A 60,948-nucleotide genomic window follows, 5' to 3' on the forward strand; every position below is an offset into this window, starting at 1 on the left:
TGTCATTATTATGGAACTGAATCTTTGGCCGTCTTCAACGAATCGTTTTCATTGTTGTTTTACATTTAAAATTTTCATGTTTCAAGTAATCCTCCTTGAAATGATGGATCACAATAAAACAAAATTATTGAGACAAATGTCTTGATTAAAAACGCACAAACAGCAGGTAATTTATGGCACATATGGTACAAAAATGTGTGTGGCTGCAGTTTTCTAATCGCTGTTGTCGGGTGTTTGTCCACGTCCTGTTTTCATGTCTCATTGCAAGTTCATAACAGATTGTTGTTATTTATAAACGGTTTAGTGATTTTTTTTTTTGGTCATTCTCAAAACTTCTTTTTACATTAGTTTGCTTGTCAGCCAGTTCAGAGCACTTGGGTTTTTTGCAAATTGTTGCAAAAAAGTATGAATGTAACATCTTTATAGGTGATAGTGATGGGGGCGGCACAGTGCAGGACATGGATGAGGACATGAATATGGACATGGGTATTTACTGTCACAAAACCTGACCACTGGCTCACACTGCGCTCCCTTTTTGTCTCAGTGAAATTCTTCTTCCGTTCACAAAGAAGAGCTGCAATGTGATCCGTGTGGAACAAAAGTGCAGCTCAAACCCGAGGAAACAAGAGCCTCAGACTCGGTACTCAGAGTTCTTATTCTGCTCATGAAGTAGCTGCTACAACTTTTTCAAACATCATGTATGAGAGGTAGGAAAGTTATGTATTTTCTAACTCAGCTACACTATTTATTGAGTGATATTTTGTTTTTGATTGATTGTGCTGGCTTTTTTTTTTTTTTTTTAAAACATTAGTTTAGCTCCTAGTATTTCCCGTGTTGAGCCCAGACATCAGCTGGGAGATACAACCCAAAAAGCACTGAAGAGGCTTCCCGAAAGCAGCAATAGCTTCCTCAAAATGTCCCTGAGTGTAACACGTTATTTTTATTATTATTGATTTACTGATTTTTGATTATTATTGATTTTTAAATTACTTTGGATGCTGTATATATGCAGCAATTTGAGTAATGAAATGTGTGTAAAAATAATTTTACATAATGACACTTTTGACATGAGTGACACGAGGTCATTAAGTATATTTGTGGACGGATTCTGTAGCGTCACACTGCTGGAGGTCTTGAGGGAGTCTCACTGTGTCTGCAGAGTGGGCCGTGCTGTAAATGTCCGCCCGTGTCTTTGCTCGTCCCGTGAGGAGCAATTGCTCATCTTGTTGAGGGTCACGCTGGTCTGGAGCCGATGCTGGGAAGCACAGGGCACGATGTCGTGCGCTCGCACTCGAAACTTCCCTTCCCAGCTGTCCCAAATTGGAGGTAAAATGCCCAGTGTACCATGTTCCTGACTCCATTTCTCTGTACGCTCTTGCGTCACGTTGGACGTGTGTGACTTTTGTCATCGTGGCGCACATACTTCAGATATGGCCAAGAATGTTGCACGAGAACAGCTTATTGTGCGCAGAACCTCCTAGAAATGGGAAGGAGCAGTGGTTGGGAGGCCGGTCCCCTGCGGCCCCACCCCGGCCCACCGCAACACAGTATCGCAGCATAAAGGTAACGGGTTCAGCGGTGCGAATACACGGTAACTGTAAAACAGTCGAGCTCACGTGCTGCTCATAGGAGCACAGTGACTGTCGGTGTGGAGAAAGTGAAGGAGGAGGAGCTGCACGGGAGATGGCGTCACTTGCTCGTTGTTTGTTTCGACTGAACAGTGACGTCCCTCATGTGACACTTATGAAAATGTTCATTTCGTGTTTCTGTTTTGCATGAAAGGGCTGCTTTAATTTAGCTGTTGTAAGTCCTGTTTGCTCGTGCCCTTGCTCACGAAGGGTAGTGTGCGGAAGCCGCTCCACCGACACACTCTCTCTCTCTCTCTCTCTCTCTCTCTCTCTCTGTGCTCATGTGACATTTAAGGGCCACTTCCAGTGTGGCGGCGCCTGCTTCTCGTTGCAAGTTGTCGGCAGCATCTTTCTGATTCTCTTACTGCTACCGATGTCTGTTTAGCCTGGAAAACTGATCACGTTCATCTCTTAGTATTTTTAGACATTTTTGGAAATTCTGTGTCACTTTATGCCTCTTTTTATTTATAGTTTGACATATTTATAGTTTTTTTTTTAAAAGTTAGATACGCATTGGAAGACCACATTTATTTTTCATCCCATATAGTAGAAAGCTTTTTAATGCAATAATCAAACAAACTAATGTTGAACCACTGTGATAAGAGTTGTGTTTCTGTGTCATTCGACAGCAAATTTGCCGAGCTCTTAAAGGCAGTTTAGTAGCTCAGCAGGTTTGTTTTTTCTTTTCTTTTTTTTTTTGTCCATGTTCACTGAAATAATGAATCCCCGATATGATCCAACTGACACTGTATGCCCTGTGGCTTTGGTGTTTGTGCCTGGTGTGAACTGGTCTGAATGCCCTTAATTTCCATATGTACTGTAATTAATTGTGGGAAATGTATACCAAAGACAGATCTCTTCAATCATGTATTTATACCTGTTAAAAAATTCCTTCCTTTCCCCCACTTATTAATTTTGTCGAGTCAGATTGTTTTAAATGTCGTTATTTGAAATCAAGCTCAATGAATAATGTTATCCCTAAAAAGGAGTTTATTTTATTATCCAGGATTTTATGTTTCTCACCACCAGTTCTTACATTTTACTGTAAATTAAAATTCATCAGACAGACTAATCATAATGTCATAATTTTTTTTAATTAAGAATTGACCGATTTTGTTGAGTGCTTGGAATTGACAGCTGTGGGTTTTTAAAATGATTTTTGCTCACATTTATTGAATTAATGTAAAAGAAATAAAAACCTTTTATACAGCAAAGTAATATTAGTATAATTATCTTTTGTGGTACATGGAAATCACAAAAAAAGTGCTTATTTACAGATTTTTAGAGACAATAGAGGTAGGAGAGCACACAACAGCTTCATGAAATGAATAATTTGTACTCATTAATACTTAAAATTGCTGTTGAGAGGATTAGTTTCACTAAGCGGTTGTTTTCCCATCTGTTTTTCTCTATTTGCGATTCCAGCACCAAAAGTGTGTTGTTCATCTTTTGACATGACTTGAAAATTCTCGTGTGTGTGTGACTTTTTTCCTCCCATGTTTAATTTTTTCATCCACTCTCTACTGCAATTTGTTGTCCGTTATCTTCAGAATCTCAAGTAAAAACACAGTAATAGAGATTTAAAAAGAACCACAAGGTTGCCTCTGTTTCTCAAGAGGAAACAAAGTGTGAGGAGAGGAGACTAATAAGGGGAGGTGTGTGTGTGTGTGTGTGTGTGTGTGTGTGTGTGTTTGGGGGGGAGGGGTGAGGGGTTGCAAAGTGATGCATCGGGTGGAGAACCAAAGCAGACGAAGGGCTTGAGAAAACAAGTCGTTGAGCTCCTTTCATGAAACGGCAGGGGTGCGAGTCATGGAATTGGCCAGACGAGGTCATGAATGATGTATTTTTATCTGAGGGGAACGGACGGACGGACGGACAGATATTGAATCCGATTGCCTGTCAAGTTGGGAACCTTTGGTCCCTCAGCGATCCTGGAGTCCCTTGACCCCTTGACCCCAGGGCAGCGGATGCACACGTCACATTGCACGTGCACTTGACTCTTGTTTTTTTCCGCATTCTTTTTTTCTTTTGCTTTTTACACTGACAAATAAAATGCTTAATTCTTGGTAAAATTTTTGCGCTATTCAGCTTTTCTTTCTTGTCTTCGCTACTGTTAAGAGCGAATTAAAATATCACCGCCGCTTCGCGGACTGCAGTGTTGGCCGGGGGGGAAGAAACAATGTATTTCTTCTTCAATAAAGTATTTTTATTTTATTTTTAATTTCAATGAATGAGTTTCTTTTTTTCCTCCTGTGGTCAAGTACTGAAAATTGAAGTTTTGCTTTTAGTCTTTGCCCTTGATGCCTCAGTCCTGGGCAGATTGTCTGGTGTTCGCAGGCATTTGAGGGAGCAGTAGGGAAAGTAAGCGCTTCCTTCTGGGGACAAGGTCACCTGGATCAACGGCGGATGCTTCGCTTCTCGAAAGATTTGCTCATTTTTGCGCTCTGCCATTTTTATTTGCAGAGGGACTTTCAAGGCTGATTTTGAGCACAGGCTCAAGGTGATTTTTGTACGTGCGTGTGTGTGTAAAGAAGCTTTAAATAGATTGCTGACGAGTTGCTCGAGAGAAGTTGAAAAAGCGCGTATTTTTAAACCAAGCCGATGATTTCACGACGTCGACGTTTGGTTTTGCAGGAAGCGAAACGAGCAAGTCTGCTCGCTACAAAGTGCTGATCTGATCGAGGAAAAACTTTCTGGATGCTGCCAATTTCCCAGAAAGAGTTCTGCTCGTGTGTGGAATATATGATAAAGTTGTAAAATCGACTTTTCATACTATAAGCGATACGTAGCATTTTTTATACTCTGTTACAATGTCAAATCCTGACTACGCTTCCTGTCTTGTTGAGCCTGCGGTTTAATTGCAGACCCATGATGTTTTCCTAAATCCATTTAAGTTAATGTTGAATGGCTCCAGCAGCAGAGCGCTCATACTGGGAAATACGTGGTCTAGACCGGTGTATTTTACCCTCAAAAAGCCGAGACACACAAGCGACTTGCAACATTTGCTGTTGAATGTCACCAGATTCTGTGATTTTTTTTTTTTTTTAATTTTTTTTTAATGGCCCAGTACAGTCATGTGCCAAAATGTCACTTAATATGATGCCTTTATGGGCCTCTTACAAAGAAATCTGACTAAAAGAAGAGTTGACAGCAAATGGTTACAGGGTCATTAAAGTGCCAGAAATTACTCACTGTGGATTTGTAGTCTTTCATATATATTTAATAGCAATTTATAGAAAATGATTAACTTTAAAATAAAAAAAAAACATTATTTTGTGATTGTTTTTGGAGCAAGTCATTCTTTTTGCTATTTACAAGCCAATTTACAGAGAAAACAAAATGAAAATAAAATACAATTTTAAAATTCCCCAACATATGCCCAGACATTATGCCTTGCACATTTTGTACCTTTTTGCTTTGCCTTATATTGTTTACTAATAGGTTATTGTCAGTAAACTTAGCGATGTCTTTATCTAAGGAAACTTATGTTTGATAAGCAACTTTTTACATTCATTCATTTATTTATTTAGCTGATACTTTCCTCCAAAGCGGCTTACAACGTTAAGATACTTAGTTATTTACCCCTTTATACAGCTGGGTATTCTTTTTTTACTGGAGCAATTTAGGGTAAGTACCTTGCTCAGGGGTTCGGAAGATGACCAAGGACACTTTGATTACAAGGAGATCGCTGTTGGGTTGCTTGCTGCACCCAAATGTGTCTGTGAAATAATTTCCATAAAAAGCTTCTGTATTCGAGCCAAACGCGCTCAGTTCCTGGGAAGCTCCGTACCGCGAGAATCACGGCACTGCGGCCTTTGTGCTCACGCTCGTTGAGGTGCGTCATTCACGGCTTCTCCGAGATCGATACGGTGGGAAGCGTTAACGTTAATTGGGATGCTCTTGGCTTTCCCATCACATGGGACACTTGTTTTGGTCTCGCATCGAAAAGGACCGAAAGGGGACTTTCTCTTGTCTTTCACTGAGAAATGCTGTGAAGAGCTCTAAAGAAAGGGAGCCATGGCTCTCAAGTCTCAGACGCTCAGATCTCTCTGCTTCGGGTTCACCTTCATAATCCTTCCGGCAACAATCTTTGATAGTATCCAGGAAAATTGTGCTAGTTACTATCAAGTTTCTGTGTTTTCCGTATCAACGGTTGGAGACTGTTCATAAAGAAAGGAAAATTGGGGAAACATTTAGGAAATTTCGTCGCAAGTTCAGATTTGGACATATTGTTGCTCACGTTGTCAGAAAGTGAAGATCATTCAGTGTCTCTGTGTGGAGGAGCCGTCACTTACATTTGGTTTGTGCTGAAACTCCTTTGATATTTCCAAGACCACATTTCGAGAAGTACACGCAATGCAAGAGGCGCATGAAGACCTTCTCTTCTCGAGCAAAGAGTGAAGTAAAGGCTTTGCGGAGACAGATTGCCTTTTCGCTCAAAGACGCATTGTACTTTGAGGGTATGGATGGGGAGGTTTCCGGAGCACGCCGCCCGCTCCTTTCCTTCGCGTTACTGTGCGCCGCCTTGAGTGATGGGCACCGCCGCCAACCAATCAGCATCCAGCTTTGCAATGCGCCCCTTCCGTTGAGCCTTCAGAACATCAGACCAATGTAGGAACAAAGTTTGAGCAACAGGGCCTCGCAATGACTTCACTTCAGAGGGAGCATCGCTCAAGGATCAAAAGCTTTGTCGCCTTGGAAATGGCACAAGCCTCTAGGGTTACCGCGGTATCGGAAAATGCCGCAGATGGAATCGCTGTCAGAGGAAGGAAACCGGCTTTCGAGGAAATTGGGCTAAGATGCGGCCCTGACTACCAATGCTGGGCATTGCTGGGGTCCTCGTGGTTCGTGGGTCTCGCGCTCCTGCAGTGACGAATGAAGGAGCTATGAAAGCGAAGCTTCCTTTTTACTTTCTAGTTGTCCTTGTCGAGCTCAGGTTTGATGGAGGGCGGCTTCTTGCTGCTTTTCTCCAGCAGGGAAGGACAAGGATGTGGGGAAGGCAAACGATAGAGGAGGACATAAAGAGTGCTGGTACACATTACTTTTTTAATGGATGACATAGTGCACATTTATCGAGCACATACATTTATATTTATATTTACATTTATTAGTTTAGCAGGCGATGATCTCCAGAGACACGTTTGTCTCAGAGAAAAATACAAAGAGTGCTTTACACCAACGTAGGAGATCAGGAGAAAAGTGAGTCCAAAAGAGATATGTTTTAGACCCTTCTTAAAGGCTGACAGGGATTCAGCATCTCTGAGTGACAGAGGGAGATCACTCCAGCACATCGGAGCCAGAAACAAAAACCTTTGTGCTTCTGATTTTGGACGTCTTGTGTGGAACCACGAAGCAGGCAGATATACGTACGTTTCTGAAAATTCTGGGAGCATGGTTTATATGAAGTCCTAGCAGCCATACGATAGAAAAAATAACATGGTTCACATTGTTGTGAAACCAAGTGCAGGATGAGAGGAAGAGGTCAGGGAAGGAAACCCTCTTTACCATAAGCAGAGATAAAGATTCTGCCACGATAACAAGTGGAGCGACTGCTCGTTCTGCAACCTTCCTCTCGCGTACCAGGGGTCATTACTGGGACTCAGGGGCTCTTCGGCGGTGGGTGGGGGGGGGGGGGGGGGGCAGTGCCGTCCTTCAAAAAGGACCAAGGCTGAATGTAACATTTCTGCAGTGAATACTGTAGACAAACGGGGCTGATAGCTGTTCAGATTCCCTATAATTACTGGCTTCTTTCTCCTCCTTTCTGCATTTATTCACATTTAAATCATTACATTTCCTTTAGGGCCCTTATTTTGCATAAAGTCATTAGGCACTTCCTGCGTAGCTTGTTCAAATGGGGCGCTGATGGGGGAACCACAGAAAAGAAAAAGAAAAAAAACAGCTGGGAAAAAAGGAAACCGTCTTCACTGCTGATTTTAAGTGGCTAAGAAAATAAAAGGCATTATTTTATTTGTTCACTTATGAAAAAGCCTAAAAGAAGAAGCAATTAAAAGACATTGTTGTGTTGTTCCAGACCGAACAATCACTTGCACAAAAGCACAATGAAACCGAGCACAGCAGACCTCTTCATCAGCCTCTTACGCTGTGCAACGAGAAATATTAAATTTGCTGCGTCTCAACATTTAAATGTACAGTGTGTGAAGTTTCATTTTCCACTTTTCTTTACAGCGTAAAGGGCAGTTTTGGAATAAGTTAAGCTTTCGGTACATTTGGAATATATGCTGTATACTGCATGTGTGTGTGTTTGTGTGTAAAGGACTGACACACACACACACACACACACACACACACACACACACACACACACACACACACACACACACACACACACACACACAATCGCCCCCTGTTGGCCGCGCGCGTGTCCTGCAGCCCATTGATCCGCTCTGTCTGTGGCACAATCAATCACCTCTTTTTATTTAATGTATTACACTACATTTACCATGGGTACAACACCAGCCTTCTGGCCAGAGATTCCCTGAAGACTGGTGTCTAACGGCTGTATTTACTGAACAAATAGCCTCTGTAAAAATTCTCAAAATGACTGGCGATTAATGGCAATTTGTGTCTTTCCTTCATTATAAATGTCTGAAGTCGTGCATTTCAGTTACGTAATCCAAGTGAAAATGAAATATTTAAATTAATTTAATTTAAACTTAAATTAAAATTCCATTTTAAATAATTTTAATATTTTGTCTATGTTTGTGCATGAATTTAAAGTAATATTTAGGAATAACTATATTTAGATGCATATAATGAAGTATTTCAGTGTTTTGACATGTTATATAATATTTATATAATTAATAATAACCACCATTGATTAAAGTGTTGAATCAATTAAGTTTATTAGAAATATAAATCTATGCTGATGTAAACGTTGTGTTGTTCTCGGAGAAGTAGGCTGTTTTGGAGAAAAGCTTCTCCTAAACGAATAAATGCACGTGAGAGTAAACTGAAAAACACAAAGTAACATTAAAAACAACAGTAAGTGACGCACTATAAGACTGAGGGGTGAAGCTGAGTGTCTTCATAGGGACAGATTTGGCTGAAATAAAAACTTCTGCACATCAAAGCCACTGAAGCAAGTTTTCCAAACAGCATAAAAGTGTCTATAAAGCTATTGATTATGTTCCGCTTTTTTGCTGATAATATTTTTTCCCAATGAGAACCTCTGAACATTGAACTAAACATGTCCCCGTTAGGGCACCAAAGGGGCATCGGGGCTCAAACGCCTCGTCGGTCACTTGCGCAGGAAGGTGAACCTCCTGTCCTCCATCCCCTCATCCATCCCGTCATCCGTCCCCCCATCTGTCCCCCCATCCGTCCCCTCATCCGTCCCCCCATCCATCCCCCCATCCATCCCCCCATCCATCCCCTCATCCATCCCCTCATCCATCCACCCCATCCCTCAAACCCCAGATGAGCAGCTCTACTTCCCAGGATGGGTCTCATACTCATAGTATCGAAAGCACACTTTGAATCTCAGTGCTTCTGAATACCAGACCAGAAAGGCCACATCCGAGTCCGTCCACCATGCCCCCCCCCCGACCCCCCCACAGAAAAAAGTGCAAAATGAGCAAAGACACACCTCTGCACAGTGAAATGACACCAGAGTGTTCTATTTTCTTCTGTCGTTTAAACCAAAACTACATCGTGTTCACGTGGAGAACAAAAGGGACTTCTTTGATCACTGTCAATATTTGGCAATGATAAAAAAATAAGAAATAATAAAAATAATGATGATGATGATGATGATTACATGTCAGTTTCTATCTATCCATTAGACAGAAAAAGAAGGAAAAAGGGAGATTCCTTTTGAAGTGCTCCTTTCTGTCCCGCACCCACCGACTGCGTCTCACCCAACACTATTATTTCTTCAAGGGTAACACTTATCAAGTGTAAAAAGCCCCACGATTCATGTCGAGAAATGCGTGTCTGTAAATTATGACATTATCTTGCAGACCGTGGGAAGGGGAGGGGAGACAAAGGGGATGCGATGCAAGGTGGCGGGGCGGGGGGTGCAAAAAGAAGGGCGCCGCCTTGTCTTGCAGCCTCTCACATTTATTTCTCCGCATGCAGGGGCTAGTAGAATTTCCCCGGGTTCGAGCTCCTCGAGCACCAGGAGGCCGTCTGCGACGAGGGCACAAAAGCACTTCTCCTTGTCTGGGATGCTGGGCATCTGCTGCACCCGTGTCCCCCAGCCCCCAGCCCCCCGCCCCCCGCCCCCCACACCCAGCATTGCACCCAGACTGGATGCCAAAGGCTGTCAGTGAGTTAATTTGTGTCACTGGCAAAAGGGGCCTGAACACAACAAGGAAAGCAAAGCTGTTGCCTTTGGACCCAAAGGTCGCAGGTTCGATTCCCACCTGTAGTACCCCTGAGCAAGGTACTTACCTTAAATTGCTCCCCCAAGATGACTCAGCTGTATAAATGGGTAAATTGCTGTAGGTAAACTAACAATGTAAGTAGCTTTGGAGAAAAGTGTTGGCTAAATGAATAAGTATGAAAGAGTGTAAAATGATGCTGTGTGGATATGTGCCACAACATGTATTTCTATGCCATACACTCATTATGTGGGGCACTTTCAGGTATAAACCTCCATATTTTCACTTGTGTGCACATGATACACATTAAAAAAAACAGGTAATAAACTGTGAAAGAGCCCAGATCTCTTTGTCAGCTCTTGGTCTTTAGGAATCTGTTGCTGCAATATTTCTCAGGGTTGTGTTTCGGCTCAGAGTGAGAAACTATTTCCTTCCGGTCTGAGTAAAACGCTGAAATCGGAGGATGTATAAATATAAATATTGTGTCACATGTGATGCCGAAAATGGCGGGAAAGTTGCACTTGTGTGAGAAGAGGGTAGAAAAACGTTTCTCGTGTGTGTCCTTTGTGTGGCGAACAGGGCCTGCGGAGGAGCGACTGTGTGTGTGTGCGTGCGTGCGTGCGTGCGTGCGTGTGTGTGTGTGTGTGTGTGTGTGTGTGTTGATGCTCCTCTCGCAGCTCCGCTTGTGCCCAAAAATGTGGGTGGGACCCCACACACACACACACACACACACACACACACGCACGCCTCAATCGGATTTGCTTTACATGCTGCAAAGTGTATCCTAGCAACTGCTTAATGGAAACAACGTTGGGCTTTTCACAGGACACGTTTCTTAAAGAGACAACATCCATCGCGCTATATAAAGTAATGTCGTACTTTTAAAAATGCCACTTTTGCTTCAAATGCTGCGTTTTAATTCGCGAAGAGAATCAGGAAAAAAGAAAAACGCACGCAGGGGTGTAAATAACGAGGTACTGTACGCTGGTCGGCTCCAAATACGGTACGTCGCTACGTCGTCCGCGCATTTCCCTCATTAATATTTGCCGCAGTGACCTCTTAGTGACCGAGAGCCTCTCGCCGTTGCTCCGTTCGGAGCCGTAGGCCGCGAAGCCGCCCTGGTCCCGAGGGAAACGCGCGGCTGGAGCTGCAGAGCTCCTTCCCTTCCTCCCCGAGACCCAGACGAGTGCGTCCTTCTTCCCGTCCACGCCCGCACCTCACACAAAGGCCATTTGGACGAATGAAGGAGCGACCGCTTCTCCATCCCTCCTCCATCCCATCGGCGGAGACGTCCGAGCCGGACGCGCAGGCGCTGCAGCGCGGTTCTCGCCCGAGTCGCCGTCCCCGTCATCGACAGACAGCGTCCATTAGGGTGGACGAGACAAGGGCCGCACCGCGGGCCAGGAGGGACCGCGGCGCTTAGAGTCGCCGTCTGCGGCTCCGGGGCTCGCAGCTTCGGCTCTCGGGCAGCCGGAACGGTGGCGGCTACAGCTGCTCTCTTCAAACCCCGAGGTTGCGGGTTTGAATCCCACCTCCAGCTGCTGTGCCCTTGAGTAAGGTACTTACCCTGAATTGCTCCAGTACAGAGGGGTAAATCGCTGGAAGAAGCACCACTTTGGAGAAAAGCGTTAAGAGAAAAGATAAATGTGCTGTGGAATTCGGTTTGAATAGAGACACGGTGTGAAATGTCAAGGCCTGTATTTCCTCAAAGTGTGAGTACAGACAGTGTGCTGGGAGACAACTCTGAAGAGCAGCTCTCCGAACGGTGTGTGTGTGTGTGTGTGTGTGTGTGTGTGAGGATTACTATTGCAGCAACGCATCATGAGTAGGGTAAAACTAACCTGTCTCACGACGGTCTAAACCCGGCTCACGTTCCCTATTAGCGGGTGAACAATCCAACGCTTGGCGAATTCTGCTTCGCAAGGATAGGAAGAGCCGACATCGAAGGATCGAAAAGCGACGTCGCTACGAACGCTTGGCCGCCACAAGCCAGTTATCCCCGTGGTAACTTTTCTGACACCTCCTGCTTGAACGACCCAGGAAACCAGAAGAGCCGCAGCGCGTCGGCGTCCCGGAACAGGCCGAGGGACACTCGGCTCAGAACGCGTGGCTCCTGTGTCCCGGTTTGTGGCTCCAGCTTTACTGTCTCAGCCACAGTTGCTCTACGGTACTCTACTGTACTTTACTGCACTGTACTGTACTGTACAACAGCTCTTCTTTTACCCTGCTTTGCCACGTAAAACATGATGCAAATAGCAGCAGAAATGTAAAACAGCTCTCATTTTAGTCTCTTTATTTTCAGATTTACACCATTAAAGATATTCCTGCATATATAGAGGACGCATGTAGAGTACACGTACTTAAAGAAATATGTTTAGCCTTATAACCGCATCATGCATCTTGCATTGTACAATTTTTATAGTGGGATATGCAGCATTTTTACATTTAAGTAAATACTACGGAACATTTGAAGAGTCTGATATAAATGCTATAAATATATCTTTAGAAATAACTATGTTAAAATAGAGCACAGAGTAACTGCGGCGTTTCAGGGGATGCGACCCGCGCCTCTGCCGCACACTGAAAGAACACGGGTGAGAAACAGAGCCGCTACGCCACGCTCACTTGTGAGAAACAGACTCGCGGCTCCGAATATAAGGGACGAACGTCCGGGCGTTGGCGCCGGACACACCGACGCTCCTCACTTCTGTGCCGCACGCCTCCGCTGCGTGTGTGTGTGCTTGTAGAAGGAGCACGAGAGCGACATCCGTGAAGGCCGCAGCAGGGCTCGGGACGGCGTTCTACCTGCGGACACGGCGCACTTCCATTCAAGGGAGAAATCACAACACGTTGGAGACTTTTATGTAGGAGTAAACAAGTCTTCTGATGCAGTGGGGTTACATTTACATTTATTTATTTATTTATCAGACACTTTTCTCCAAAGCGACTTACAACGTTACGCTACTTCACAGTTATTGACCCAGTTATACGGCTGGGTACTTTTTACTGGAGAGAGTGTTTTTGGGGTTAGTGTCTTCCTCCAGGGTACTGCGGTCGCAGGTGAGATGTGAACCTGCGACTTCTGGGTCCAAACACACAACCAGACTATGGGCTGAGCCCTGCCGTTGTATCAGTCTGGCTGCGTGCGCTTTCACGGGGAGTCCGGAACAGCAGTGGAGACCAAGAAGGGGGTATTTTCGGTAGAATTCTCAGAAAAAGCTCATTTAATCAGAAAACTCATAGCTGAAAAACTCATAGCTGAGGGAAGCTCCCACCTTCCACTAATCCCTCTGGACGCTGCTGTTTATCCCCAAACTACATGGCGCCCGGTACTGTGGCCCAGCAAACAAAACCCTGTGCTCTCCAGCCTTCTTCGGACTTCTGAGAAGCCTGCAGATCCCACCTGGCGGCGAAGTTCATTAGCGCTCCGCTAACTAGCCGGAGCCCCGCGCACCGCTCTTCCAGCCGCAGCCATTAGCATAACAGGCGTGGCGGAGCTGCTGGCTCCACGGCGCTCTCGCCAGGCTCCTGATTAAAGAAGAACCCCCTCCACCAGCATCTCTGGCTGAATATCCAGCTCCTTTCATCATCGGCCTTACGGCACCCTGAGAAGATCCACTACAAAGAGCCTAAACTGTCAAATGTACCTGTTCCTCTGTTTGTCTGTCCCAAGCCGTCCCGCTGGGCTCGAACCGTCACCTGTTTCCAAGGGGCCCTTCGGTGCGCCGAGCCTCCTTTAATCTGTCTGCGTGTGTGTGGAAGCACAAGTCAAGATGCGCCGGCTTTTGTTGTGTAAGGCGGCTCTGGCTGATATTGGAGAAGAAGCCCTTGGCTCTACAAAGACGACCCACAGCGATGAGCTCTATGAATATTCTTTGAACCCGGGCCACAATTGAAACTGTCCCCTCGCAGACGGAGCGTGTCTGTACCCGACTGCAATGGTCCGCCGCTGGTTCGACACCCCCCCTTCCCCGTTCCCCGTCCCCCTTCCCCTCCCCACCTCCAATTTCAAGGCAAAAAATGCCTCATTAGTTCCGCCGAGCGAACGATTCCTGTTCCGCTTCATTTTCAGAAACGCATTCCTTTGCGACCGGGCTCCGAGGAGGCGTCCGGAACGCAGCAGTTACTTGCTACCGCTGGGGCGGGCGGCCCTTCACGATTGTTCGCGTGTTGACGGGAGCCCTTCGAGCAACCGCATATTATGACGAGGCCCGGTGGAAGGAAGGCTCAGCGCGGCGCCGGACGTCACGACGATGCCTTTCACTTGTTTGGATCCCTGACTTAATGGCCAAGCTGCCTTTTTTCTGAAGCTCGATGCAGCCAGCACTTAAATGGACGTACGAGACAAAAGAGCTTCACCGCAGAACCAAAGAATCTCGTCGGAGCCGCCAAACATCGGCCCAGTTGTTTTAGAGGCGCTTAACAGCGTGTTTGTTTCTGCATCCTGATTTGCCCCCAGTTCGTTCGCAAGAAAACCCGAATGTTTAAAATAAAGAAAATCCTGCTTGGCAAATATTTTCGTCGAAGGTCACAAATCCACAAGGTTTTTACACGTGGGGAATATTCACCTACTTACGTCTGTCGTGATGATTGGAATGCTTTTAATTACTGACTAGTTTCTAGAAATTATGACATAATAATATTGTAACAAGCTGAGTTACTGGTGTTTGAGCGGGGAATGCGCTTATTGTAAATAGTTGCATTGTGGGAAAAATGTGACATGTAAGTGTGCAACCACTGGGAGCACTTCTGGCGAAAATGATGGGGTGACCATATTTGCTGGCATGTGAAAGAGAGTCTGGGGGTGCTAAGCAGGCTGGGAAGGCTTGAGATGTACATTCTGGAGGAAATGGGGATCCTTGGACCAAGAGCATTATTTCCCTGTGTTCGAATGAATGCTGTCCATGCGTCCTTCTTTGCCCCATCCAAACCCACGGCACCGCACATCACAATATTACAACTCAAGGAGTTTGTGCAATGCACAGTTCTATACTAGATTTGTCTTCAGAATAAATGAGCAGATAAAGACATCTTTCCTTTGTTAGATGACACTCGAAATACTCGACCAAGCAAAGTGTTTCTATTTACCACGCTGAGAACATGCTCTCAGTGAATGTGCTCAGCTGAAATTTTGATGTACCATCTCTGCTATGCAAGAGGAAGAGGCTGAACTTAAGTCCAAGTACATCAGAGCAACTCTTCACCCATTTCCCATGGAGCAAATGGCTGCTGAGTCACACATCAGCAATCCAGGCCTTCCCTGCTGCCTTCAACCCCCCCCCCCCCCACCACACCATGCTGCTGGGGCAGAAGCTGTTAGTCCAAGGACACTTGAAGGTGATTGGGTAGCAGCTATGCGGAGGTCTTTCACCAGATCTGCAAATTGTCCCAGTGATGTGGAAAACATTCTGCTGGGTTCTGCTTCCCGAGAGAGAAGACCATGAGCTGTGAGTGACCGCAGGCTGGTTGCTCTGACCTTACACACCATGAAGACCCTAGAAAGGCTGGTCCTGGAACACCTCCGATCGCCGCTCAGGACTGGATCCTCTACAGTTTTCCTACCAGGAGCCCACCGCAGCGGACGATGGTGTCATGCACCTGCTGAACAGAACCGGCTGCGACTTGGACACGGTGAGCATTTCCACGAGGGCCATGTTCTTTGAGTTCTTCAGTGCATTCAAAAATGTAGAGCCTGGGCTGCTGGAGAAGAAGCTTTGGTCAGTGCAGGCTGACACATCCATTGCGTCCTGGACTTTTGGATAACCTCACTTGTAGACCACAGCTTCTGAAACATATTCATGTGAACAGGGACATGTCCGTGGACAGACCTTTCTTCTTGTTCGACCTGTACACCACAGACTTTACTTGGAGCACTGAGTTGTATAATCTGCGGAAGTTCTCAGGTTAACACAACTATTGTTGAGTGTATCGGGGGGTGGACAGGAGGATGAGTACAGAGCCTCGGTGAAGAGCTTTGCTGAGTGGTGGAGGAACCGGTGAAGGAACCGTCTGCAGCTGAACACCGGAAAGAAGACTTAGGTGGTGTTTGTGGACTTCAGCAGATCCAGGAGTCCACTGTGTTCGCTGGTTGTTTCTTTCTATCTATCTATCTATCTATCTATCTATCTATCTATCTATTGCTGTACTGAGACCTTTGAAACGACTAAGTGCTACGGTGTGATGACAATGTAGAGTCATGGAGAGTTTCATTCCCACCCAGGGTTGCTGTCTGGGGATCTCACAACCGCTACCTGACCGAACTGTGACCAAACTGTGACCAGTGTGAAGTGAGAGTTTAGGACCTCCTCCAGCCTGTGCTGCTACCGGGGCAAAGCAGGGAAAAAACGTTTCTTTTCTGCTGCAGCTGGGGGTGGTTGGTGGCAAGAGTTTCGACAAAGTTCACTAGAAGGTCAGCATGAATGGCTGCATCAGTCTGGAGAACTGCTTTGTGACCCCCCCCCCACCCCCCCCCACTTCAGATCATTGACTGCTTCTTTGTTGTCATATTAAATTCCTGCAGCAATTAATTTTTATTTTGGGGGGGAAGGAGGGAAGTTTATATGAAGTGATGTAAAGACCTTGAGGAAGTCTCTGGGTCTTTGTGGGGGGCTCTTCCACAGCTGCTCTACATGTACACATACATCGACATTGGGAAAATATCGACGCGCAGGTGTCTTCTAAACACCCGGTTTGATCGGGTTCGGCTTTCGTGCGACACGTGACAAACGTCGTATTTCGGCATGAGCTACAGGGTGTCGCAGCAGCGCAACACTTTCCTCTCTTCTGCTCTCTTGTCACGGAGAATCGTCGAGCGCCAACTTATGAAAATGCACACTGAAAGGAACAGTGGGGTAAATATACTTTACAAAAGGTCACCACAGTAGCAGATTTATTGTTAAGCTCCATAGCCTCAGAGATGAGTGTTATTGCTTAATATTTTTAATATTGTCTGTGGGCCAATATGAAGTTATTAAGTTATTATTCAATTATTACATTGAATTTTGACCTGTGGGCCAAAGGCAGCAGCTGTAACCACAATTGTAGCAGGCGTGCGAACGGAGAGGAGAGGGTTGTGAATCGTTCGCTACGGTGTGAATCAATGAGTCGTTCGAATGAAAGAGCACTTTCTCGTTCACTACATGGGTGTTGCACTATCTTCCTCTCCGGCGATTCTCCTCTCGTACAACTGTTACAGTCCGCTGGGTAATCAGTACGTTTTCTCAATCAATACCTTTAGTTGCTGCAGCCGTATGTAAAAGCGGAAGAGAGCAAAAGCTTTCGATTTCAGCGGGTCGACCCCGAGCTCTTGGGAGCCTTTTCTCGGGATCCTCACTGACCGGGTACTACGACCATTCGCGGTTTTCGCACATCACGGCGAAGCAAATCGCCCCAAAGCGGCCCAAAGCCGCGGCCCACAGACACGCCTCGCGCTTGGCGTCTCGCAGCGCCGCGAACGTGACCCCACGGCACAGCCCTGCTCTGAGCCGCCTGTTTCGGGACCCTTAGAAAAGCAGCAAAGCGGAAAACAGCCCCATGCTGCCCCAGTCCGGTCGCCGCGCCTCCTTACCGCCGTCGCCAAGCTCTCCATTCATGGCGCTGCTGTTTTACATACGGGGCAGACGCAGAACCCAACCCCCAGCTGCAGAAGCTTCAAGGGCCGAACGTTAATGGGCGCCCCCACCCCTCGCGCGAGACAATGGCCCAAAGGTACGTGGGAAAAAAACTGGGCAGACAGCTCCCCGACACCAGCGCAGCAGCTTCTGACCCCAGAAGTTAGTGTGCGAGGCTCGTGATTTAGGGAGCGCCGGAGCAAACAAAGGCCGTCCTTTGTCGCCGTATTCATAACCCCAGCGGGGGGCCGCCGGGCCGCCGGGCCGCCGTCTCCCGGAGACGCGCTAAAGAAAACACTGGAAAGACCAAACATCCCACGTTCTCACAAAGTGCTCCAGAGACGCTGCGCACGAGACCCGTTTTGCCGCCCAAAGGTTTTCTCCTCTTTTTATTCCAGCAACGGTGTCGGATTCCCTCCGGCGCCGCTTCTCGTCAGCACCCAAAGTCCGAGTGGCTCCCTGTGGCTCCGGACAGTGAGGAGGGCAACCAGCGGGCGTGACCCTCTTTTACCACGGTGAGGAACGTGATGCACACGCGCTCACCTTGTACCTGTCCTGTGGACTCCAGTGGACTGAGCTGGGTGTCCAGTGGAGGTGAAAACAGTGTAATAAAACACCTTGTTATCCACTGACTTGCAGCCATTGACCCCCCTTGGCGCTCGAAAAGCTGCGTATGGACAGAACGCACTGGAACACACTTCTCTCTCGCTCGTAGCAACTGTACGTCCGTGTCAGGGTCAGCGTGGTCCGGAGCCTATCCCACACACCTAAACACCGTCCCCCATGTCCTTACATTACTCTGTGTGTGTGTGTGTGTGTCATTGAAGGATTTACTCATTGATCAGCTGATACTGAACACCTGATCAATACCACCATTACTATATTTCTTCCTGAGAAATACCTCCTTTACTGTGTTCCTTGCTATTTCTTGGCAGCAAAGTGTTAAAAATGAGCTGTACGTCTTCTCATGTAAAACGTGAGCATTTGACACAAGTCAGGCGAGTTTTCAGAAGACGGTTTATGAGCTGAGGGTTCGACTCAGTGACCACGTTGTGGAGGACGGATTTGGGACCCGGAACAGGAACCGGAACCGGAACGTGGCGACATCACGGGCCCCGCGACACGAGCTGGACCTACGGGCCGTTCTTACAGGCCGCCAGTCGTGCGCTTGACCCTCGAGGGGTCGGGGGTTAAATGGCTCGTGTCCCCGAGAGCGAGACCCCCTGCGGCTCAGCGGATCAACTCCTAAAGTTTTTCTTTTCCTTCCTTCCTTCGTTGGGGCGAATGCGACGGGCCCGTTCCATCCAGCATGTTTATGTTCCGCATCCCCCAGCGATACGGAGCGTACGGTACCGTCGAAGGTGATGCTGCGAATGTGACGGGGACAGAAGAGCAGCGTCACTCCAGGAAATTTCCGCAACGCAACAAAAGGCTGGGATTCCGGCGGTGACGCTCCTGACGCTCGAGTGTTTCGAGCCGCAGCAGAAGTGTTCGTTTCACCGACGTTTCAGCTTCTGGCGGTGGGTCACGTCTAAAGGGGCGCGAGGCCTGAAAGGCACAACTGCGTCATTGCTACTGTTATTGGTACAGCAACGACAGCAATGCGAACACAAAAGAATAACGAGAACGGCAACACCCCCCAGCCCCCCCTTTCGCGGCGCGGGGCCCGACCCTGGCGGCATGTGGAGGCAAGCGGGTGTTGCGGGGGCCACCTTGCCACATGCCCTTCCGAATGACGGCTTAAAACCCCTGCTCGTCTGTGGCGCCTTTCATCTGCTGCCAGTTTAGCAGTGTGACAGAGACTGGAAAGGGATTAACCACCCCCCCCGTCCCCCAGCAACCAGAGACAGCACAGGGGTTTGGGGGGGGGGGGGGGGGGTGAGGAAGAGGCACACGCTCACACACGCTCACACACGCTCACACACGCTCACAGAATTTTCTTTTCCGATGGATAGGAAATGATTCCAAAGGATTTTTCAAAATTTACATGATCAGAACAATTGATTCTTTCTGAGGAAACTGCACAGTAAATTGAATAGCAGAGCTGTCTCACCCCTAACCTTAATCCCAAATTTAACGCTAACCCTAAAATTGGTCCTAATCTTTACTGTAACCTTAACCCTGTGACCCTAAGACTAACCCTACCCTTAATCCTAATTCTAATTCTGATGCTAATCCCAACCCTGATCTTAATTCTAACCCTAACTCCTAACTCCTAACTCGAACCATCGGCTGGAAAAATGGCAAAACGTTGGGCTCCAGGGAAGCTCTTCATCGCTCGCAAGACTTGATCCTGAACAGATGACTTGAAAACACTTCCCCAGTGCCCTGGTGAAACTGTTTTTAAGGCTCTATTATTTGTAATGATTTTCTAGACATAAAACCCTGTTTAATGTCTCTTTAAATTTTATTAAAACCCATTTTATGTTTTCTTTTTCAAAAAATGGAAACCAGATGCAAAATTCCAATAGATAAGTGCAGGCTCTAAATCAGAGTGTAAAACAATGAATAAATATGTAAATATGTATGTGTGCAGGGGGTGCGGTGGCGCAGCGGGTTGGACCGGGTCCTGCTCTCCGTTCGAGTCCCGCTTGGGGTGCCTTGCGACAGACTGGCTTCCCGTCCTGGGTGTGTCTCCTCCTCCTCCTGCCTTGCACCCCGTGTTGCCAGGTTAGGCTCTAGGTCACCACGACCCCATTTGGGACAAGTGGTTTCGGTCAGTGTGTGTGTGTGTGTGTTTCTCTGTTTGTTTCTATGTATGTGATGAATTGTTCACGGTACACAATGTATAATTTGACAAGTCTAGGTCACTTTGCATTACTCCAGCGCTGCCACTTGTCTGCGAAGGTGACCCCCCTGCCCCCCCCACTAATTCCACTGCCGGTGTCATTCACTGTTCACAGGGACCTCTAGAGATCTTCTCCACGTCACGTCATCTGCAAAGACCGGCCCCCCGCGGAGCTTCTTTGGGCTCAATGTCTAGAAGACCTGCTGACTCACGCTGAGCGCAGCGGTTCCCTCCGTGTCAGCTGGTCCTGTTTCAGTTGAGGGACGGGGAGCGGGGAGCGGGGGGCCGGAGTGACTTACGGCCTCCTGGAGGAGCGGTCTGCACCTGGAGAGGGTGACCACAGGCTCTCTGAGCCACACTGAGTTGGGGACCCCCAACCCCCCAACCCCCCAACCCCAGCCCCTCACCCCCTGCTCACTGGTCACCTCAACAAGATTAACAGCCGGGCAGAACAGGGCCCAACGGTGCCGGTGCTGTCTTTGTGGAAACAGCCATAAATAGCCCTGAATAATGTTTAGATCTTAGATTTTAATTTGAAACGCAGAACTTCTGCTAGAATGTAAGTCACTATAAACAGAAGCGAAAGGAAATGGCCCAAAATTATTTTCTCGGAAACATTATTCTATATCCCACCCAAGTTGGAGAGAAATTGAATGAACGAATAAAATTACAGCACTGCTTTTAATTCAGAAAAAACCAAGCAAAATACGCTCATTTTGTAAAAGAAAAAAAAGAAAAAAAAGTGTTACATCCTTATTATTTTCATACATATGAAAAGCAATTTACTGTGTAGTATTTGTATCTTGAAACTGCACATGAAACTGCACAGTCAAATAATACCAGTTTCTTCTAAATGTTTCTCTAAAACCCTTCAAGTAAGATTAGTTCTGATGAACAACTGATGTCATTAAACCCTTTTCAGCAACAAAAGAAAAAGAAAAAAAAACTGCTGAGGGTTCAAGTCACTGTAGATGTCACTAAATACGCTGTGCTCACATACTGGCCTTTGGAGAACATTCTAGACACACAGGGTGTAATAGGAAGACCTGCAGTCGTAGGAAAACCATGTTTTTGTTTGAATGAGACGGCAGGTGAAGAAAACAAAAAGTACATTAAAAACTAAACAATCAGAGTGCAGGAAAAATCCTGGTCAACACAGCTGGTCAAGGAGACGCGGCGCGTGGCGAACGGCTGACTGAGTTCATCGCGGCCTCGCTCTAGGGGCGGAGCCTATCCAGGGGACACTGGACTGGGGGGGTGCAGTCCATCACAGGGTACCCCCCCCACCCAACACACACACACACACACACACACACACAATGGGCCATTTAGAGTGAGCCATTTATTTGAGCTACATGTCTTTGAATGCGAGGGGACGCGGTGGCACGGCGGGTTTGGCTAGGTCCCGCTCTCTGGTGGGTGGGGGGTTTGAGTCCCGCTTGGGGTACCTTGCGACGGACTGGTGTCCCGTCCTGGGTGTGTCCCCTCCCGCTCCAGCCACGTGCTCTGTGTTGCCGGGTTAGGCTCCAGTTTGCCGCGAACCCGCTTGGGACAAGCAGTGTCAGACAATGTGTGTGTGTGTCTTTGGATGGTGGGAGGAAACCAGAGCACCCAGTAGAAACCCACAGAGGCAGAACATGCAGACTACACATAGACTGAGCTGGATTCAACCCTTTGCCCCAAGAGCTCAGTGCTGTGAAAGAGAGTTTAAAAGTTGGAAAACTATGTACGGAACTCCAGAGGCAGGACTGTACTGTACATTTACCTTATCGTTTCTTGACAATTTTAGCATCCTGACCAGTTTTACTGCAGTAGCACTGTAAAGAAAAGTACAATTTTTCTGAGTTATAATTTGCTCCTTTTCAATGAATAATGATAATAAGAGCTACTGTACATTTTTGTGCTCATTCTGTGCAAATTGTGAGATTTTCTCAGTGTTTCAGGAATGATTTGTTTACTTGTTTACTTCTTTTTACTTCCCAGCCTGATGTCAGGCTGTATATGTAACGCTGTTCATGCTGTCCTGCGGTAATTTTCTCATGCGCTTCTCTGTTACTACATGGCTCGGCGTCAGCGGCACTGGGGTGAAAATGAGCTGATTCCACCATGAGGACAAATTGTGATTATTGTCTAAGGGAAAAGAGTCTTTGTGCACCCTGTGGAACGAGGAGGCAGGACTGGCCGATGGAGAAGAGGGCGACACAGGAGCCCAGGCACTGTAGTATCACTATAAAGAAAGAAAGAAAAAAGGAAGAAAGAAAGAAAGAAAGAAAGAAAGAAAGACAGAAAGAAAGACCTGGCAGGTAAACGACTCTCTTGAAACACTGTGACAACTTCATTCTCTTACACACTGAACTGAGAAATAGTGGCACCAACAAATCAGTGTCACATTGGCGCTGCTGTCCACCTTTGGTTGATCTGGTCTAATTTTTATTATTACTGTTATTGCTGTTGCTGCTGCTGCTATAATTTCAGTAAATTCCAGCGAGACACAGAGCAGTTTATGGTTTTATTAATATTTTAACAGGAAATGCTCTTTTTTCAGCTCACGAGAGCTGTTCGGAGAGCAGTACAGTTACACTTTTCTCTCCCTTTTCTACAGTGAAAACAAAATCTCAGCTCGACCTCTTCCAGTGGTTGCAAAGAGCGCCCCCAACAGGCGGACAGTGAGCACTGCGGTGCCTCAGAGCAAAAGCTCATGGGAAGGCTCTGTGAGGACTCCTACTGGACATTGTCCAAAGTGTCCAACTGTCCCAAATGTCCAAACTGTCCAAAAAGCAAACCACTAGACTGTAGTAAAACCAAGAATGTCACATTCATGGGGACTTTCTAAAATCCTGCAAAGCGCTGCAAATCAAGGTCGACGTCATACAGTCGGGAGAAACTGCCATCGGGTTTTGAATCCCGCACAGCATTTAATTTTATTTTTAAGGTGCTCAACAAAGTCCAGCCCAAAATAACTGTCTCACAGTTTTAGCATTTACACAGTTGGGCAAATATACGTATGTGTGTATACACATGCACACACACACACACACACACACACACACAGAGGCAATTGGAGTTTTGCATACTGTTCACCTGCTGTAAGTTGCTGCTCATTGTGTGTTGAAATGGTAAGTGTTTGGACATAAGGGAATAACACCATTGCCTTCTTTTATAATTTATTAATAATAATAATAATAATAATAATAATAATAATAATAATAATGATGATTATGATGATGATGATGATTTTTGCATATATATTCTCCTTGCTTTTATGTTCATTGTACGAGCTCTGTGACACCTTACAGAATGACATATTTAAGTTAGAAGGGGAAATGAATCACTTTCCCAATTGGCACATTCCTGAAGCGCAGAGGAAACGGCAACGAAAAAGTGACATGACGACGTAAAAGGACAGAGCTCTGAGTCCCCGCAGCCTGTGGCAAACACCTTCTCGGCCCCTTGTCCGCTTGGCTGGGGAGGTATTTTTGCGGTACGGTATGGTGCTGCACGGTGCTGCAAAACAAGGCCTTACAAAAGCACTGCAGTTGAGCTTCATTCGTACCCGTGACCAAGTCAAACAGCAGAAGCAGTAAGACTCTTCCATGCTTTTTACCCACTTTTAGCCAAACCGCTCAGCATGAAATGGTCCGCAAAATCCACACACCCCCATACAGCTGTATTGTTATAATATGTAAATTTACGTCTGACACAATCCCTGACGTACGTGTCTGAGATGCAGTGTGTCCTCCCATTGATGTGATCTGAACATGTAACACTGAGTTAAGGGTCAATGCCTGTATTTTCTCTAAGTACGAACTGTACAGTCTTTACAAACGCAAAGGAAATGGAATAGATTTCTGTGACACACACACACACACACACACACACATTTTCAGAACCGCTCGTCCCTTACGGGGTCACGGGGAACCGGAGCCTACCCGGCAACACAGGGCGTAAGGCCGGAGGGGGAAGGGGACGCACCCAGGACGGGACGCCAGTCCGTCACAAGGCACCCCAAGCGGGACTCGAACCCCAGACCCACCGGAGAGTAGGACTGCGGTCCAACCCACTGCGCCACCGCACCCCCTTATGATTTCTGTGACACATAAACCTAAATCAATCAATCAGTCAATCAATAAACAAAGCACCAAATATGGCCTGCATCACAGATTAGGTGGCAGTCAAACTGTTGCCGTGGTAACACATTTGCAGCATTCCAATTAATCCATGTGCTAGAGGAAGTGCTATGAGCAGGATTTCACCCGCTGAATGGAAGAATAAATGATTCCGGAACCGCCGACGGCTCGTCGACGTGTGTGAGCAGTTGATGGGACACGCTGGGGAAAACTCTACGATAATGACATAACGGCTGGATTTTCCACCATTAACGTGTTTAATGTTTTTACTGTACGCATTTCTGCATAAACTATGTTCTACAGGTGAAGGTGCGCGTCACTCTATCCCGGCGTACCGGGGTACAGTGCAGTGAAACACAGAATGAGCAAATCCCCTGTTGCTGCTCTTTGAAAGGTGCTTTCACACCGCATGAAGGTAAAAATCGTAAATGTCAAGTCTTTCCTGTTTCCTTTAAATTCACAAAATTACTTTGACACAGCGGGGTGAATTAAATGGTGACGGAAGCACAATTGCTACAAGTTTGTACTTTGGGCCAAATGTGCTCATTTTTCAGCACAGTGACACCTTACATTTTCATTCTTTGGTTTGAAGTCACAATTGTACAAACAAACTGACCGTCTGAGTAGCGTTACCATGGAAACAGTGTGTAGTACCACGTTAACAGTCTGCAGTACTATGTTAAAGTGTCTCTGAAACATGAGACACATTCTAGTTTGTTTTGTACGGAAGAAACGTGGGGCAGTCAAACACTAGCAGAGAAGTGTGTGTGTGTGTGTGTGTGTGTGTGTGTGTAGAAATCAGCAAAAAACCATTGACTCGGAGTGAAAATGGTGACTTCGCACAGGACTGAGTTACCGTGGTTAATTACGCTTCCTCTCGGTTCATTCAGCTGAAAGGCTTTACAGTGTAACGTGTCGCATTGTTCTCGTCCCTTTTGTTCGCTCCTTGACCGCTAGGAATTGCGCTCATCTTCATTCGGGAAGATACATTTGGAATTCGACTTTATTCCTGCAGAAAGAGCCCTGCACAGAGACGTCGAGATTGTGCGAAAAAGCTGAATACTTCCCGTGCAATTTCCTTCATTTTGAAGCAAATGGAAGGGGAATTAGGGGCTGCAGCCCTGACCCCCCTCACGCTCCTAGAATGACCCCTGGTATGATGGTGAAAGACGCATCATTTTTACAGATCGTACACGTGTGTAACTGGCCTTTGCCGAATGGAGCACAGCGTTACTTACTGTAGCACTCATGTCAGTGTTTGCTTTAAAGTGCATCTAAATACTCAACGTTCAGCTTGTCGTGCTAAAATATAAACTCGTTCCCACTGACACCTTCCCGTCATTTAATATTCTTTTTTCAGACGTTGACACCGCGTTGAAACCGACTGGTTTCCATGGAAACGTGTTGTTGTTTTCACGTGTGACGACGACATGTTTTCCAACAGCCGTGTTGACGAGACATCGAGAAAACGACGAGGCGAGGAAGGAGCAAAGAGTGTAATGGAACACGGAGGAACAGAAATACACCAGTAGCCCTTTATTGTGCTTCGGCGAGAAAAAAAATCCCTTAGAGGTCATTATTTCAATTACGCATATTAATACGTATGATTAGGGCAACTGCAGCGCAGAAATGAACGAAAACATCTGTATGCAAACAGAGCATCTCTTGCTCCTGCCACTAATGCGAGCAGTCAGATTCTTTGTGCTGTAAGAAGGGACAGGAGACACAAAGCAGCTGATCTCAGTTCTGTGTTCAGTAAGTGACGTCACCGAATGTCACCGAATGGTGTTTCAAGGTGCCACCTCAGTCCATGGAGATTGACACTTTTTCTTGGTTTTTCTTCAGTCTTTCTCATTAGTTATAGTATTTATAATTAATTATAATCAGCAAAATCATCTACTCACTTTATCTTCATAATTACATTGTGTGCATATTTTTTGAAATGTGCAGAAGCTGAGTGGAATAAATATTGACCAGCGCAGAAATGAGGGAAATGGGACAATTAAGTGAATAAATTGGAGAAAAATCAGGGCAAATAGCAATTTTGTTGTAAAAGTTGTTCAAGCGTCAGGATTAAAGTGACGAAACCAAACGGAAGTAGGAGGCAATTTTGAAACCACAGATTTGACCAAATAAATAGAAAAAAAAAAAAACGTGTAGAGAGAATATTGTGATATTATAAAGTGACGACACAAGGTCATCTCGGACTGTTGTGTTGTTGCCTTCCCCAAGCCCACCCCATCCCATCCCATCCCAGGACACGATAACTAAAGGGTTAAGAGCCTTGAGGTCCATTAACACAAAATGTAAATGAGGAAAGAGACGGAAATGTACAGTTATGTGACACTTTTCTCCAAAGCTGCTTACAGTTACTTTCCCATCTGAGCAATTTAGGGTAAGTACCTTGTTCAAGGCTACTACAGGCAGAGGTGAGAATGAAAGGTGCGACCCCAAGGTCCAGAGGCAGCAGTTGTAACCACTACACTTCCAGCCCCTAATAAAGCACCCTGTACACCACACACACACACACAACGGATGGAACGGATCAGATAGGAGCACGGACATTGTAAGGGAACGCACACGACACACACGTACGCACATCGACGCGCCTTCAAAGCAGCCCGTGAGACCTTGTGACGCAAAACGATCACAGCGTCCACTGTGGGGGAAACCAGAGCACATGTACACACGTGTGTGTGTGCGCCAGCAAAGAAGGAGGAAGAGGAGCGCGGTGAAACACTTACTTGTTCTCTGCCGCTTTCCTTCATTCTGTGTCACGCAAGTTCCAAGAGCCTGATGAGGAAGGACACTGGAAGTCGGAGCACAGTGCCATGGTGATATGCAAATGAACCATTCTGCTGAACGAGAGAGCCATTTATTATTCATAAATTACTTATGTTTATGCAAATTGGAGCACGAAGAAGATGGGGGTGGAGGAGACGGGGGGTTGAGTTTGTGTGTGTGTGTGTGTGTGTGTGTGGTTGTGGTTTCCCTCAGGCATCACAGAGCTTCTCCAGACCAATTTCGTTCCATTTATTACTTACTTTATTATAGCTGTATCCAAAACTTTTACAAAAACTATGCAAAAAATAAAGAGGTATCCATCTATTATACATATTAAGTGCTTTTGACAGGGAACGGAAAGAAGCGGGAGGCCGACTGACGCATTTCTGGGGAGTCGGCCGCTTCCTTTTGTGACTTCAGTCACAGATGAGACACGCGGTCGATATTGAATGCGAAACACTTTTTAATACATTCTCCCAACGCCGTCCTGCACTGCGCTCCCGTGTCACCTGATGAGCAGGAGGAACACGACTTTATTTACACTCTCGGGGGTCTTTTTGCGCTGCCCCTTGTCTAGCTTCTTCCCTCTGACGTGGCTCTGAGGGTCAGAGAGGGGCTCCACGTCAAGGTGATCGTTCCTTCGTGAAGTTCATAACGAAACTGTGGGTGTGTCTAAGAATTGTTCATAATTTTCTATAAATTATTCCACAATAACTATTAAAGTTATTTACAATTTTACATATATAACACACGCACAAACACAACTATGCAAGTGGACATTATCAAGTCAGTCTTGCAAATGTGGCATGAATGCACTGCAGACTCTTCCATGCAACATCGGCTTGTCCTGGGGTGTCGGGGGGGCCGGGGCGACACACCCTGGGTGGGACGCACACTGGTTCGTTGCAGGGCGACCCGAGCGGGGCTCAAACCCCCGACCCGCCACACAGAGGGCACCGGCTGAACCCGCTGCACCGATACACCCCCGCCCCCCACTGCACTGTAATCTATACCTTAATTCTCTTCCACAATTGAAATAATTCCGTAGGCCGGTTCTTGTGTTCGTTATGCTGAAATTCCACAAATAATACACGTAAACTCTCTATTTAAAATATGTGCCAAAAACACTTCTTTGAACATCTGTGTTTTCAATCAGGTAAGACTCCAAGCAAAGAATGGACACATTTCAAATTTTCAGTAGTTTATTTCGATTATGTGAAATACCCGTCCCAGCGCACACTGAGTACAGAAAGGTATTTTTGTTACAAAAAATACAGTATTATAGAAGACAGTAAATTGCATTGCACATACAACTATTTCAGTGATTTAACACCGAAAAGCATTTGGTTGAATCATGCTAATATTCCGTCCATCTTCATTTCTGATGAACCAGAACATGCAGAAAATTAACATTTACAAATTTTCTTATAATCAATCAGTATGGTGGACGCAATATATATATAAATATATACACAATTCACAACTGATTATTTAATTGCATATTCATCATATCAAAAGAGTTTTCAAATGAAATGAGCGAGGTGCAAAAGTTGCATAAATATCTGTTTCAAGGAAGACTTAAGGCATGAGTGCTAAACTTCTTAAAGGTAACTTCTCCCTGATTTTTAACAGAATGTAGCCCCTCTGCTTTACATTTGAGAAAATAAAAGGAATAAACAAATTCAAACTGCTATAAAGAGTATATACAGTGTGTGTAGAAAGTATTAGACCCCCAGACTGTTACCAGTTTTCTGTTTCAACAAAAAGCTACATCCTTCTTTCTTTCCTTCCAAAGTGTTTACTATTTTGATGCAAATACTTTCTATACTTACTTCCTGCTAATTTTATGCAAAAGTTTGGGCACATTTTATGTTCCGCTGAATCTTTAAATGAAAACAAGACAACCACCTCTGTAGGGTACAAACTTGAAATATTTTAACACACAATTGGTATTTATTTGCTGACAAAACCATGGATATGCATGTGCAAAAGTCTGGGCACCAGTCAGTCAGTTCTTAGTAAGAGCTCCTTATAGCGGCAAAACATTTCTCGAAGTTAACTAAGAGCCTTCTGGTCTCGCTTTATGAATTCCTACAGCTCGAAAATACTCTTTACTCTAATTGCTTGTACTGTAATTTTGGGGCATCAGAGTTTCGGTAATTCTCGCATCTGGAAACCGTGACGGTCCTTCGGAAATCTTATTCTTTGCTACTTTATTTTATGGTTGAAATTCGGATGTTTCGATCACTGTCAAGCTGAAATATCCAAGATGCTTTCAGCCTCAATTTCTTCACACTCTGGGGTCATCATTTCTAGGATTTGATATTTACTGACATCCGTTCTTTCCAACTAACTGTTCCACTGGTGCCACAAAACCCCAAACGTAATGGTTGGCATTATATTCCAAAAAATGCTTTGATGTTTCTGTGTTGGCGGCCAAAACATCGTCTGGATTTAATCAGTCGACAATGCTTTGTTTCAGAAAGTTTGAGGTTAATCCAAGTTTTGTTTTGCATACTGTGGACGTTGACTTTCGAGATGGTTTTCTTCTGATGAGTTTTGCACACAGATCATTTCTGAGTAAATAATGCTGTGGACCTGGACACTGTGCACCACTACTGCAGTCTCAGCTACACTTCTCTGTACCTGCCTGGTTTATGAGTAGTAAATCTATCAGATTTCTGGGGGTTTTCTACACACCGTTCCCCTTAGTCATAATTTCATTGTGGAGGTTAACAGTGAAAACTCCAAGGTCGAGGCATTTAGATATTTTTACAGAAATGCACAGCTTTTTAAGAGGCACTTCTTTAAAGTTAAGTGACAGGTGCTTAAAAGAGCCCATGGCTGCTGAGAGCAGGTACAACGCTGAGTGTCGGAGGGTCAGAGCTCTTATTGAACTCAGCAGTCGTCTTTGCTTGGCTTAACTTGAGGCTTCACATAGCAGTCAAGTCTCGAAGCTTTAAAGATGTATTAGTGAATTAACTGAAAGGCTGCCCAAAATCACATGTTCATCATTTTTATGAACTACTTAAGATCTGCAGCAAATTATGCTGTGCAAATATGTCGGTATGTTTGTACGCTGCAGAGATTGTTCTTCCTTGCTAACCTCTTTTCACTTATTCAATGCAACGCACAATTTGACAAGGAGTGCCGAGACAGAACACGTACATAGTTATTTGTGGCATTTACAGAACTGTCTGAACTACCCAACATCTCCGCTTAGATTAGAACTTCTCAGCCTTATTCTCCAAGGGTAGGTTTATATATGGGATTTCCTTCTTCTAAAACCACTCAAGTGACATAACTTTGTACAACTGAGCAGTTCCCATAGCGTCAGTGTAGCTTATATCCAATGGGCTACTAGGTGATGTAAACCTCATTTACACAAGAGTATAGGAGACTCTCATGTTTCACATGGATACATATAAAATACAATTAAACTATCTAAACACTAGCTAAACATTCCATACAAGTGAACCTATTATTTATTTATTGAGGCATAAATAAAGGCAATTTTGAGTTTGTGGTCCACTAAACTTCTCTGAATGTCTAAATTCCTCTGCTTCTTTAGCAAAGTTAGGCCAAAGTAAACTTTCCACTTTACTGATATAAGACTTGGAGACCTGCATTGGACCTATTTGGTCTTGATGAAGGCACCTAATTTCAGAACTAGTGAAATCAAATGCTGGTTCCTAGATCAATGGAAACTTACTATGTTAGAGTGATAGGTTCCCCTTGTATAATGAAAGCTCAAAATTTAAAATTCAGTTTGTAGCCTAAAATTGTGAAAAAGAGCAATCGTATCACATCACACCAATTAATGACTTTTGAGAACCAAAATTTCAATTTCAAATACACCAATGACATCGAACGCTGCACAAGAGGAGCAACTGCCCCATGTGAAGTGTGGCTTCTCTTGTGCAGGTCAGTTGTCAATAGCTCGTCTCATTTTGATTCATTGTTCTTTTACTGCAAATGATGTACAAATACCTCAGCAGTTCTGAGCATTACAAATGACTACAATAATCTATAACGACCATAAAAGCGATTTCTCAAAGCACGATAAAGATAAAAGGGCCAAATCTTTAAAGCAATTTAAAATAAACATTAGCATTTTAATTACAACACTAAACGAACAATAGAATCCATCCATTATTAAATGACCGCTTGTCCAGTGTAATATTAGGGTGGTACAGAGCCTATCCCATCTTTACAGAACGTGAGGCAGAGTACACCTTGGATGGAACATTACACACTCATTCACATTTAGTTATTTAACAAACTTTTCGCCAAAGCTGGGTAATTTTTAATGAAGCAATTCAGGGTTAAATACCTTGCTCAAGGGTACTACAGCACCTGGAGGAAAACCACGTCAGCATGGGGAGAACTCCAGAGACTGAGGCAGGAGTTGTGAAGCACCAGTGCTACCCACTATGCCACAGTACCCCCAAGAACAAGAGAAATAATAAATTTATAAAAAAAAAAAAAGAATAGCAGGATAAGTCTTGGGAAAAGGAGAACATAGGTGTTTTATCTACAAGCAATTTTGAACAGGTGGGTTTTAAGTCTGGATTTAAAGGCGTCTATAACAGTTTGGATATTCTGGACTTTGTTTTGTATTAGATTTTGTGTTTAAAAGGCAGGAGGTTTTCCATCTTTGGTGAAAATTATGGGTGAACATTCAGCAGTTCAGATATGCATTATTTACTTTTCAATTAAATTTTAAAATTGAAAAATAATTTTAAAAACATTTTCTGTTAAAATAACAGTAATGAACATCTACTAGTAAAGTGAATTCTCATAAATAGAGCTCAAGAATTACAGTCATTGGCCTGTACTAGAAAAGTGAAAAAGAGCTGTTGAAACTTTGTGTGTGGGGGGGGAAAAAAAAAAAAAACTCCAATAAAGAATATCCAAAAAGAAGACACCTTTTTCATAGTGCTCTACATGGCTTTGCTGATGATTCAATAATTCCCCCCCACAATACAGTCTTTACTCTAATAACAAAAGAACACAAACGTGATGTTAATGTCCTGCTCTGAAAATAACACTACACAGGCAGTATGAAAGTACATAAAAATGACTTAATGTAACAAACATCAAAATATGACTGAAATCTGCCATTCACAAATGCAAAATTACTTCTGTGGGAAAAGTTCTATATTAAAGCGTAGGTACAGAGTATAATTATAATGCTGAAATCAAATAATATTAACATTGAATTTTGCCAGGACTGATTTACATTAAAAAAAATTAAAAATAAAAAGCAGAATGACTCAATGTATTTTAAAAAAGGTTTAATAAATGCATGCACTGCAGATACAATTGCATAATGTATTTAAAAAAGTTTTTTTTTTTTTTTTAAAAAAAATACTCTATTTGGAACAAAGTTTTTCTTTTTTTTTAAACAAATTGTATTAAAACTTGTGATTCCAGCAAGAGAAGTAATGTTCCAATAAAGCAATTTTTTTCCTGAACACTGAAGTTATGAACATAATACTAGATACAGCTAAACTGGTTTCAGCATAAGCGAATTTGTGGAAATGATCACTGACTCAAAAAGTAAAAATGACTACAGATTAAAGTAAAAATAGCATTATAGCCCACAACGCACTCATAAGGAGAAGTCTATAGTTGTCTTTGAGCTTCCCAAACATTCAGAAAAAGGCAATCACTTTGGAAATTTGTGTTTTAAACAACCGAGTCATTTAAGGTGCAATAATTTTTTTTTTTTTTTATTTGAAAAGAGGAAAAAGTTCTGATAGTCAAATATGTACCAAAGACGCAGATGAATAAACGATAGTTAGGAAGAAGAATTTTTTTTAATTACAGCCAAAAACGGCGAGTGTATGAAGAGGTGATTTCCAAGATCCTGAGGTTCCCCAGGTGTGTTTTGTCACAGGTCACAAGGCAGAGTGAACGTTTCCAAGCTGTACTCGCTAGGAATGAGGGTGGAGAATGAGGTGGGACTTGAGGTGCCAAGGTCAAGGTGGCTGTGCCAGGCTCTGGTCTGTGACTCAGCATGAAGGCTACTACCTGTTGCTGCAGGACATAGTGTTGGAATAGTGATCCTGTTTCTGCTGAAGGAGCTCTGTGATCGCCAAGAGTTTTTTCAAGACGTGCTACAAAACAAAAAGCAAGTATTAAATCAAAACTAGTTAAATTACAATTATACAAGGTGTTCCCCATAAATATAACTGCTTTTCACTGTCATTTTGTATCAGGTCAAACACTCTTGTTCTTCTGCGGCCTTTTGTTTGGAAAATGTAACCAAAGTGTTCCAGGTTCAAATATCAGGAGACCTATTGTGTCTTTTTATGGTTTTCAAACACATTAGAGGTCAGTGCAAAGGGACAGAAAGGCTGAACCTGGAATTAAGCAGCAGCACCGATGAATGACACATGAATGAGATATATGATCCATTTGGATTGGCAAGTTTTACAGGCAAACAACTAGTGACACATGAAACACCGGAATTTAAGGCAAGCAAAGATGGACATTGTCACCTGTTGCGGGCCACGCTCATTGCTGAGGGTGCGAAGCTCATCCGAGTGACTCACGCAGATCTCATGCAGGGCAGCAAGATCCCGGGAAAGATCTATCCTAAAGTGCTCTGTGGTGTCTGGGAGGTCACAGACATTCTGGAAAGACAGCACATCAGATGAGCAGACAAACTAATGCACGTGAAAGAGCGACACACACACACACACACACACACACTTAGATATGTTTAAAATTTTCTTTCTACTTAGCGAATTGTTTGGGGAACAAAATAAAACAAATGTTGCATTGATTTAAAAACGGTGACTTATGTTACCAAGAGCTGAGACAAATTTTCAAAGATATTATATTTTTTCCCAAAAAAATTCACATTTTTATATCACTAAAATAACATTTTGTAAGTGAATGCAAACTGTTCATTCACTGGGGCAGCTGATATAGTGATTAAAGATGCTGCTTTTGGATCCAAAGGTTGCCAGTTCAAATCTCACCTACTACTGTAGTACCCTTGAGCAAGGAACTTATCCTAAAATGCTCCAGTAAAAATTACCCTGATGTATGAATGGGTAAATAGTTATAGATGGCTTAATATTCTAAGTCGCTTTGGAGAAAAGGATTAGATAAAAGAATAACTGTAAATGGGTGGGAGTAAAGTGCACATAATGATAAGAGGAGTGTGGGGTGGCTCAGCCCAAGTTTTTGCATCTTTTTGAGAAATACTAGTAAGCTCTGGTGAAGCCCAATAAAGAGGAAGAGTACTCGTGATTGGAATGCATAAATTGTACTTTTGCTGAGATGTATGCCACTTTGGGCAAAAGCGTCTGCTAAAAGAATAAATGTAAATGTAATAACACGCATGTTCGCAAGCACACCAAAGTGGAGATAAATTTGAGGGGAGGAAAGAAGAAAAAAAAAAAAAAAAAAAAAAAAAACCTGACAGTGGACAGAAGATGAATATGCAAAATTGCTTATTGAAGGATATGGTCACCGATGGGAACTGAAGAAGAGTTTGAGGAAAATACATTTTTTCAGTGATTTCAAATTATTACCGATTTAAATGAAACCTGAAATTAAGAATATAAATTCTTCCTGATTATTTTCTCCATTCAAGGTTCTTCAGAGCACAGCCAGTAAACAGTAATAAAATACCACTTATAATATATTAAATAATAATAATAATTATTATTATTATTATGTTTGTAAGTCAAAGTGACTGTGCATTCGCAAATAATTACAAAACAACCTAACACAATTTGACAACACAAAAAACGGAATGAATGGAAAAACTAAAACAACTAACACCAAGCTTATCCAGAAACATGATCATCTGATGCTTGTTATTCTTGATGAACGGGTTCACCCCTTCCATGTAGGGCTCCTGTAAAATATCCATTATAACTAAACATCAGTACAGACATAGAAAGAATACATTCTGGAAAACAAACAATAGCAAACAAAGAACAGCAAAAATAAGGATCTTTTAATGCAGTAAATAATATATGGCAAATATACATTTCTTATATTTTCATGTAAGTATTTTCTAATTGCACCCAGAAAACAACATTTATATGGTAACCAAGTGAAATGAAGAGCAATTCAACGTGAACGTCGAACATTAACGTTACCTTGGCACCGAACTCGACAAGGTTCGCCAAATTTTGGACAGACTTGGCTACCAGAGTCAGCGTCCGTGCCGCTGTAGGAGAAGGAGGATCTGACACGACAAAAAGCAGTGTGAAGCAGTTCTTCAGACAGTCGTATACTTGCGATTGTTCTAAACAACATTCAGCACATTTATTCAAGGGGTTTGTAATTGCTAAGATACTGACATCTCACCTGTGATTATATTGAACATTCGTGGGTTGAGAATCGCCGGGCAGATCAGTCGTAGGAACACAAAACCACTGCAAAAGTCAAGAGTTTGAGCTGAACACTAAAGAGGACTCGGTGAAGGGTGCAGGAATACGTTACACTCCACCAGCTATAATGTGTTTTTCACAAGCAATTGATAATAGTCTAAGAACAAACCAAAAGGGTGTACTTTTGAGAATTTATTGGAATAAATCATTCAAATTACAGGCAAAACTTACCTCACCACTCTTGTTCTCATAGTAGTATTCTGAGGCCATTTTTTCTGGACAGATCTTTGTAAGCATCCATAAATGAATCTCAGAGTTCTGCAACATCAACAAAAATTAAAAACAAAAGTTCAATTACATTGCTCATGGTCGTAAGTATTGTGAACATAAGTATCCATGAATAAAAATAAGCATTATATTGATAAGGCATACAGAATCATGTGAAGTGGAAAAATACCGTGGTAGAATGTCAGCAGCAGAGAATATCTTTTCCACCAGTTCCGACAAAATGTTCAGGAGATGGGCCTGATTCAAGTTCACGTCTTCATTCTTTTCCAGCTTGGATGGATTCAACTAGATAGCAAAAATGGAAATCAGAGGGAGCGTGAAGCCAACTGGTCGCCCAAAGCTCCCGTTAACTTTGTACAATCGTGCACGGGCAGCTTCAAGTGTACCGCTCATCTTCGGACAGACAACCCCAGCACCGAAGGTTGGCTGTGGCGGCTTCTACGTGTAATCCACGTAAAGTTAACCTGGGAAGACGGTGAAGTTACCAGGCAACCAACTGGGTAGAGCATGTCCAGCAGTCTTTCCTACATCTGTGTTTTCATTCCCCATCTAAGATGGATCATAATTTTTCTGTTTTGTGTTTAGCTTAATCATCATCCACGTTCATATCTAAACCAGTTGGCCACTAGTACTAACGCCCTAGAGTGTAAGAAATGTTAGAGAACACATGGGAAGGTTAAATTCTATGATACCGTGATCCAAAATCCATCACCTCACAGGACTGCTTGCACTCCATGATCTTCAGTATCGTGTCTTTGAGCACATGCAGGACGAACGGAGTGGCCGTGGCCTTCATGTACTGCTCCATGAGCGTACTTGCCAGGGTGGTGGCACGGAACAGGGTCGTGGCCTCATCTGGATGGAGTCGAGCAAAGGAGACACTGGTCGTCTGAACCGGCTTACAGGTCACATTAATGAAAGGTTTAAATCACATTTAGCTGATGCTTTGGCAAAAAGCAACATACAACAATTTACCCTTATACCTAGCTGGGGAATTTTTACTGGAGCAATTTTAGGACAAGTACCTCGCTCAGCGGTACTATAGCAGGAGACGGGATTTGAACCGTTGACCTCCGAATCCAGAGATGGCAGAACTAACTGTAACACCACATGCTGCCCCCTCAGCATATAAATTGCTACGATGCCAAGATCCATCAAAAGTGTGACGTCCACCGAGTACGAGTTTTCACATTTTCAACAAACATTCATCCTCCTTAACAAGTCCGGCTGATTTCGTCACGGAGGCCGGCATAATACTTCTATACTCGGCCGATCTCCCTTTTACCCTAACAAGCAGGAAAATGGGCTACGATTTCCTCAATATACAGCTTTCAGTCGTTTATTATAATGCATTCTTGGCTGTTAATTTTTGCTTTAAAATGAAAGAACCGGAAAGTACAACATCTGAGGATATCGGGCAGTGCTGTACCTCTTGAAGGCTAAACAGTTTACCCACAAAATAACGGAAGACGGACACGCGTTATACCTTCCATGCTTATCTCCCGGTCGTTCAAAGCCCTTAGCAGAAGCGCCTCCATCTTCATGTGCCGAAATATTCTCAGCAGAATGCTGGCCAGCAGGGTACGGTCCTGTCCACATACGTGGGCCAGGGCAAAGATCACATGGAAGTCTTTCTGTAGGATTAGCTGTGATTTAAAGACACCGTTAGAGACGTCACATCATACATTGCACTGATAAAAATTAACACTGGCATTAAATGAAATGTATACTGCTGCAGCAGATACCAGTAACAATAATTAAAAAGCATCAGTCAGAAACATCCTTCTGTTTTTATACCTTGATTTTTAAAGTAATTGTACTGATGACAGGCATTTGAATTTACTGCTGTAAGTTTGCTTTACATTTACATTTATTTAGCAGATGCTTTTCTCCAAAGCAACTTCCAATGAACTCTATGTAGTGTTATCAGACCACACCTCACTCACTGCAAAGACTTACACTGCTAGATACACTACTTACAATAGGTCACTCATCCATACATCAGTGGAACACACACACCAATCTACCTGAACAGCATGTCTTTGGACTGTGGGAGGAAACCAGAGCATCCAGAGGAAACCCATGCAGACACAGAAAGAACATGCAAACTCCACAGTCTGAGCGGAGAGCGAACCCACACCCTCTTGCACCACCCAGGCACTGTGAGGCAGCAGCGCTACTCGTTGTACCACCGTGCCGCCCATTTAGTTTTAGACAAAGCACATGATTACGACCATTTTTGTAACGTTTCAACTGTCAATGACTTTGAGGCTCCATCAAAACATTCCGGTGTCGAGTTTAAAGGGCGTCTCTCTCTCTCTCTCTCTCTCACCTCCTTGAACTCGCTGTACTCCTCCTCCGGCATGATCTTCTCCATGGAGTAACGGGCCCGCACACGCAGCGAGCCTGGCTCAATGCCCTTGAGAGGCACGTGGGAGCTGAGGGGGAACCACTCGTCACTCATCTGACCTCGCTGCAGTCGGCTCAGCTGGCAGCACATGAACACTGCGGAGAGGATGGCCAAGGCCAATAAAGTCAATTGCAGCACAGTGTGTTAATGAACACTACTCACTTGTTCGTGTTCAGCATTTTCTCTTCATTTTCAGCTTATTGTGACTGCCACTATTGGTGCAGTCCGCTGTTTTGGTTAGGTGTTCAGTTCACGGCATGGCACTCAGCTATCCCCAAAAAGCCCGTTACCCTCCAGCTGGGTGGTGCCGTGGTCACGCCCCTGAGTAACGTTTGCAGATACGCATATGGCAATGTCTCTAACACATGGGTACATCAGGAATACTGACCCATGTAACAAACGGAAAGCTGCGATACTGAGTCTGAAGCACATTATTTAGGCTAAAGGGTACTTGTTTTTCCTTCCACAACACCACTACGCACAGAGGTAGATACAAACACTTACGGATATCGTTTTCTTTGCTCTTTTTTGTCTTGTTGCTCAAACTGATTTCAAAGCGGTTTATTTCACTTGACAAGTCGCTGCAAAGGGGATAAAAATGCCATAAAGTTAAGAGGTAGAGCACATGGAATCTTAATCTCTATGAAAAATTGCAGTATCAGTACCGCTAACAAATGTTGGCACGAAAGGGGTTTGAACACATGTGCACGTGTAACGGCAGCGTCTCACTCAAAGACAAACTCTTCCGTCCACACGGGATTCTGTCCTTCTCTAAGGTGCGTCTTCGCCACCTGCACACTGTTCAGGTAGATGTTGCAGTAGGGGTTTGTGAAATGTTTGACTGGCAGTTTGTGGGCCTCTTCCACGTTAAGAATGAGACTGCTGACCTGCAGGAGGGGAAACAAACTTATTCCTTCCACACTTGGACAAAAAATTACTGACATGAATTAAAAGAAGGAAAGGGGGGAAGAAACATTATACCTGTCGAAGGCGCATCTTGTTGGAGGACGTCTGTGTTGGTTTTCTTAGATTACTGCAGAACGTTTGTAAACTTTTCATCCAGTCCTGTTGGAGAAAAACCAGTTATAAAAAGCACTGTCAAGGAGTTCCCAGAGTTATGAATTTGCAAAGATAAAAACTTCTCTCCAAATTGCATTTTCTTCACTTTTTAAATTTTCTGAAATCTGAATGTTGCACAGCAAACGTCACCTGCATTTCTGCAAACACTAAAGAGCAACCAAACACAGTAGGACCTGAAGTGGGACCAGAGTCGCTTTGCTCTGGTGTTCCTGAGGTTTGTGATCAGTAACAGGATTATCAATGCTGCACGTTTTTATGGAAAACAGCACCGAGTCACAATATGTGTAGAGAATGTATTTTTTATTTTCTGTCCTCTTTAGTATTTTTAACTGCAATGTAGCTAGAAGTTTAAAAAAAAAAAAAAAAAAAAAAAAAGTTAATAGAAAGTTGAGCAGTGGATAAAAATGGAAGTGTTTCAGCAAATTTTTAATCCATTATAGTACTTTTTGCTTTATTTTGCAAACCAGTCCCGACTGTGAATAAATGTAGGGACATACTGTATGTATTAAGCTTTTAGTGATAATGATTTAGTGGTTGAATACAGTTACGGACTCCTTAAGCTGTGGACCCAGCGCATGTGAAGACAGGTGTCCAACAAGGTAAAAGTTATTTAACACAAATGTGATTCGAACCTGGGCTTGTTCAGGAGTTTCACCTGCAAAGTAGAAGATGTTTTGTTCTTCGCTAAAGTGCTGAACTACAATCTGGAAACAGTTTGGCCTGTGGGCAGACAAGAACACTGGATATTATAGTTGATATTTCAGAGCTGAAAAAGAAGAGTAAATCAAAGTAAAATCAGCCATGAATAAAGCCTGAATTTCTGAAATTGGTTTAACATGTAACAAAAAGCTTGAAGAACAAATCCAGCTCAACTGAGGCTTGAGCCAGTGCTGAAACACTGTTTTACCACAACAATCAATTGTTCCCGAAGATCTAGTTGGAGTCGGGGCACCGCGGAACATATGTCCGCTGTTTTAAACGGTTGCAATTCGTTCAGTGACACTCACAGGTCACTCAAAAATAGCCCAAAAACACAGACCAGCATTCAGAACCAGGAACAAGTGTATTTCGTTAGGAACGTGTTCATGTTCTTATCAAAATAGTTGCCCTTTTATCATAAGGCAACACGATCAAGTGTAGTTTGATGTGACTGAAGTGGTTCTATCACCGATATCCCACCAACGGAGTGCAAATTTCATTACAATTTTGTGTGAATTTCAGGAAAAGCAGCCAATTTTTAGCGCCTTGTTTACAAGCTGTTTGAAGACTGCAGTTTGCATGCAATGGGCAAATTTTGTCCACTAGCGCATCCATTCTAGGGAGAAGCATCCACAAGCTCCAGCTGGAGTCTCTCTCTCTCTCGCTCTCTCTCGCTCTCTCTCACCTGTCGAACATGCTGTCGTGGACGCCATACACTGAGCACACGCTCAGGTCAATCAAGCCTTTGGGTTTCGTCGCCCGCTTCTCACTTTCGAAGTAGATGAGATGCGAGTCATTTCCCTCCAAGATGAAGTACAGGGTCTTCCACCGCTTCCCTTTGCCTGGGAAGACGCGGGAGGCCGCCAGTGAAGCAACGGGTACCGTAATTGCAAATGCAGTTTTGCTCTTTGCTTCAAAAACACTACAACACACCTTTAAGGAACTGCAGATAGCCCTTCTTCACAATATTTTTGTAAAAGGCATCTTTTGTCTTTCGCCGGATCGTGTCATAAATTTCTTTGTCGTGTAAAACATCTGGAAACATCTGGTCTTGGTGCTAAAAAAAGACAACAATTTCTCAAGTCTGACAAACTGGCACATCTATAAATACAGTAATTTGCATAGAACAGCTTTACATGAACAGAGCCGTGCAAATGTGCTTCGCATCACTCTTACCTGTACAGACACAGGATCCTTCAAGGTGTATCCCTTCACAATCTGTTCTTTCTTGTAATGGTCAATGATGTCATCGATGCTGTAAACAATCACAGTTGCTCAGTTTTCCTGTAATGTAGCCTTTAGACTTTTTTCTTACATAAGTGACAAAGTCAAAACTACACATGTACACTGACATTGCAATAATATAATTACTTATTATATTATATAGGTATTAAGTCAACAGTGGTGCGTATAACAAAGGAACTCCTTAACCACTCTGGACAAAGTGAAATCTGCGAAGCCGCGTCATGCGCCCGCAGGGCCGTGTTTAGGGAGGGCGCACGCTGTGACCGCATTACCTGTTGTAGTACCTTCCCCCCATTATGAACTGGTTGCTGGGAGTCGGGCAGATCTTAAACCTCCGTATGTTTTCACTGGTGCGGAAGAAGAGCGAGTAGTCCCCCGGGGTGCTGTCCGACGGCCTCGCCAGGAAACTGCACACCCGGCCGACTGCAAAAGACCGTCACTCATCCCACTGCCGTATCCGGCACATACCACTGGCACAAATTCCAACTGCTGAAGCCTACAGTGAAATCTGAAACTTGTCTCCAGCCAATACTGATTTAACACTGCATGGCAGAAAAACTTTTTGCCTGTCGTCATTCTTTTGCCACTTTTTTTAATGCCCTGGGCAAAAATGTCTGTGTGTCAATGAACTGAGTCCAACAGAGTGTATGCTGCATGTTTGGTTAACTGAGGATCCCTCGTGCTCAGCTGGTCACGCTCACAGCCTGGCACCTGTCATCAGCAGGTTGTGTGCCTCCTGTTTGGTAATCTTGCTGTGATACCACCTGCAGGGGTGATAAGAACAGGCCGTTACGGGTGAGGAAAACATGAGCTCTATCACTGAAACTGATATAAATGAAAGTGCAGAAATTGCTTGCTGATTTTTAATTCACAAAAACAAATGAACAAAGTCAAGATTTTGCCCAAAGAGGGTTAGGACTAAGAGTAAAAGTCTTACACTTTGCCCTCATGCGGGTCTTCCTCTCTACCCTGAAACGAGGCACAAAAGCAACATTACTGTTGTGAGGACAATAAAACAAACTGGCAGCAAAAGGAACAAAAAGTGCATCAAACAGTTTGAGGGGTTCATGTAGAAATAAGAGGTGTGAACGAGGGACACAGATCACGTTTTTCTGACTGCTGCTCAGTCGATTGAGCTGGTCTGACAACATAACATCTTCTCACCATCACTGGGTAAAGCAGGTATAGTAGGACAGCTGGTAGCCTAGTGGTTACAGCTACTGCCTTTAGAGCATAAGGTCAGAGGTTCAACTCCGGCTATATACGTTGCTCAAGGGTACCTTATCCCAAATTGCTCCAGTAAAAAAAAAAAAAAAAAAAAAAATTCCCAGCTGGGTAAATAATTGTAATTTGCTTTGGAGAAAAGCATCAGATAAATGTAAATACAGTCATCTAACAATATACCACATGCCTTCAATACTTATCTTTGTTAGCCTTCATAAACTGTAATCACTCTTCTGATAAAATCACTGCTAAATACTGGAGTAAGAAAAACTGCCTGTCATAGATATTCATCAAATAACTACTGGCAGAGCTCCATTAATTACTTTTTGTGCCATAGTTTCAGATCAGCAGCTTAATCAATTATCAAAAATCCTGCTGAAAAACCTAAGAAACCTCCTCCAGGGCAAAGCCTCAGGTCCTCGCTGCTGCACGACCACTTTAGTTCAACAACGTGGTAAGTCTTGTTGATAAAGAACTTTTTCTAGTGGATTTAGACTTTACGCTATGGCAAAACTATTACATGCTTTTGATAACTACGTTGAAGCACTTTTTTCTTTCCTGTATCCATCTCAGTAACTTCACCGTGACACTACGTTCTGTGAGGCTGTAATTCATAAGCGCTAAACTGTAAACACACACACCGTGCCTTGCATTTAAATTTACATTTACTTAGCAGACACTTTTCTCTAAAGCAACTTCCAATGAACTCTATGTAGTGTTATGAGCCCACACACCTTATTCACCGCGATAACTTACACTGCTAGATACACTACTTACACTGGCCCACTTATCCATACATCAGTGAAACACTGTCACTCACATACTAGGGGGAGGACCTTAAACAGCAGGTCTTTGGACTGTGGGAGGAAACCAGAACACCCGGAGAAAACCCACGCAGACAAGGGGAGAACATGCAAACCCCACACAGACTGAGCAGGGATCGAACCCATGTTCTCTTGCACCACCCAGGTGCTGTGGGACAGCAGCGCTGTTCACAGTGGCACCCCGTTGTGCAAAAGTTTTTACACTCCTTCAACATTGTCTAGATTACAGAATTTCATTTTTTCCTTTAAAGTATCTGTAAACATCTCATTTTGGCTCTGAAAACTTGGTGTTAGTGCATAAGAAGAGCTGACAGTAAAAACAGTGATTGGAAAAATACGTGTCTGAACAAGTTTAGCCCCGACAACATTGATAACATTCAATGGGGTGTGAATATTTCTGCAAGGCATTGTGAGTATATTTCCTAACTCTGCAGGCAATCATCATTTTAAACACAACAGTAAACTTTATAATGATCATTTACTGCCCGACAAACTTACCACTGCTTTCACCAGGTCCACCACAATAAGGCCCTGCTCCTCGGTGCGAAGGTTTGTCACCCACATCCATCCGTCTTCCAGCTCGTTGTGCACGATAAACATGTCCCCCTTGAGGAAACTTGGAGGACAAAGACAGATCACGAGTCTCTCGGATGGGAAGTGTCCACAGCCACAAAGAGCACAGCGAAAGCACACACCTTTTCCTCTTTTCAGGACCTTCACGTGCACTTTAAACTCATCCTGACTGTTTTATTTTCGATTACTGCAGATGCGTTCTTCAGTTATACGCCGCAGCTACGCAACGGAACAGCAGACCTCTTTAGAAGACCACATTCCCTTTAAGTTTACGCAACAGAACACAGCACAGCACAAAGGCCACCTTTGGTGAAACCCTTTAATTGCAGCAGAGCTCTTTGGGATGTTTGTGCTCTCCTTTCCAGGCACTTATGAATGTTTCAAGGCGTGACAAAGCCCCCTCCCCCCCACCCCTCACCTGATCTCGTCCGTCTCCGGCACTTTGGTATACGGAAGGATGGCCCGCACTCTGCGCCGGTCCTCCACAGGCTGCAAACACAAGGCCACAGTAAACGTCATGCTCGGCTCTTTCTCCCACTCTAAAGACAGCACATCAACACACACGTTATCTTTCATAATTACATCATGGGAAAGAGTGGACGAAGCCCACAGACTGGACTGGCTCCTGTGAGATCACCGATGCATTCCAACGCTCAGCCAATTTCACTCCCATCGCTTGAATAGGTCACTGGGTTCACAGAAGTCACTTGTCAACTTACATTTAATCATTTAGCAGATGCTTTTCTCCAAAGCAACATACATCTCAGAGAAAATACAATTTGTTCATTACATTAGGAGAAAGAGAGACTTAGTTCCAGACATGTGATTCTTAAGTAAACCTAGTTTTTTCTTTCCACTTTATGCACAGATGTTCATCGCACAAGTAGGTGTACAAAACTCAGGATAGACTAATCACCTTCCTACAGTTTTTTTTTTTTTTAAAAAGGTAAACAAACATTCACATACAATACAGGAGTAATGGGTGTGTAAAGGCTTATCTGGGGATGATCATAAAGTTACGGCGCATGAACATTTACACCATACGTGAGCCTGAGAGATCATGGACGATGTCAGTCCAGAAAAGGTGGGTTTTCAGACCCTTCTTGAATGTAGGCGGAGTTTCAGCAGTTCTGAGTGAGAGGGGGAGGTCATTCCACCACAACGGAGCCAGAACTGAGAACCTCCGCACATTACCTTTTGTGTGTGGGACACCAAGTGAGCAGAAGTAGACGAGCGAAGCGGTCTGGCTGGGGTGTAGCGGTTGTTCTTCAAAGCAAATGTGTGCCTACAAAGTGAACTTTTTAATAGAGTGTTGGAACAGACCGAAAATCCCGAAATCTTAGGACCCACATCCAGGTGTAGTGTGTAATTGTGAGAGTCCCACACACGAGGCAGCTGGTAGCACAGTGGTTAGAGCTGCTGCCTTTGGGTCTGAAAGTGGGCAGTTCAAATCTCACCTAGCGCTACAATACCCTAGAGCAAGGTACTTACCCTAAATGACTCCAGTAAAATTAGCTTTGGAGAAAAGCATCAGCTAAGCGAATAAGCGTCATGCAATGATACCTCAGGGGGTGCGACCGGGAACAATAGCTTTTCTTCTTTGAGCAAACAGGACACGTAGCTGTAATAACCAATCAGGTCTGACAGGGAGGTGAAGCGGCGCCCGCCGATGTAGTAATCGCCACACATGGCGATGATCCTGCGGATGAACAAACAATGTTGCGTTAGCGCTACGCAGTTCGCCTCCTACCCCAGTGCGTCCACATACCGCCCAGGAGGTACGCGACCTTTCAGCTCTGCGCTCACCCTTCGCCCACAGGACGTCGCGAAAGACGCGTACGGAGACCGAACGAGTCCTCGCCGCAGACGGCCCGAATCGAGGATTTCAATTAACGGAGTTGCCCGAGGAATCGTTTCCGCCCTGCGAATGGCAGGAGTCAGAAGCAGAATCTCCACCACTTACAGACCCTTGGAAGCTACACAGAAAGCAGTACTGTAGTTAAGAACTTCATGAACTGCACTGCTTCCTCAGGGATTTCAAGGAAACCTCTGAAGGAGACTAATCTACTTGGGATACAGTGAAGAAGAGAACTTTCAAACATCACACTCATACCAGCACAATCGAACCAAAAATTCACATTTTTTTAAAAATTTTACACTCCTTCAAAAAGAGGTAAAGGGAGGAAAGGCACTTCAGTTTATATTCCAAATAAAAACAATTGCGAACCCCAATTCCAAAAAAGGTGGGACAGTTCGGAAAATGCTGATGAAAACAGAAAGGAGCGATTTGGGAATTTACTGACTTGTATTCAAACAACGGTGCGTTGTGATTTGGGCGGTGGTCGGGGCCGAGTGCCCGGCCGACCCAAACCTCGGGCGCCAACTCTGGTTTTTGGGACTTGGAATGTCACCTCACTGGCGGGGAAGGAGCCTGAGCTGGTGCGGGAAGTTGAGAGATACCGTCTAGATATAGTCGGGCTCACTTCCACTCACAGCTTGGGTTCTGGAACCACTCTACTCGATCGAGGGTGGACTCTCCACTATTCTGGCGTTGCCCAAGGTGAGAGGCGGCGGGCTGGTGTGGGCTTATTAATAGCCCCCCAGTTCAGCCGCCATGTGTTGGAGTCTACCCCGGTGAACGAGAGGGTCGTCTCCCTACGCCTTCGGGTCAGGGAACGGTCTCTCACTGTCGTTTGTGCTTATGCGCCTAGCGGCAGTGTAGAGTACCTGGCCTTTTTAGAGTCCCTGGGGGGCGTGCTGGAAAGCGCTCCCACTGGGGACTCTGTCGTTCTACTGGGGGACTTTAACGCCCACGTGGGCAGCGACAGTGATACCTGGAGGGGCGTGATTGGGAGGAACGGCCTCCCTGATCTGAACCCGAGCGGTGAGTTGTTATTGGATTTCTGTGCTAGTCGCGGTTTATCCATAACGAACACCATGTTCATGCATAAGGGTGTCCACCAGTGCACTTGGCACCAGGACACCCTAGGTCGGAGGTCGATGATCGACTTTGTAGTCGTTTCTTCTGACCTTCGGCCATATGTCTTGGACACTCGGGTGAAGAGAGGGGCTGAGCTGTCAACTGATCACCACCTGGTGGTGAGTTGGATTCGATGGCGGGGGAAAAAGCTGGACAGACCTGGCAGGCCCAAACGCATAGCGAGGGTCTGTTGGGAACGTTTGGCGGAGGCCCCTGTCAGAGAGGTCTTCAACTCCCACCTCCGACAGAGCTTCAACCAGGTCCCGAGGGAGGTGGGGGACATTGAGTCTGAATGGACTATGTTCCGCTCCTCCATTGTCGGTGCGGCTGTTCGGAGCTGCGGCCATAAGGTCTCCGGTGCCTGTCGCGGCGGCAATCCCCGAACACGGTGGTGGACACCGGAAGTAAGGGATGCCGTCAAGCTGAAGAAGGAGTTCTATCGGGCCTGGCTGGCTCATGGGACTCCTGAAGCAGCTGACGGGTACCGACGGGCCAAACGGAGCGCGGCTCTGGCAGTCGCCGCGGCAAAAACTCGGGCTTGGGAGGAGTTCGGTGAGGCCATGGAGGAAGACTTTCGGTCGGCCTCAAAGAGATTCTGGCAAACCGTCCGGCGACTCAGAGGGGGGAAGCGGTGTTCCACGAACACTGTTTACAGTGGAAGTGGTGCGCTGCTGACCTCAGCTGAGGATGTTCTCGGGCGGTGGAAGGAGTACTTTGAGGATCTCCTCAATCCCTCCGACACGCCTTCCGTAGAGGAAGCTGAGGCTGGGGACTCGGAGGGGGACTCGTCCATTACCCTGGCTGAAGTTGCTGAGGTAGTCAAAAAACTCCTCGGTGGCAAGGCTCCGGGGGTGGATGAGATCCGCCCCGAGTTTCTCAAGTCTCTGGATGTTGTGGGGCTGTCTTGGCTGACACGCCTCTGCAGCATCGCGTGGAGTTCGGGAACGGTGCCTCTGGACTGGCAGACCGGGGTGGTGGTCCCTCTTTTTAAGAAGGGGGACCGGAGATTGTGTTCCAACTACAGGGGGATCACACTCCTTAGCCTCCCTGGGAAAGTCTATGCCAGGGTACTGGAAAGGAGAATCCGACCGATAGTCGAACCTCGGATCCAGGAGGAGCAATGCGGTTTTCGCCCTGGCCGTGGAACACTGGACCAGCTCTATACCCTCACTAGGGTGTTGGAGGGTTCGTGGGAGTTTGCCCAACCAGTCCATATGTGTTTTGTGGACCTGGAGAAGGCATTCGACCGTGTCCCTCGTGGCATCCTGTGGGGGGTGCTTCGGGATTATGGGGTTCGGGGCTCGTTGCTACGGGCTGTTCGTTCCCTGTATGACCGGAGCAGGAGCTTGGTTCGCATTGCCGGCAGTAAGTCAGACCTGTTCCCGGTGCATGTTGGACTCCGCCAGGGCTGCCCTTTGTCACCGATTCTGTTCATTATTTTTATGGACAGAATTTCTAGGCGCAGTCAGGGAACGGAGGGTGTCTGTTTTGGTGGCCGCGAGATCTCGTCTCTGCTTTTTGCGGACGATGTGGTCCTGTTGGCTTCATCAAGTCAAGACTTGCAGCGTGCACTGGGGAGGTTTGCAGCCGAGTGCAAAGCGGCGGGGATGAGAATCAGCACCTCCAAATCCGAGGCCATGGTTCTCAGTCGGAAAAAGGTGGATTGCTCCCTCCGGGTTAGGGGGGAGTTGCTCCCTCAAGTGGAGGAGTTTAAGTATCTCGGGGTCTTGTTCACGAGTGAGGGAAAAATGGAGCGGCAGGTCGACAGACGGATCGGTGCGGCGTCTGCAGTAATGCGGTCATTGTACCGGTCTGTTGTGGTGAAGAGGGAGCTGAGTCGTAAGGCGAAGCTCTCAATTTACCGGTCGATCTACGTTCCTACCCTCACCTATGGTCATGAACTCTGGATCATGACCGAAAGAATGAGATCGCGGATACAAGCGGCAGAAATGAGTTTCCTCCGCAGAGTGGCTGGGCGCACCCTTAGGGATAGGGTGAGGAGCTCAGTCACCCGGGAGGAGCTCGGAGTAGAGCCGCTGCTCCTCCGCATCGAGAGGAGCCAGTTGAGGTGGCTCGGGCATCTGTTCCGGATGCCTCCTGGACGCCTCCCTGGGGAGGTGCTCCGGGCTTGTCCCACTGGGAGGAGGCCTCGGGGCAGACCCAGGACACGTTGGAGAGACTATGTCTCCCGGCTGGCCTGGGAACGCCTTGGGGTTCCCCCAGAGGAACTGGAGGAGGTGTGCGGGGAGAGGGAGGTCTGGAGTACTCTGCTCGGACTGCTGCCCCCGCGACCCGGCCCCGGATAAAAGCGGAGGAAGATGGATGGATGGATGGTATTCAAACAAAAACAGTATGAAGACAAGGTATTTCATTTTTTTACCTCATCAACCGCACCGTTTTTCAAAAATATGCGTTTATTCTATTCCAAAAACATCGGGACAGTCGAGCGTTTACCATTGTGCAACATCACCAGGTCTTTGAATAACACTCATTAAGCGTTTGGGCACCGAAGACACCCCCATTCATCCGTTATACAGGTGTTTGGCCGTGCAATCGTACAGGGTCTTCGTCGCCGTATTCTGCGCTTCATAACGCGCCACGCATTCTCAGTCGGACACAGGTCACGAGCGCAGGCAGGCCGGCCTTGCGCCGCACTCTCCGCTTACGCAGCCGTGCACTCGTAATCCGGACGGAACGCGGTTTGGCGGCGTCCTGCTGGAAAACGCAGGGACGTCCCCGGAAAGGATGGCGTTTGCACGGCAGCATATGTTGCTCCAAAATTCGTACATATTTTTCTACATTAATGATGCCCCCCCACCGTGACAGACGCTGACTTTTGGACCCGACGCTGATAACAACATACTAATTTTCTTCAGTAATAAATGAGCAAGTAAATTGTTTTTGTCTCATTCAACTGGTTCTCTACATCTAGTTTTAGGACTTACATAAAAATCTGATCATGTTTTTTCTCATATTTATGCAAAAAAGAAAAAAATTCTAACGGGTTCAGAAACTTTCAAGCACCACTGTGACATGGAGCTTCATGACATTAATAACAAGCAGATAAAGGTTTAAATAAATAATAAAAGGATTATTGAAGGTAGGTCTATTCGCAAAATAATGATTTGTTTGTAAAATACAGGCATGCACCACACACACACACACACACACACACACATACACACACTTTCGGAACCGCTTGTCCCATACGGGGTCACGGGGAACCGGAGCCTACCCGGCAACTCAGGGCGTAAGGCCGGAGGGGGAAGGGGACACACCCAGGACGGGACGCCAGTCCATCACAAGGCACCCCAAGCAGGACTCGAACCCCAGACCCACCGGAGAGCAGGACCGTGGTCCAACCCACTGCGCCACCGCGCCCCAGGCATGCACCAATTAACAAGAATTTAATTTTACAATCAAGTGACATTTGTAAAGTGCATTTATAAGCTGCTTGTTCCACTCACAATAATGAGGTCACATGCAAAAAAATGAACAGAAAAAAACAATTAAATGGAAAAACTATGACGGTGAACAATACACAAAGAGGTGTGGGGCCACATCAGTGCCGGCAAAGCAGCTTCTTCATGGCGCTCTTCATGAAAACCTGTCAGACATTTATCTTGTCTTTTCTTTTTCCTTTGCGATGATTTCTGGCGATGTGCACGTTTTCGTCATTTTCCCGCCAATTACGTACCGTAAGCGGTCACCAGAGGGTAACACAGGCGTCAGAAACAGCAGCCACGAAAACAGCAGATGGCAACCAGCAAACTATGACTGAAGTTGATCTCTCTTTTTTAAACTTTGTGTTTTTTCCTGCACTTTAGTCACAAACTGAGGACTTTGTCTACACTTCTTGTGAGAAGGTTGGATTGTCATATTACTACCTTACAAATCAACATGCGAATCATGTGTATTTATGTCCTTTTCATTATTAAATGAAAACTTCGCATGTCTGTGATTTCATTGGGCTCAGGACAATTTGCTTTTCTTTTTTTTTTTTGTTTCGTTTGAATTACTAGTAATTTAGGGTCAGATTTACAAGACCTCAAGTTGCGAACAGCTGTAAACAACACATTACAAACGTAAAGTGCATTTCAGTGTTATCATCAGATACCCTATGGCTGTAAAAAAAAAAAAAAAAAAAAAAAGCCTGCAGTATCCATCAAGTCTGTGCTTCTGCCAACACACTGATGTCAAAGCACCTGTCATCTAACATCAGTGTCAGAGATCCTTTCTCTCATCGCTGCTCTGAAACTTCCTCTGGGATCAATCAAGCGTGTCTCTTTATGTATGGATGCGTGTACCTGTTCATCTGACGACGTATATCCATCCGTGGAGCCACACGGGCTTTAACGGTTCCTGAAACCAGCAACAGCGCGGTACCCAGTATGAAATATTTGGGATGTCTCCAGTTTTGCTTTTCTTGGATTCAGAACCAAAACTGTGACGCTGCCATCTAGTAACGCGAACAGCACTGAGCAGCCGAACAGACCGTGCGGAAACGAAGTGAGAATGAAGCCGTTAAAAGGGCGATGACGTTTCCTACGCTGCGCTCACCGGTCACTCCTGCTTTAGGGCTTCGGGGGCCGGACACTCACCTGAAATGGTTGACGGCTCCGCTTATGCTCAGAAAGGAGAGCACAAAGGAGCCCGGGCGGCGATCGCTCTCCCGGATGAGGTAGCTGCCCGGCGTCCTGGCCTGCCGGAGGCGCTCCTCTGCCATGGTCCGGTCCAATTTCCCATGATACCACCTGCGCAAACGGACCGCATCTGTCACACGCGGCAACAGCTACAGCAAAGCACAGCGAACGTGGTATTTATGAGACGAGTTTAGTTTTAATGGCTTAAATCGCAGCAACAGGCCAACCAGTTCATGAGGCGAGATATCAAGGTACCCCTCGGTGACGGCATTAGAGAAATTCAGTTCAATTTACCTTTATCAAGCGCTCTTCTCGAACAGTAACACGGAAACAGAGCGGCCTGCCGGCTGACGTCACGCCGTCTAATGTCTCGCCCTCGGTAGTCCTTTAAACATTTGTCTAATGTCTCAATAACCGCTTTGCATCCTTTTACCGTCCTGCTGCCCCACGTGGCGAGGACAGCTGGTAGCGGAGCGGTCAGAGCTGCTGCCTTTGGACACGAAGGTCACAGGTTTGACGCCCTCCACCAGCTGTACTACTGGAGCAAGGTACTTGCCCTAAATTGCTCTAGCAAAATTACAATTATTTACCCATTTATACAACAGGGTAAGTCGCCTCAGAGATATATATATATATATATAAATATATACACACACACACACACACACACATACATATACTGTGTGTTAAAATTTTAGGTGACATGCAGTTTTGTGCTATTTCCCCAATCCTACTTAGCACAAAGGCTTTTTTGCATTAATAAAGTTGCGTGAAAAACAGAGCAGATCGATTGTTAGCCCCTTTATGTGATACCTCCGAAGATCACTCCTTAAAACCCTTCATCGGAATTCCTTCGGCTACAGTACCGTAACTGATCAGTGCAATAAAATACATTGTTCACATGAGCTTTGTGCCTGAAACATGTGATGCTGAGAACAGCGTAAACAGCTTTTACACTGAATTTTACACTGTACCAACAGTGGGTTAAAAAAAAAAAAATAAAAAAGAATGGACTTTTTGTGTATGAGCAGAACATAAAACTCAAAACAAAACTCAAGCCTAACTGACACACTGACATACTGCTGCGGAAAGTTTCTGAACATCTACCTGAAGCATATTAATAGAGGTGACAAAACCTAGGAATCCAAGTGAAACTGAACATAACCTCAAACTGATGCTGTGCCATTCGGAGAAAATCAGCGCGATTCCATTTCACTCGTGCTTGACTCCGAATCCTTTCTTTCAATTTGATTTGCTAACGGCACCCAACACAGTTTAAGGAGCGTGAGAAATCGTTCAAACGTGACACACTATTGCTGTCCATGTGGTCACTGCCACAAAAATATGCAAAATAAAAAGAGCAGCACTTATTACTGCCATTTTAACTGTGTTTCTTACAACTTCCCTTTCAAGTGCAAGGGCCAAACAAGCAGTAGTACTCAGTACTCGCTGTTACTCAGGACTCCTCAGGTCACTACTCACAGTATGCTGCTCAAAGCCAAGTCTGATGACTATAACTGGTCATAATGTGGTTCACTTTATTATCAGCACAGAACTGCTGACACCACACTACAGTACTTGCACTACACCGCCAAGAGGAAACACACACGTCCTGTTCAAGAGCGACCATGTAACAGAGCGCTGGACACTAAACACATCGCGGTTCCTCCCGGTCTTATAGCAGCAGAGTCAGTAACAGTGTTGTACTATAGTAAAAGGGCCAACAGCATTACATTTACTTCTCTGACACTTTTCTCCAAAGCACCTTACAATGTTACACTACTTACAATTATTTACCCATTTATACAGCCAGCTAATTTTTACTGGAGCAATTTAGGGTAAGTACCTTGCTCAAGCCTATTAGAGATGGAGGAGGGATTTGAACCCACAACCACTGGGTCCAAAGGCAGCAGCTGTATCCACTACGCTACCAATGAAGGTCACTGTATTCTTTTCACAGCCCTCAGACTTCTACTGCTTTGACCGTATAATAATAATACATTATAATAATTAACATTATTATACAGACAACATCCAGCGGTTCCATTTCTACCTCCTACAGCAAGGAAGTGAGACAGAGGTTAGTGTGGCACGTCTGCGATGGGAGGAAGGGCCACACAAAAATCTCATGTTTGATGCATTTAAGCGAATATATTCTCAGTAACACAGTTAGTTTAGTATTCCAAAAAGGTTTTTTCTACATCACAAAATGTTGCTAATCTCGGGCCGCATTCGAGTAGCGACTTTCACGGGTGACATCATCACCGGCGACAACAACGCCATGGCAACGATAGACGCACTGAAGGGTGGAAGTTGTTATCCAGAGTTTTAGTCAAATATTACGCATATGGAAGGTTCAAAATGAGTTTTAAACTGACTTCAGGTTTGAGAAAAAAATCCCATGTGTTGAAATTGACTGGCAGGACACGCAACGAACGGCTTCGAACGGTGCAGCACGACCTCATACAGACCCTGAGTGATCATTGAAAATGAAGAATCCTGCTTTAACACCCCCTGAATTTAAAGCAGAGAGTCCTTTAAGGCACAAGACTCAAAATAGTTTGGGCTCCCAAGTACTTAGGAATGTTGGTAATAACACAAGTAGCTATTCTGAATGCGAAGCCTGAGAAATGTGTGAATTGTGTTTTTACATGAGGCTGAGGAGGGAAACAGAACGCAAAGTAGGGTAAATCCTGACAATACAGCAGACATTTGTTCAGGCTGTCAAGGTTTAATTAGCACTTTGCTTTATGACGACTGGGTGAAGTGGTACATTAGAAGTATAAACATAAATTAGACAACTAAAAAAAAACGTGTTTTTAGAGGTCGTCTCGGGTTTTGAAATTTGGGCAGATTCACAAATTTGACTGGTTACATTTACTTTTACTCCTTTATACGACACTCGTCTCTAAAGCAACTTACAAATAATTAAAAGTATTTGCATACAACGATTTACCAGTTTACATAGCTGGGTAATTCTACTGCACCATCCATCCATCCATCCATCCACCCATCTTCCTCCGCTTATCCGGGACCGGGTCGCGGGGGCAGTAGTCTAAGCAGAGCCCCCCCAGACTTCCCTCTCCCCGTAAACCTCCTCCAGCTCCTCTGGGGGAACCCCAAGGCATTCCCAGGCCAGCTGGGAGACGTAGTCAGCTGCTTCAGGAGTCCCATGAGCCAGCCAGGCCCGATAGAACTCCTTCTTCAGCTTGACGGCATCCCTTACCTCCGGCGTCCACCACCGTGTTCGGGGATTGCCGCCGTAACAGGCGCCGGAGACTTTACGGCCGCAGCTCCGAACCGCCGCCCCGACAATGGAGGTGTGGAACATAGTCCGTTCGGACTCAATGTCCCCAGTCTCCCTCGGGACCTGGTTGAAGCTCTGTCGGAGGTGGGAGTTGAAGACCTCTGAGGGCGTTAAAGTCCCCCAGTAGAACAACAGAGTCCCCAGTGGGAGCGCTTTCCAGCACGCCCACCAGGGACTCTAAAAAGGCCGGGTACTCTACACTGCCGCTAGGCGCATAAGCACAAACGACAGCGAGAGACCGTTCCCCGACCCGAAGGCGTAGGGAGACGACCCTCTCGTTCACCGGGGTAGACTCCAACACATGGCAGCTGAACTGGGGGGCTATTAATAAGCCCACACCAGCCCGCCGCCTCTCACCCTGGGCAACGCCAGAATAGTGGAGAGTCCACCCTTAGTCGAGAAGAGTGGTTCCAGAACCCAAGCTGTGAGTGGAAGTGAGCCCGACTATATCTAGACGGTATCTCTCAACCTCCTGCACCAGCTCAGGCTCCTTCCCCGCCAGTGAGGTGACATTCCAAGTCCCAAAAGCCAGAGTTGGCGCCTGAGGTTTGGGTCGGCCGGGCACTCGGCCCCGACCACCGCCCAAATCACAACGCACCGGCCCCTTATGTCCTCTCCGGCAGGTGGTGAGCCCACCGAAGAGCGGCTCCACGTCATGGCTTCGGGCTGAGCCCGGCCAGGCCCCGTGGGCACAGACCTGGCCACCAGGCTCTTGCATGCGAGCTCCCCCCCAGGCCTGGCTCCAGGGTGGGGCCCCGGTGACCCCATACCAGGGAAGGTGAACGAGAGCCTTGATTTAATAGTCATAAGGGGATTTTGAACCACGCTTTGTCTCGTCTGTCACCCAGGACCTGTTTGATTTGAGAGACCCTACCAGGGGCATATAGCCCCAGGCAACATAGCTCCTGAGATCATTCAAGCACTCAAACCCCTCCACCACGGTAAGGTGGCGGTTCGCAGAGGGGCCTACTGCACCAATTTAAGGTAAATACCTTGCTCAAGGCTACTAGAGATGGAGGAGGCATTCGAACCCGCAACCTTTGGGTCCAAAGGCAGCAGTTCTAACCAGTATTCTACCAGCTGTCCCAGAACAGCCTTCTGTGGGCAGTGAACAGGTAGAGCTTTTACAGAGTGCCTTATAACACACCGCAGCACAGTGCCGTACAGTACACCGTACACGCCGCTTATGTTACTTTATTCAATGCTCCAGACGAACCTCCTCTGAACCTTTGAGCCCGTTTATTGTGAAACCGTCCTGCAGCACATCATCCTCTCGAGGGTTTCAGCGTGTCGCAGCAGCACTGCAGGCGCTAGCGGCGCAAAGCCAGCGTTGACGTACGTTCGCCTCTCCAGCTCGCCCTTGATGGCATCAGCTCCAGGACACGGTGCAAACCATTCCTTCAGCTGGTTCTCGTCCTCTTCTTGAGTCACCTCAGTTCTTCTTCACTCTTCATCCACGTTCTCACCACTGACAAATGCAAGGCAAACTCTGTACGCTGTTTTACACCGCATTTGGTCAACGGGTTACACCACTGCTGTTATTTGCACATGCAGCCTACTATATTTCAGAATCAGAACGAGCTTTATTGCCAAGTATGTTTGCACGTACAAGGAATTTGTCTTGGTGACAGGAACTTCCACAGCACAGACAGAATGACGGTGACAAGACAGAGTATGTGAACAAGGGATAAAAAATATTTAAAAAAATATAAAAAGTACCCAATATACAAAAATTTTAACTGTATCAGTGACATCAGGACACTTCTCTGCCAGCAAATCAACGAGTACCAAATACAATGAGTGGAATGCAAAGTTCTTGAGTAGATCTCACTACACTCAGCCCCTGGCGGACAAATGAGTACTTTTACTGTAGTGATAAACTTATTCTCAGTAACTGCGGGAGAACAACAAGTTTGGCACTAACAGTTATTCATTTCTTCATGTAGCTTCTTCTCCAAAGTCACATGGTGTACAATCATTTACCCATTTATACAGCTCGGTAATAATTACTGGACCGATGTAGGGTAAGTACCTTGCTCAACGAAACCACAGCCTGAGGTGGGACTCGAACTTGCAACCTTTGTGTTCAAAGACAGCAGATCTAACCACTATGCTACCAGCTGCCACAAAGGATGAGGGAGAGTGGACCTGCTCTCCTGAGGAACTTTTCTCCCAGCAGGTTCTTCTCTTTCTCCCTCTCTCTCACACACACACACACACACACACACACAGCCGGACAAAGAGAAAACCAGACAGCGACATTATTTTCAACAACAGAGCTAATTTTACTTTAACAAGCCCTGTACCTCCTTGCCTTTGTTTCCCCAGTGACCTGAAGGAGGACACCCGAGTACGGTGTGTCACACCATCCTTTAAAACGAAGGGCTTAAATGAAAACTGCCAAGTGCAGCCGAAGGCTACAAAAGAACAATAAGCACAAAAATGACGCATCGTTCAGAAGTCTGCGCATTTATCTGTGAAACAAGCCCAGGAACCGATGGACAAAGAGTTTATGAATCAGGAAGATGTTCCCTCATCACATTTGGCGAAGGCACGGTTGGCGAGAGGAGTGCTGCAAGGCGCCGAAACAAAAATAGCTCCTGCGTCTCTGCGAAACCAAAACACTTCCCTCGGCATTCAAAAATAAAAGAAGAAACAACTCTGCGGCCTCTGGGTTCTCTCTTTTTCAGAGGCCTCAGCAAGGAGAACAATACGACGCGCTCGCTCCGGCAGAGGCTCGCAGTCCAGCTCAGGGTCCGGCTCACCGGTGGCCTGCGGGGACCCTCGGCCCTCGAGCTGGACGCATCAGCAGCCTCGGCGGTCCTTCGCGGCGTCCTTCTCGTTGCTGAGGACACCGGACAGTTCCCAGTGCTCCCGAGACGGAAGGAGTCACAGCAAGAGTGGACAAACGGCGTGACGGTGACATGTTGCGGAACCTACGCGCATCTCGGAGCAGCAGAACAGCGCACGAGAGCCGGATGCCTCCTCAAGTCAACTTTCTACTTACTACACTTTACCACGGTACACTTAAGTTGAAGCTCCGCACCCCCCACCAGCGATCATCACATTTGTGCATCGAGTGTGTACTGTGACATGTCGCCACTTACACACGTGTCGGAAGAGAGAGCCTGTTGCCTGCTTTGAGGAAGGAGTGTTCAGCCCAGAACAATGGACCCTACACCCTTCTCACACACACACACACACACACACACACACACACACACACACGATTAACGGAAAAGACACACAAACAAAAGCGGTAATTAAGTCTGACACTTTCCTCAAAGCCACTTACATTGTTAACACGCTTGCAGTTATTTACCATTGCAGTAATTCAGGGTAAGTACCTGGAGGTGGGAATCGAACCTGTCACCTCTGGGTCCAAAGGCGGCAGCTCAAAGGTTTCTTTGGTTTCACTGTACTACAATGGTACTATAGTAGTGTCACTGTGGTGGTACTATTCATTCACGCTTTTCTCCAAAGGGACTTACAATGTTAAGGTTACATTTATTTATAATTTTACTGGAGCGCTCAGGGTAAAACACCTTGCTCAACTCAAGGAAGGAGCTACTACAGCCAGAGGTGAGGCTCGAACCTGCAACCTTTGGGTTCGAACGACCAAAGGCAGTCGCTCTAACCACTGCGCTACGCTACTGTTCCCTTCCCTTAGGCTTAGTACAGTCAGTGCCACTAGAGTATAGTGTACAGTACCACGATAGCACAGTACAATAACACTACCACTACTAGAGTAAGCATGATCTCCCCCCCCCTACGATCCATCATCATCATCATCATCATCCCAAGCGGGTCGCACTCACTGGTTGGCGGGGGGCGCCGTCAGCGGGAACAGCACCTCCTCCTCCTCGTACTCCGGCCCGTCCAACGACTCCAAGGCGTCGCCCTCGTCCACAGAGCCGCCCGGAGGCGGAGGCGACGCCGGCAGCGGCAGCGGCTCTGGCGGCGGCGGCGGCTCATTCGGGCTCTGCCGGCCGGGGCTCGGCGACGTGCGGCTGCTGCTGCTCGGATCGTCCGGCGGCGCGGGGCCGCAGAGGGGGACGGGACAGCCGCGGCCCGGGAGAGCGGCGCTCCCGCTCACGGACGAGGCGGAGCCCAAGAAGAGGCGCTCCGAGGGACCGGCGGCGGCAGCAGCGGCGCGGTGGAGCGAAAAGCGAGCCGCTGCTGCTGCCGCCGCCGCCGGTCCGGCGGGGCCTCCGGCGCTCGCAACCCCGATCGCCGCCGGAGCTTTTACTAGTAAAAGCGAGCGGCTCACATCGCTGCCGCCCTCCGCGGCCATCATCTTCTTTCGTCCTCGTCCGTCGCAAAAAAGTTCACGGCTACGGCGAGGAGGCGCGCGGCCGCTCGAGAGACTTGCCCGCGAAACACTCACTCACTCACTCACTTACACACAGTGAGGCGCAACTTCGAGCCGGACGGCGGCGGCACCACCGTCGCAGCCGCCGCAGCGCTACTAAGTTACAGCTCGACGCTCCGGACCCTCCGCTCCGGGCCCTTTTCTTTCTACCGTTCACTCCATTTTTCACCAAGGTGAAGGAAACGAGACTAACACTTTGTGACTTTATCCGCCGCTCAAACGAGCGGTTCTGTTCTCCTTCGCCGCACTACGTCGTCCTCCTTTATTCGAGCGAGATCTCAAAACCAGCGCAGCTTCGCTTCCTCTGCGCTTCGGCGCAATCAGGACTCGCTCATTCGGCCGCAAGTGCGGCGCCTCGATGTTGCGCAACAACTTCTTTCTCAGCCCCCGACTACATGGCCGCTTACTTAGTGGCGGCGACTGGCGCCGCGCGCTCCCTCCCCGCTCAGGTCTGACTAATCGAGCTCAGAGCGGAAGAAAGACGCCCTCGGTCATCGCTCGAACTGCGGCTTCAGCCCCTGGGAGGTAAAGCGGCTGAAGCGCTGAATCATGATGCTCGTCCTCCATTAACGCAGTTGAACGTAATATAATATATGATAGCTGCTCGCGTAGTGGTTAGCGCTGCTGTCTTTGGATCCGAAGCTCCTACGTTCGTTCGATCTGTTCCTCTCCTTAATTTGCTCTAGTGAAATTAGCCAACTGGTAAATAATAATTGTCATTTTCATACTGTAAGACTAAGTAACTAAGTCGCTTGGAGAAAAGCGTCCGTCAGCTAAATGAATAAATATAAAATCTGGAGTAACGTTCCTTGCTCTTTCTTAGGTTTAATTTAACGATTTATTCAGAGACGCACTCGATTTACACGGACAGTCCTCGACTTACGACGTTTACCACCCCCACCCCGAATCATCCTCTTTGCTTTCGATTCCCGCACTTGGCTTGGGTCGCATTATCTACGACAACATTGCAGATCAAACAAGTTCAGGAGCTGTTGTTGCTCTGTCACGGGCTTAGCGGCACTTCGGGTTTAGAACGAGTTTAAGCGGGAACAAGTCACGTGTTTCCCGCCCCGCTGCAGTTTCTCACACACACACACACACACACACACACACACACACACACACACACACACACACACACACACACACACACACACACACACACACACTTTCAGAACCGCTCATCCCTTACGGGGTCACGGGGAACCGGAGCCTACCCGGCAACACAGGGCGTAAGGCCGGAGGGGGAAGGGGACACACCCAGGACGGGACGCCAGTCCGTCACAAGGCACCCCAAGCAGGACTCGAACCCCAGACTCACCGAAGAGTAGGACTGCGGTCCAACCCACTGCGCCACCGCACCCCCCTCGCTGCAGTTTCAACTCAACCCAACTTGTGTTCCGTTTGGGAAGCGCCGAGGTCCACCACTAGGGGCGCTCTTTCTGGGGTTTACCTTAAAGCGGTGCTACCAGTGGTTCAGCTCAGGATTAAGGAGGAACAACCCGAATTTAAACGCCTCTCAACCTCAGATATATATATTATAGTATAGGTAAATATAATGTATATACAATAAATGTATGTACTTTACAGTATATAAAGCTTAAAAATATTGCACATGTAGGCGACTGTGCCGCACGTCTGAACCAAAGGCAGTCTGGTGTGAT

At 45.9% G+C, this 60,948-nt stretch overlaps 2 protein-coding genes across 5 annotated transcripts in view; one reads left to right on the forward strand and one right to left on the reverse strand.

Moving 5' to 3' along the window:
* The window catches only part of tmem161b (transmembrane protein 161B), a 19,604-nt gene extending 19,471 nt beyond the window's left edge, over positions 1–133 (forward strand). For all 4 annotated transcript variants that reach the window (XM_018745037.2, XM_029252875.1, XM_029252877.1 and 1 more), the window contains one exon: positions 1–133. This exon is cut by the window's left edge and continues 1,191 nt beyond it. The gene's annotated coding sequence lies outside the window, so the exon portion shown is untranslated.
* Positions 134–32,692: 32,559 nt separating this feature from the next.
* Positions 32,693–60,359, reverse strand: rasa1b (RAS p21 protein activator (GTPase activating protein) 1b). The gene is made up of 25 exons (XM_029252983.1): positions 58,731–60,359; positions 51,564–51,716; positions 45,546–45,681; positions 44,401–44,471; positions 43,908–44,025; positions 42,299–42,330; positions 42,073–42,125; positions 41,634–41,784; positions 41,293–41,371; positions 41,050–41,173; positions 40,802–40,958; positions 40,050–40,137; positions 39,319–39,402; positions 39,067–39,224; positions 38,842–38,918; positions 38,260–38,432; positions 37,414–37,573; positions 36,640–36,782; positions 36,097–36,212; positions 35,871–35,957; positions 35,617–35,684; positions 35,406–35,494; positions 35,081–35,158; positions 33,786–33,920; positions 32,693–33,401 (listed from the first exon to the last, which is right to left on the reverse strand). Exons 1-25 carry the CDS (start codon positions 59,207–59,209, stop codon positions 33,312–33,314), a joined length of 3,099 nt encoding a protein of 1,032 aa, XP_029108816.1. The 5' UTR covers positions 59,210–60,359; the 3' UTR covers positions 32,693–33,311.
* Between the last annotated feature and the right edge of the window lie 589 nt (positions 60,360–60,948).

This window comes from Scleropages formosus, chromosome 6, assembly GCF_900964775.1.
Source record: "Scleropages formosus chromosome 6, fSclFor1.1, whole genome shotgun sequence".
Taxonomy (NCBI): domain Eukaryota; kingdom Metazoa; phylum Chordata; class Actinopteri; order Osteoglossiformes; family Osteoglossidae; genus Scleropages; species Scleropages formosus.

What these genes read in the sequence shown, in the direction of transcription:
- rasa1b (XM_029252983.1), bottom strand. Translation starts at nt 59,209, where the DNA reads ATGATGGCCGCGGAGGGCGGCAGCGATGTGAGCCGCTCGCTTTTACTA. An exon ending in CACGACAGCATGTTCGACAG is followed by an intron (nt 40,138 to 40,801) that starts GTGAGAGAGAGC and finishes GTCTGCCCACAG; the next exon opens with GCCAAACTGTTTCCAGATTG. An exon ending in ACGGAAGAGTTTGTCTTTGA is followed by an intron (nt 38,919 to 39,066) that starts GTGAGACGCTGC and finishes TCCCCTTTGCAG; the next exon opens with CGACTTGTCAAGTGAAATAA.